The sequence below is a fragment of the Lycorma delicatula genome, chromosome 2 (genome assembly GCF_047948215.1).
Source record: "Lycorma delicatula isolate Av1 chromosome 2, ASM4794821v1, whole genome shotgun sequence".
NCBI classification, from domain to species: Eukaryota; Metazoa; Arthropoda; class Insecta; order Hemiptera; family Fulgoridae; genus Lycorma; species Lycorma delicatula.
The window spans coordinates 8,160,538-8,232,626 of NC_134456.1; the positions used below are offsets into that span (position 1 = coordinate 8,160,538).

The 72,089-nt window shown below is 32.8% G+C and overlaps 1 protein-coding gene across 1 annotated transcript; it reads left to right on the plus strand.

The window, feature by feature from the left end:
• Positions 1–1,675: 1,675 nt before the first annotated feature.
• On the plus strand, positions 1,676–36,485 carry LOC142320108 (juvenile hormone esterase-like). The gene is made up of 10 exons (XM_075357787.1): positions 1,676–1,819; positions 6,638–6,772; positions 9,513–9,672; positions 12,590–12,775; positions 17,663–17,862; positions 21,151–21,310; positions 25,891–26,069; positions 29,694–29,853; positions 32,615–32,750; positions 36,316–36,485. Exons 2-10 carry the CDS (start codon positions 6,719–6,721, stop codon positions 36,482–36,484), a joined length of 1,404 nt encoding a protein of 467 aa, XP_075213902.1. The 5' UTR covers positions 1,676–1,819; positions 6,638–6,718; the 3' UTR covers position 36,485.
• The last annotated feature ends 35,604 nt before the right edge of the window (positions 36,486–72,089 follow it).

Consider the following 72,089-nt stretch of genomic DNA (forward strand, 5'->3'; position numbering starts at 1 on the left):
ACCTAAGTTTGGTATTTAATTGCCTTCTCTTCTCTCTCACGTGATATTTCCATGTTAGGCGGCAGTTCAAATGAAGTCCTAAGTATAGTACATTGTCGAAATGAGGGATGTGATCTCCACATGAACTCGTGGGTAGACTCCCTTCTCATTGTAAATATCACATGACCCTAGTTTACTTGTACCTTCCATTTAGCTAGCTATTTACTGAGAAGGTCCTAACTCTGATTGCAATTTCTTTGATGCTACTGATGGGTCAACATCAACAGCCACAACTGCCGCATCATCAGCAAAAGACGCAAATGTTGTATTTTCCAGGCTAGAAAAATATCCAGTTAAATGAGAATGCACTTTAATTTACTGAGAATCTACTATCTAACCAGAAAATTGAAATATATTATATAGCATATTGTTCTTTCATTACCATGAATTATCCAACAATTTAATATATCTTCTAATAAACATGTTAACAAGAAATTTAAAATTCTCCTTTTTTCAGAAACAACTTTATTTTACTGAAGAGTGCTCAAATGATACTAATTTAAATAAACATGAATTTCCTATATATTTATTTAATGTATTGTTCAAATAAGTACTCAATTTTTTTTTCAAAATTATTAGTTTATTGCAAAATTGTTAACTTACTTTCCAAATTATATGGAAATTGTGTCCTGACAGTAAGAGGGTAAATATATGAAAATATTAAACATAACATGCAAATTTTAGATATTACACAGAAAAGCCAAGATCTCATTGCATTTAGATAATATGAAATTTGTGAGCAAGAAAAAACCAAACTAAGCAAACGCATAGATTAAACATATCATTTGATTTCATTGCATAGGAATTTTCTAACCTTTTTAAGACTGTTGTAATTAACAATAATGTTACCAGTAACTTCAATAAAGATGCTATGATGTTAATTACCTTCAAAAAATTCTTTGGCAGAAGATTTTTTTTTTGTAATTTGCAATAGATTAGTTCATAATTTTTAGATCTTCTAAAGTATTTTTACATTTCATTACTTTTTTGATTGACTACCTTTCATCAGTATCTAATTCTTCATAATCTGACACAGATAATAACTTTTAATCTTTAAAATATGATACTTCATGAATTACTCCTCTATGAACGTGAAAAATGAACAAAAAGAAAAAGAGGAAAAAGGAAAGATTACACAGAGATTTAAAAAAGGGCAAAGAGGAAAAACCTAAATGGATGAAGTAAAAAATGAAGAATTATTAGATGATAAATCAAAATAGTTCAGAATAGAAAAGCCATGAAGCTGTGACATGTGGTGAGAGGAGAAGAATTTTTTTAAATAATACAGAAGGTGAAAAAAAGGGGGAGGCTGGAAAACAGTAAAAATGATAGTTGATCTAAAAATTAGTAACAACTACCAGGATATTAAAAGTTTAGCTAAGAATAGAAGAAAAATATAGTACAAGGGGCCTGCGTCAGGGTAAACAAACATACAGTAATGATGATGATGATGATGACTTGATGAATATCAAAATTCAAGATTTTATTTAACTGTTACCTTCACATTTCAATCACTATTATTTCAAAAATTTGTGGATGTTACATAAGATGTACCATTACTTCACATTTTGGTTTGTGTGTTTTGTATGTATGATTTGATGCTAACATTATTTTATTTATTATTTTTTAGAATAATTGTTGCGATGATGAATGTGTTATTAAAATAAAAACTGGCTATGTTAAAGGAGTGAAGAAAGTGTCAATATTAAATAAATATAATTATTATTCATTCCTTGGTATACCTTATGCAAAACCTCCGGTTGGGGAACTTAGATTTAAAGTAAGTGTTTGTTTAATACTTTTTAATTAATGGATATTTCTATCTATTTATTTTGATAGGTAATAATAACTTTTATCTTTCTTTTCAGTTATAATCAGGTTTTTACATTTACAATAATTTTACTAGTTCAAAACAATAAGGTAAATGCAGATTTAAAAAACAGGAAACCTAATTTGAACTAGTGAGCTCAAACTAATAAGAGTGATTTTCTGTACAATCCGTAGTTAAAAAACAAAGTCTCAATACACTCCCACAGGCAGTTCTCTCCACTGTACTCCAATAAAGAAGTGCCTGTTTCCCTCCGAGAAACTGTTATCAGGTTTACTCTGAAGATATAACCAAGTAAGTGGCTAAGTTAACAGTTTGAAATCATTCTAAATACTGTAGCTGCTGATAACAAATGAATAAAACTTTTCTTACGTGACTGCCCAAAAAGCAGTATAATGTATTTATGGGTTGAAGCACAAACTTTAATGAATTGAATTAATAAACTGTGAGCTGTAAGCCTCTATCACTATGTGAACTGGGTTTGAAATGAATGGTTCGAATCAATAGAAATTACAAAAATAATAGAATTAAATTTACGTTGAATAAAATAAAATATATTTAAAAAAATTCTATTTAATAATAATGGGCTTCCCATGGTGACTACGTGTGAAACTGGAGTGGTGAGGTGATACGAACACCTCATGCGAGGCAAGACCAATCATCACTATCAACTGGTAACGGGGTGCTGCTGGGCGCTGTTTTGGGAGATACAATAGGGTGCTTTTATAATATCTCTGCAAACAACTTTCCAATTTTCAAAATTCAAATGGGGTATTTCTCATTAGGTTGAATGTTAACTTGGAATTTAATTTAATTAATGTGTATATTTTCATTTATGTTAATGGCATTAATAAAACTGCATGTGTTCTTGAATGATTGCATGCATCAGGTACACTATAGATCAACCAAGTCACGGTCAATCAGAAATGTTGTTAAAACTTCGCAATCGATCTTCTGATTTTCATTTATTACCAGGATTTTATGAAAAGTTTTGAACCTAACATAGAAAGACGTATCTTTTATGTCAAATATAGTTTTATTTTTCAATAAAGTCTTCTTTCAAATTGAAGCAGTTTATCCAGATGCTATAATATCTTTAACCCTTCCAAATAGTAGCTGGCGTCTCTATATAGGCGTTTACGTATACGATAACCTCCTCGTCCGATGAAAATTTCTTTCCTCCAAGCGAAACTTTAAGGTTAGGAAACAAGAAAAAGTCGCTTGGAGCCAGATCTGATAAATACGGTGAGTGGCCAACCAATTCAAAATGCAATTCGTAAATTTTAGACATGGCGACCGTCGAAGTGTGAGCAGGCGCATTGTGCTGATGGAAAAGCGCTTTCTTTTTCTTCTTCAAATGTGGTCGTTTTTTCGCAGTTCTGCCTTCAGCTTGCCTAGTAATGATGCGTAATACTGTCCCATTATTTTTTTTAGCTTTTTGAAGATAATCGATAAACAAAATTCCGTTACTATCCCTAAAAAACAGTCGCCATCACCTTCCCGGCCGATGGAACCGTCTTCGCCTTTTTCGGAGTAGGTTCACCCTTTGCAGTCCACTGTTTTGACTGTTGTTTCGTCTCAGGAGTGTAGTGGTGGATCCACGTTTCATCTGCAGTTATGAATCGACTCAAAATATTCTACTCGTTTTGCTTAAACTGTTCCAGCAGTGCCCTGGATATGTTCATTCGAATGCGTTTTTGGTTCAAAGTGGGAGAACGCTGCAGCCAACGCGCGGATAGCTTACGCTTATCCAATTCTTTAGTTAATATATGACAAACACGTTTTTTGATATTCCCATAGCCTCAAATATCTCTAACCTTAATTCTTCGGTCGTCCAGTACTATTTGCTGAACTTTTTCGATGATAACGGTGGTCGTTGCAGTTTTCGGCCATCATTTTCGAACGGTCATCATTTACCAAGCTGGTACGACCATGTTTAAATTCAGCTGCCCACCTTTTCACGGTGGCAAATGATGAGACAGAGTCCCCGCAAACAGCGTCCAACTCGGTTTTAATTTACGTAAGCGTATTGCCTTTTAAATGCAAGTAATTAATTACGGCAAGATATTAGATTTTTCCACTTTCACAAAAACACTCACAATGTCTTACTCAAACGATTATCAAACAACTGACTGAAATTTTAGTGGGTACACTTCAACGCAAGCGGGAATACATTCCCTAACTTTTTTTTGACGAGTGCTACCATATCTTCATGTTGAGGCTCAGAACTTTTCAGATCTGTACGTTTTCATTTATGTTAATGACGGTAATAAAACTGCATGTGTTCTTGAAATATTTTTTTCCTCAAAAAGGAGTGTAATGTATTTAGGGTGTATGTATGTATGTATTTTATGTATTTGTTCCACCATAGCAGCACTTAAATTGTCAGGGTGACAATTTGTATACCAAATTGTCACCCCGACGCTCTTTAATAATCCTATATTAAAGAACAATTTTTGTCAGCAATGTTTTTTTATCAGTCATGTTTTTTTTTAATTTTAAATATTTATCTCTTGTTCATAAATTGTTTTACGTATCATTATGTTCCATTATTTTATGTTTGAATTCAAATTTGTAAATATAAATTAGATTTACTAATGAATAGGAGGCCTGGCTGCAGTCAGGAGATACTTCAACCATCAGTTCAGCTTTTTGTGAAACTTCTAAAAATGAAACTGAGACTGTACACAGTTTCATAGTTCTATACAGAACTGTCCAATGAGCCCTAATAAAGAATTGCTGGATTATGAGCTACAAAAATATATTAATACTGGTATAACCAGGTTAATTAGTGGCTTACCCAATCCCCGTGACACTTATCAAAAGAAGACAACATGAAGGGTAAGGAAAAGAAAGGTAACAATCAAGTGGACTGTCTCTGATTCTGCCCTATTCATTATATTTCACAAGACCCTAGTAAACACATTTCTTTCTATTTTAAAAATGTCTGATCTGGTTAAAATTAATGTTAAAGCAAATAGTAGATTACAAAGATATTTCCTTAATATTATAATGATTACTAAGCTACAGGATGGGCACGTAAAACGGAACTTCTAAAAATTAAATTCAATTATGACATGTAATATTTTACGTATAAAATGAAAAAAATTAAAACATAAAATAAATTTTGTATATGCATTAGCATATTTACCATATTTTTACAGGTGTTTGAAATTAACACCTTTTGTGCAGATAGAGATTCACCTGGCGCAAAATTTTATTTTTGATACCGTCGATTTCTTGTTGAATGTTCTCCCTCATTTCAATAATTACTATAGGTATTTGATTCATAAGCTCTATTCTTCAAACAAGTCTGAAGGAAAACTAGACAAATCTGTAGAATGCAGAGGCCACCGCCTTCTCCGACAATTCGTTCTTTTGTAAAAGCTACATAAAGGCCTGCTACTGAATCGTTTGATGCGTAACATATTGCTCCGTCTTATCGGAAAAAACGTATTCTTTTTCACGATCTGTTAACTGAGAGTAGAATTGTTCGAAATTTTTACGGTTCGCATTACTAATGACAGTCTGGTAAAAAAATAATGGCTCCACTATGTAATTATCAAAAACAGCAGATCATACATCGATTTTCTCATCGTGAAGAGGATCTTTAAACATCTAATGAGGATTTTCAATCATCGGATACCATTCTTTTTCTGTTTAGCCTCCTGAACCACCGTAAGGTATTACGTCAGAGGATATTTGATAATAATGTAAATGAAGTGTAGTCTTGTACAGGCTCAGGTCGACCGTTCCTGAGAACTGTGGTTAATTGAAACCCAATCACCAAAGAACATGTAATCATCAAGTCATCCGATACTTGGGATCGGGTTAATTAATATTCCCAAATAAATGAAATCATGTCTCGTCTGACAAGAAATAAAGCATCCGGTCTACCTGTACATCGACAATTTTTTTAATGAACCAGTCATAATAATTAAAACATTCTGATCTCCTAAGTTGTTGCACATTCGTTACATGATACGGTTTCAAATTTAATTCATGAAGAAAATGACGGATAAATATGTATTTTACCCTAATTTGCCGTGATAACTTACGTATACATTTTTTCGGACAGGGAGAAATTCTTATTTGAATATCGGCTATGGACTTTGGAAATCTAACGGAAGGTTGTCTATTTCGTTTTACGTTTGAAACCGACTCCAATGTACGCCGTTTTTTAACCAAATCGTGTATGCTAATCTTTGTTTGGATGTTGGAATTTTTTGATGTAGAAATATTCTACGAATATTTGATGCGTTTCTTGAAAGGATTTAGAACGCACGTAAGCTTCCACTACAGCAATCCTTTACTTGATCGAATAAGGCATTTTAAAATGCCTTACTGCACCGAAGTATGAATAGTTTACAACTGACAACAATAGACGGGATTAGTAAGAAATACATCTAATAGTGAAGCTAGTAGTAACTGTGAGGTAACAGAGGTAAAGATAACACTAAAATAAATGCGGCTGGAGCCGGCTTGGTCTGGTTTTAAGTTATTCACCCGGTATAGTAATAGGGCTGTATTTATTTACTTTTTGTGTAATGCATCATCAAACTTGCATTTGGAGAAGAGAAAAGAGATTGGCCACTACTCTACAACAGTTGATCTGGTACCAGCTACCGTACCTACATTTTATTTGAGTTTCATACAGTTTTCTGGCAGGTACGGCATATGTAATTATTCTATATAAACAATATACATTAGAATAAAATAATTTACAACCGATCTTTCAATAAAATTCTACATTTATTTTTTATATTTTAGGATCCTGTGCCAGCAGAACCATGGACAGAAATAAAAGATGCAACACAGTTTAAAAGCAAATGTCCACAGACTGGTTTATCAATGAATTACACTGGAAATGAAGATTGTTTATTTATAAATGTTCATACACCTAAGGTAAAATATTTTTGTATAATTTCGCTCTCCCTTCTCGTCTAGTTAGAAGACACAGGCTGGACACCACTGTGTTCATTATCCTTCTGCTTGTGAGAATAATATTGATAAATAACAATTAAAGCATGTTCAATTTATAAAAATACTACCAGAGTATTGCAATTTCTTCACATCAACAGACTGGTCAGCACAGGACTCGAAACGTTGAGTGATCTGAAATATGCGTTTTCAGAATATTAGGCCCCATCTTAAAAACAGTTGTAGCTGGTTACCCTTCGTACAACTGAAAAAATACTTTTCAAGTTTTTAATATTACCTGACAAATATCAAGTACTTGGTTAATCACTTTTTATATTATTTTTATTTTATGTTTTTTAGTCAAGTAACCGGCAGATGCACCCAATCGTGTCGCGCACACAGTAACAGTGGCAATGGCTGTGTTTGTTGAACCGCCGCGCCGTACACTGCCGTTCCTTTAAAGCTATTTTTCTCGATAACCGACAGAGATATCGAAAAAGACAAAAAATCTCTTTTGCAAAAAATTTAATTTTAAATATTGTAATTTGATTTGATTTGAACAACGGTTTGGCTATAGTTGAATGTTTCGATACCATTGTTCCCTACCGATGTAAGGAACATAATCCTGTTCTTATCCCAAGCTGTAAAAACGTCCACCATCTTAAAATTGCGAAACATTTTTTTAACGGCAATATCCTATGTTTTTTACAGGTATAAAAATTATGTTTATAGCAGTGGCGGCTCGTAGCTAAAATTAGTGGGGTTACTAGTCCAGAAAATCTTTTTCTGGACCAGTACCCCCACTATTTTATTTATTCGGTTTAACAGAGTAAATAATAAAATGTCAATAAGATATTTTTTAGTATTATTAGATAATAACTTAATAAAATGTTAGCTTAAAAACACTATTGTCCGATGGTGCTTAATTTAAATTTCTAAGTACACAGAAACAAATACACATTAGTTTTTACGAATTACCTTCTCTTTTGCCCTTCCAGCGTGTTTTTGGGTAGATTTAGTAATCAAAGAGCCCTTGCTTTCCGTCATCTTCTGATCACTACTGAAAAAATAACTAAACTGCTTTCATATTCCTTCCATCGACTAAACTAGGAAAGGGAACAAACAAGGAACGTTCCATACACACGCGAAGTAAAAAAAAACTACCTTCCACCAGCACCCAGGGTCGGTACTGCGGAAGCGGCAGTGCTCTCTCCCCCTTGCAGCCTCGCTTGCAGCTTCCTACGTGTGCCTACACATAACAGCCAAACATCAAACCACTGGAACTATGAAGCGCACAGTTCCATACAAAGGTTTTTGTCTTTTACATAAACTGATATTGAGCTTAAGGATTATAAAATGTCAAATATAAAGAAAGAATTAAAGAGAAAAGGATTCATTATACTAAATGTTATCGGTAATATCAAGTTGAAATAGGGGTGCTGTAGTTCCACAGTGCCTATATGCTAGTGGCTAATACATAATTTGAACTCAGCCGGTTGAGTAGATTTTGCGATAAAGAGTTGCAGACACCACTAAACTTTTATATATGTATCAAATTAGAGATAATTCATTTATCAGTCTGTATAATTATGATCTAACTAATGATTGTAAAATAATTATTAAAATTATATATTTGTAATGAAAATTGTTTTTAAAAATGTTTCCTCATTTGTGTATTTTTTTAAAAATCACTTGCTTTTCTTCTTGGTCTATTTTTACACTATTGTAAGTTTTTCATTCTAAATTAGAAAAGTTAACCCACCAGTTTGGTCTAGTGGTGAAAGCGTCTTCCCAAATCAGCTGATTTCTAAGTCGAGAGTTCCAGCATTCAAGTCCTAGTAAAGGCAGTTACTTTTATACAGATTTCAATACTAGATCGTGGATACTAGTGTTCTTTGGTGGTTGGGTTTCAATTAACCACACATAACAGGAAAGGTCAAACTGAGCCTGTACAAGACTACACTTCATTTACACTCATACATATCCTTATTCCCCTCTGAAGTAATAACTTAACGGTAATTCCCGGAGGCTAAACAGGAAAAAGAAAGAAAGAAGATTAGAAAAGTTGAAAACGAAAAACAAGAACTTTTTGAAGTGAATATGAACTTATTTATTTAAAATTTGGTCTTCATTATAACAAAAATTTTACTTGTGGGTCTTATTTATGAATTTTTCATCAATATAAAAAAAGCTGACAACAAAGTTTTTATAATTTCCTGGCATTGGTTATTTATTCTTATGTAGTAAAGAAGTAATGGTACATGAAAATTTTTTTTAAAAATTCAAAAAACTGCCCCAGCAGTAGAACTATAGCCAGATGAAAATAATATAAAAATATAAATAATATCTTTATCTAGGAACATCTTTATTAGTGATAAAAAATGTGAGACCATTGCTTGTTGAATCTAGCCGATAAAGATATATGAAGTTCTGTAATTTATTTATTGATTTGCATAATTAAAACAGAGCAATTCCCTATAACAGCTGCCAATGAATGATACTGACTGAAAAGTTGCTATATCTGACCGGAACCTGAACCTGATACCTCCAGATTAAAGCAAGAAATTTTACCATTCTTCCACGGAAATTGGTAGCAATATAAAATATTGAATTAGACAAGAAATTTTACCATTCTTCCACGGAAATTGGTAGCAATATAAAATATTGAATTAGACACTGTTATTTAAATTCATAAAGTAATAAATATTTATGTTTATTTTAATAGATGCCCTGTGTAAGAAAAAATAATGTGTTACCAGTAATGGTTTGGATTCATGGTGGAGGATTTACATTTGGTAGCGGGAATGATGATGAATTCGGTCCTGACTACCTTATTGAATATGATGTTATTATTGTGACATTTAACTATAGGCTTGGTGTCCTTGGTAAGTAATTTCAACATTATGATTATCTTAGTTTATCTATTCAATTGCGCATTTCCATCATCATATATTTCTATCTGCCATGAGTCCAGTTCCCTTTACCATGTTCCTCATCATTCTTTTCTTCTTTCAGCTAATTTCTAAACACCTGTTAGCTTCCATTTCTTTTCAGATCGTCTATAATGTTTACTATCTTCCTTTTCTTTGCACCTTCTACTGATCCTTCTTGTATTGTTTTAATCAAATCTCCTCTTCTTCTATTATTGATTGTTCAGGTTAAGTTTTTATTTTCATCCGCATTTATCATTATGAGAATTAATTGAAAAGTTCTCGATCTGACAAAGAAGACACCAGATTTTTCAGAAATTGTTTGTTTCATTGTTCAACTTGCAAAAACCTTGCAATTCAATACATTCAGACCTACATTTATCAATTTTTAAATTCCCTCAATAAAATTTGAATTCTAACTCCACAAGATGTTAGAATTCTTACACTGTAAGAACACAATACATGTAAGAAGCTAAGTCTTCTTAGCTTTAACATCATCATTTGGAGTGAATTTTTTCCAACTAACATTATGTTTAGGTTTGGAAAGAAGAAGTATTTCATGAGAATCAAAATAAATATGGTACATGTTGAAGCATATTGAACCATTGATCATGGAGTTTTGCAGCAACAACACAATTCATGTGCACAGGCGCATTATCATGGTAATAGAGCACTTTATTTTGCTCGGATGTTGATGTTTTGTCTGAATAGCACCCTACAATTAGTCCAGTGTGAAGCTTAATACTCCCCAGTACTACAATCTGGTAATTAGATTTTAATATCATCCCTGTATTAGGATTTGCCTGCCTTTTTCCAATTATTCTATAAGAACCGTAGCACGAAATCCCAACAAACTGAAGCTGTGACCGTTCCTGCAGATAGAGCCGTTTCCACTTTCTTTAGCACACTTTCACCTGCTTCCACCAACTGTTTGAACTGCTATTTGGTCTCTGGTGTGAAATAATGAATCCATATTTCATTTACTGTTATAAAATGTCAAAGAAACTCAGATTTAAATAAGTCTAAACATCCATGATAAGTGTTCAGTTGAATTCCACAAAAATAGCATTTTTGGGGTTAAAATAGTGTTAAAATGTAGTGGGCAAGGTCTATCAAGATATTTGCAATGTCAGCTTGTATACCTTCAGTTAGTGGCGATTCAATATGGCATTGTAGATTTTTGTCACTGTTTTGGCAGTCTTAGCAATATTTGGGTGTCCTGTGCATTCATCATATTGAATGTATGTATGACCATACTAAATTCAATAGTCCATACTTTTAATGTGGAAAACAGGGCAAGAATCTTTTCAAGTGGAATCTAATTTTTTCTGAATGTGAGTCAGAGTTAAACCTTTTAAAATAAAATACTTTATAACATCTTGAACAACTTATTACAACCAACTTCTTTTAGATTATATGATAAATTTTTAATGAGGTGTAAGATTTCTGTTTATGTAAATAAAATTTATAATGGCCAAATGATAAGCTCATTAAAATAAATAATAAAATTATTTAAATGTTTTATAAGAACATTTACTTCATATTACAGAGTGTTCAACTTAAAAGAGGCTCCATTACTTAGTTCTTGGCTGCTCTTGTAAGCTGTACCCTGTCGATTTCCTGGATGGCATTGGTAATGTTTGTCTTTAATTCCTGCTGGGTGTGTGAATTCCAACTATAAGTAATTTCTTTTAAATAATCCCACAGAAAGAAATCTGGACTAGTCAGACCAGGGTATTTTGGTGACCACAATCCTTTAAAAATTCTTTCGCCAAAAATAATCCTGTTGCACCTCCGTAATAGAGTAAGCTGTATGGCAAGTGGTACTACTCTGTTGCAACCAGCAGTCACACTCACCCTCTTCCAGTAAGGCTAAGAACTGTTGGATAATTTCTTGGTAGACAACAGCATCCATTGTTTTTTAAAAAAAACAAGGACCTACTATTCATCACCTTGAAGCACACATTATACGTGAATGAAGGGAGATTCAAAGAAAATATGCAGGTTTTCAGTACCCCAGGTCCTATAATTATGACTGTTAACAAAGCCACCAAGATAAAACCACGCTTCATCTGTAAAAAAACACTTTTAGCATAATCAGCATTAGTCAGCTCATGGAAAACATTTCAGCATTCTTCTCGCTGCAGTATGGGCTGAACCTAGTTAAATGTTCTTTTCCGAGCTTAGTTTCTGCAAAGATCTTATAATTGCTGCTTTAATGTCCTTACGACCTGCATCGTTAAAACTGACCTACATTGGGCACATTTCTGGTCTAACACCAAATCTGCTTAACAAAATCTTTTAACTAACATCTGACTTTTCACTGGTGCTTCCTGTTCAAAGTTTTCCCTGAACTTTCCTCGTCACACAACATGAGAGATTTCATCTCTAAATAAGATTCCATCACAAATACACACTTTTCAACAGTTAGTCGCATTTTAACAACACACAATTACACAATCTTGTTCAGAAAGCAATGCTTGAGACAAACTGGCAATACTCAAATGTGCAGACAATAAACAGTTCTACCCGCTCCAGTTCCAGTTGTACCAACATCTTCTACATTGTGTTACTCACACCAATATATGCATTTTAACATCAAGTGATGAGGCCTCTTCTAATATGAAGACTCTATATAAAAATATTTAGATGGATGGCCTGCATCCATCTATAATCATGCTTCACATCTTAATTTCCAAATAATGGGTGCACCCACAATTTTAAAAATTGATTCCAGGAGTATTAATCTATCCATTATTTACATATAAGTGATAATTTATAAAGCAGTTTATTAGTTTATTTTCTATCGTTTAAAATTTGCAAAAAAAGATAGATTTTTCAAATGACTAATATTTAAATTATATTGTTTTAGGTTTTCTTAGTCTTGGTAATTCAGATGTGCCAGGAAATGCTGCATTAAAAGATCAGAATTTAGCATTAAAATGGGTACATGATAATATCAAAAACTTTGGTGGTAATAAATATCAAATTACAATTTTTGGAGAAAGTGCTGGTTCGGCTTCAGTGCATTATCAAACTTTATCACCACTTTCATTAGGTATACAACTATATTAGATAATATTATGTTTTTTATTATTTTTTTTAGGAATAAGTTATCAATCAACTTTCCCAATTAATTAATATGCTTTACCAAATTTTATATGCTCTTCTCTTCATAATTAGATTTCAAAGTTATAATTATTAGTAATTTCTACTTTAGAACTGTAGAAATTAGTAGCAGAAAAAAAAATATTCTGAAACACAACAGTAATTAATTAAATTTGTTTTACGTTGGAATATCCTTACTTCCTTTTACTTTCCCAGCTATAGCTGCTACTCCAGCTATATAACAGGAAAATACATAGATCAGTCAAAAAAAATTGATAAGACTCTTACAAAATTAATTTTGTTGCTTTTATTGTATGTATCCTCTTTAGTTTTTGATTACTTTTTTTATTCAGTACTACTGTATGAGTAATTAATAATAGTTTATATATATATATATATATATTGAAATATAATTTAATATGTTAAATGACATGACAATCTCAATTATCTTTAAAAGGGTTTATGAAATGATTAAAGAGTTATCTACCTATCACTCTTTTCATGATATCTACAATTATGGTGGCGAGAAGACAAGATATGCTTGTGGCAACACTGCAAATAATTAGCACAAAGTGCTAAGGAAGAATCTAGGAATGGAAACATTTTCAATTCTAATTTTGTTAAGATAGTGGAAAATTACATGTGGGAAAGTTACATATAATATTAGATAGGGGAAAAGGAGATTTACTAACAAGAAACACAGATTCCTTACTAGAAAGCCCAGCAATTCTGGAAAGTTTAAAAAATCCTAAAATTACAAATAAGCCTTGACATGGAATTAGCTTCACCAGTTTAAGATTAAGAAATCTAAACTGAACTGAATCAAACAACTCAGGACTAATCATCCTAGTTTTAACTGTGAATAACATTAGTTATTCTATAAAATATTACACATTATAACAACATTATTAAACATTATAGAAAGTCATAATAAGCTTCTCAAGATGGTAATTTTTCAGAAACATCCATTACAATAAGTAACACAAATTGGATTTAAGATTTTGGAAAAGTCTTACACCAAACTACTAAGAGGAATCAAAGCCTCTTGGAATACTTTCTTGGAACTCTTAAAGTAAATTCCCTAAGTAAAGGTTAGTAAACAAAGAGAATTAACTAAAATTCTGGAACAATTCAAAATAAAATTCTGGCAGTCGAGAAAACCAGTCTTTGATTATAATATATCTGAAATTGGCAATCATAGAATTTTTGAAGGGAAATGGGCAATTAAAATTATGAAACACATCACTATCCTTGAAACCATTTTTTTGTGAACAAAAAAATATTACAAATTCGGTGGCCAAATTTGAATATGTAAACGAAAGATTTTTCCTTTTAACAAAAAAATGTGGGAATAAACTGTATACAATAATTAATTAATGTTCATGCTCATTCACTGGAAATAATAAGAAACCAGATAAAAGAAATAGAGTGTGGATCGTGAGATATTCTTGAAGAAACAATTTCAAAATTTACAAATAAAAATGTGAAAATTCTATAAGAGATTTTTAATACACAATTTGGAAAGAAAAGAAATTAAAGAAGACAACTGGAAAGTGAACAAAACATAATAGAATTAACGAAGATTAGAAAAGATTAATAGAACTTTGCCAAAGATTCGGTGTGATATTAATATATCACATCATATATCAAACTTAACATATTGAGATCACCAAATTCTTATTAAGGTGAATTTCAACATGATAACTTGGCAATAGATTTACAAAAAATTGAGAATGTGAGAGTAAAAAATGTACAAATTTTTGACAAGGATCACTATTTAAGATAAAGTAAAATTCATCTCCAAAAAATAACAACAAACCAAAATACAAAAGATAATTACATATACCACTGAGAAATTAAAATTAAATAAAGAAATCTAAATCAATATCACCAAAATCAAACCTGTGAAAATAGTAATTGGTCTGAAATTAATTAAAAAATCCAGCTTATAAAATAGGGAAAACCAAAGAAAAAGGTGCATATGATGGAATGATGAGTGATAAATCGCTCCAAAAAAAGAGAAGATCTTTGAAAAAATGGCTCTTCAAAAAAAATACACTCAAAACTAAACATTTTTAATAGAAAAGAAAACTAACCAGTAAATTATTAAGACAAACTAACAAAATTATTTAAAAAAATACTAAACCAAACTGAAGAAAATTTTAAGAGAAATAACACCAGAAACTTTTACCAAACTTTTAAATCTAAATTAAAAGTATATCAAGACCCTTGCTTACATTTCAAAAATTAAAAAAGGAAGTTAATGTCAAGTAAAAAAATAAATTAATAGTAAGAAATTATAAAATTTTAGCAAAATTATTTTTAAAAACTGTTAAACTCCAAAAAAAACCAAAGAAAACCTCAAATTTTTGGATTCTGTAACTAAACTAAAAAAATTCAAGTTCCCTGAATAAACAGAAAATAAAGAATATAATCAAATCTTTCAAAAATATTAAAATTCTTCCAGTAACAAAAAATTTTATTAAAAGTTCTACAGAATAGAGTAGAAGAGCACACTAATAAAACAACTTGGAAAATAACAGGATGGTTTTAGAAAGTGAAGATGTAGTGGGAAAAATATTTTATGTAAAACCAAATAATCAGAGATAGAATGGTGAAATATAAAAATTATGTAACTACATTTGTAGATTTTAAAAAGACACATGATTCTGTAGATATAAATTCTTTAATTCAGATTTTCTAAGAAATGGGCATAGATGATAAAAACTTAATTGTTAAACAATTTCCTACACCTTTTGTAAAGTTAAATTTATTGGGAAATTATCAAAACCATTTAAAATCAAAACAGGGGTAAGGCAAGAAGATGGATGTTTTCCGATCCTGTTTAACTGTATTCTAGATAAAGACATAAAGAATGGGGAAAAACAATGAAACTAAATGAAATTGAAACAATAAGATTAGGTTACAAAAAGCATAATGTTTCTTTTTCCCATTTAGCTTTCGGGAATTATCGTTCAGAGGATGATATGTATGAGTGTAAAAGAATTGTTAAGACTACACTTCATTTACACTTTTTCTGTTTAGCCTCCAGAACTACCATAAGGTATTACTTCAGAGGATGTTTGAGAATGATATATATGTATGTAAATGAAGTGTAGTCTTGTACAGTCTCAGTTCGACCATTCCTGAGACGTGTGGTTAATTGAAACCCAACCACCAAAGAACATCGGTATCCACAATTTACTATTCAAATCCATATAAAAGTAATTGCTTTTACTAGGACCTGAATCCTGGAGCTCTGAACTTCCAAATCAGCTGATCTGGGAAGACGCGTTCACCTCTAAACCAACCTGTTGGGTTAAAAAGCATAATCTAGAAATAGACTGTTTTACCTTTGCAGACAATCTAACAACAATTGAAAACGATTTTGAAGTAGCAAAAATTCAAATAGAAACATTAAAAATTGCAGTAAAAAAAGGATTACAATTTCCTATGAAAAAAGAGAATGTACAAGTAGTATAATGAATATTAAAAATAAATGGAAATTTCTAAAAACTAACTTTTAAAAAATTGAAAAAGATCTAAAGAAATTAAATATTAAATTAAAAAAATGTTGGACTGAAATACTTTCAGAAATAAAATAAAAAATTCAAGAGTTTTCACGAAAACAAAGTGGAAAAAGGAAAAGAAAATTTTCCTGAAAGGAGAGAGACAAAGTTTAACAAAAAATGAGAATATGGTAGAAAGGAAACAAAATGAAATGTAAACTGGTTTTTGTAATACCGTCTTAAACAATAACCTAAACAAAAAAATACAGGAAAAACTGGGCTTGTTTCATACATCACACATTTATGTCCCATTCTTATATTCAGACGTTCACAACTATAGTATATCAAGAAGAAATACAGTAATCATGGACATATTAGTGGGTTTTCCTTGTTTGGCCTTGGTAAAATCCTCCATGTAAGAGACTTGATTCGCCTGATTCTCTGACCAACTTGTTTGTTATCCTCTACAGACAAGAGTCAAGTAAGAAGGTTTGTTAACTGAAATAATTAGTAAATAATCAGGATGATGCATTCTGGAATCATTCAAAAACATTTTATTTTTATTTATTATGGCTGCTTATATCATTTACCACATTACCAGCTAGAACCAAGCAGAAAATGCTTGACGGATAGTAATTATATTTATAGTGATTCAACAATTTCACCACTTAAAGGTTGAAGCTGTCCACTCCAGTAAGGTTTATGACTCTGATCATCTTATGGAAAGCTAAAAAGTTTCTTTTAAGAACAACTTTCAGGTTAAGACTGCCCACCCATGTTGACACACTTTTGCTGTTGTCAATTTTCAAATTCTCAGCTCACAGATAAAACATCAACTGTAGAGGTTGATGACAGTCCATCTCATCAACCTGATAACCCTAGTAGCTGAGTTATTAAAGTGCACCTTCACGACCTCCAATATTCAAAATTCTTGTAGTCATCCTCTAGTGATAAATGGATATTGTATACAGATTCTGGCTGTGATAGACAGAAAGATTATGTTAGAATTTTCCACCTACAGAGCAATCATAAATGCTCTGATAATGATAATAATAATGAGCAATGCATAAACCTAATTAGTAGAAATGTTAAACAAGGCCTGTAAGTCCAAAAACTGGAAAAATAGTTGAAGAGCTCTTGGATTCTGGTTGAGGATTCTCCACCTCAAAAACTGTTGTGCAAGTGTGCATGAAAGGGAGGAGGACATTTCTCTTCTAATCAATAAAATGCATTTTTACACATTTTTTATGTTTTTTTTTTTTTTTCATTCTTAAGTCCACCACTTAACATAACGTTGAATAAGAAGTTATCTTTGTTTCTGTTTCAAGGTCTATTTCAAAATGTGATCATGCAAAGTGGATGTTCTATAAGTAACTGGGCCTTTCAAGAAAATCCAATTCAGGCAGCTTTTAATTTAGGAAAAGTATTAGGGTTTATGGATATAAATGTTGGTAATCTTGTTTCATTTTTAAGAGAACAATCATCAGAAATTTTAATCCTGAATCAAAGAAAAAAATTTGATCCTGAAGTTGGTATTTTTTTTTTTTTTAATTTAATATTAAATTACATTGACAAGTTTTATTTACAGGTTTATGGTTACTTTGTAAAATTATATTAATTGTTTATTGATAGTTGCTTCTTTCAAATAATTCTTTACATTATGGTAATGATATATAAATTTATTCTACTAATTTTAATTAATTAATATATTAGATTATTAAAAATTTCTTTCGATCATCTCTTATATATGCTCTTCAAACTGAACACTGGAACTTAAGTATAATTATTTTTGAAAATTAGAAAGGTTATATTTTTTAGACAATCTGGGAAAGTTATATTTAATTTTTATGAAAACTTTAAAGAAATTTACTTGTTATAAGTGTAACAAATTTGTACACAAACGCACTTGTTAAATTAAAACTTTTCTTTTAATTGTAAACATAGTTTAAAACTAAAAATTAGAAGTTGGTAGATTCATTAATGAATAGTTGAAAAATTCAGTTTGAAAATAAATACGAATATAAAAAATGCAATGCACATTGACAGAAAGAAGTAAGTAAATAATGTATTGAATTGAATAATGTGGAATTGAATATCTAAATAATATATACCAATAGTTTCAGAATTTTCTTTTTAATTTAGGTAATAAATTACTAAAAGTGGAAAAAATAATAAAATATCAAAGCAAACTTAGACAAGCTAAAACAGATTTTATATTGAAAGAATCTTTGTCCATAAAGTCAGAATTAATCAGGTAAAGGTGTTCCAAAATGAGCTAACATTTTAATTTTTTAATAAAACACATTTGTTATTTCATAGTTGACAATATTTTTGCTTTATTAGAATGTAGTGACTTGGAAGTTAAGTGTGTTACAACACATCTGACAAATGAGTTCACATCACCTCTCTGAAAGATAACATGACCATTAAACTTTTCTAGCAATAACTGCATGGTTTCATTTGCAGTATGGCATGTTGCACTCTCTTCTTGAAACCAGATGTCTTCCACATCCATATCATTAATTTTTGTCCATAAAATGTTTGAAATCATCTCAAGATATCAAACGTCATTGACAGTAATAACATCTCCATTTACATTTTCAAAGAAGTAAGGTCCAATCACTCCCCCAGCCCAAAATCCTCACCAAACCATGACCCATTCAGGATGCACAGGAAGTTCTTCAATCCTTTTTTGGATTTTCTGATACCCAAATTCAACAATTTTGTTTACTGATAAAGCCAGTAAAAAGAAAATGTGCCTCATTGCTAAAGATGATTTTTTTTTTTAAACTCGTTATATTATTATTTTTCCAATTTCTATGCTTTATTCAAGTGTGCTTTGCAGTAATTAAACTTTAACGTTTACTGATAACAGCATATAAAAATTTCTACTCTGACTTTACAGTGAGAGAAATGATAACAAATTTAAAATATCAGTTCATTTTGGGACACCCTTTAGTATCAAACATAGATGTAGGAAGGAGTAAGAAATAAATTTTTAATAATATTTTAATGGACTTTAGCACTTTATGGTAGTAAAACATGAACAATACAGAATCATAAAAAGGAGACAGTTCAAAAGGAGAATGGTATTTAGGAGAATGGAATTAATAATAATAACGGCTTGATAGAGATTGAAATGAAGGCTTATAAATTGCACTGAAAAGGGTTTAGCAAAATCCTGTACAAAGTACAGATTAGTGAGTCATGAATAAGCCTCCAGGGTTCATAAATTAAGTGTAGAGGTAAATTAGAAGTGTGAGAGAATTAAGTGTAGAGGTAAAAAAAGGAAAAAAGGTAAAGGAAGACTAAGATTGTAATGTGTAGACAAGATAATGAGAATTCAGGGAGTAAGAGGTATGCTGAAGCCGAGATGGCATAGAATAGAATTCAGTTGAACATTTGATGTACAACTGCCCTGTTCTGTTCCAATGATATTAGGAATTTTATCATCCAGAGAATGCAAGATACAAGGTTAGAGGGAAAACTTGTTTATATAGCATGAACTATACTGCTGAACTTGGTGGAAGTTCATTGATGTATTGTTCAATCATCAACATTAATTATTTTAAAAGTAATTTCTCATCATAAAGATAAATCAACCACTATCCACATTTATAATCAATTAAATTCAGAAATTTTAATAATAGTGTGTGTTTAAATATTGTTTTAACCATTGACATTTTTAAAAGATTATCAAAACATTGAAAAAGTATTTCTACCAATTTATTTAAAATACAATTAAATGATTTGTTTTATAGCATATAATAAATATTCTGTCAATGAATTTTTAAGTAATAATAATAATCAAACATTTTTTTTTAAATCCTAGATTATGTATATTCACTAAACATATACATAAATATATGCTAAAATAATTTTCACTGCATCTTTTGAATTGTGAATTATTTTCTACATTAGTACCTCATGAAGATAGAAATGTTTTTTTTTTTGCATGATGAATTAATCCATCACTTAAGATCGAAGCTTGCACATGGGAATATGAAAATGAAAATTCTGTAGCATATGAAAAATACTACAAACCCTGACCTAGATTCAAACACAGACCTTGTGATAAAAGGCCAAGATGTTACTAGTGTACCTTGGAGATCAGAAACATCATTTCATTAACATTATTTTTTTTTTAAATTAATATAAAATTTAACTATTTCTATTTTTTTTAAATTCATTGCCCAAATTTCTGATGATGATTTAATTAAGGTTTTTCAACGGATTCTCTTGATCCATGTAGGAGAATGCTGGACAGTTCCTTCTTTTTAACTATGAAATACAATATCTACACATTTTTAATGTAATCTACACAAAATATTATTATTTACTGATCAGAACCTTTTTACTCAGCAGAGTTGCTGTTCTACTTAGCCACTTTAATCGAAGGACATCTATAGTTAAAGTTTTAGATTATAAATATATTAAACTATTTTATTAATAAATTAATTAATATATTATTAACAGTAGACTATAACTAATTCTGTTTTTTTTTTTTTGTTTTTTTTTTTAATAAAGAAGGGTTTCTCATCATGTAAAAAAGAGTAATTTATTCCTGAAATATTACAATAGAGTTTCATATCTTGTTGAAGTTCTAGGTTTAGTTTATTTTTGTAGTAGTTACATAACTGTTCTATTTATTTTTAGAATTCTATGGAATAAACTTTGGATTATGCCAATAGATGATCCAAAGCAGAGGCAGTGTAGAGATGCTGGTATACGAATAATTCAATATCAGTACTTTATATAAAAATTACATTGAAAAAAAAATGTTTTAATACTTATTGTTTTGTTTAACTGCACATAGATAGGGGAGGAAACTTCATTTCTTCCATGTAAAGAGATTCCTGGGACTGGGAAAAATTTTTTAATAGAAGATCCAGAAACTGTATTAAAATCTCAGCAATTTGCAGATGTTTCTTATATTATTGGTATAACGGACAAGGAAGGAATTTTAATGCTGCCAGGTAAATATTAGAATTATAATACAATACATGGGAACAGTTCTCTTTTGTAAAAGAAATAATAACTACATGCATTTTAAAAAAATTTATTTATGCAAATTTATTGTGAAATTTATCAAATTATTTCGGTACTATTTCACTCTTAACCTTATAACACTTGACTGTACTTATTAAAATCTGTTTTACAAAAAAATGCAGATAACATGATATAAGATTAAGTCAAATGAAAAACTTTAATGCATGCAAATAACTTAAAGCAATGTACTGTTATCCTCTAAGTTGGCAGCAGTGATAATCATGACTTTGAGAACAACTGGAAGATGGCAACATGATCCCAGAACTCAACAAAATCAAACCGAATTGTTTTGCTATGAAGCACCTTAATAAAACTTTAGGCTTGTCATAATTGTTAAATGATAAGTCTAAAGTTATACCTATGTAAATTCTCATCTGATAAATTATCATCTGTATCTCATAGGATACTTCAAACAGTCGTAATAAGTTAACAAGATATAAAGTGGGTTCTCAGCCCATTTTTTTATCATTAAGAAAATTTAAAATGTTAAATTATCCATGTGTTTACACAACAGCCATTCATAAAGTCCTCCGCATGACAAAGAAACAAGATTTTTCAGAACTTTTTTTTTCATTTTTCAATGTAGTTGAAAGCTAAAATCCTTGAAATCCAATACATTTAGACCATTGATTCTCAAACGTTTTTGTCCACCACCCACATTTAGAATCAAACATTTTTTAGCCTCCCAAAATGTTTAAATTATCATCTGTCAAAAATAATAATTGTAATTGCTGTTTTTAAGATGCGCTCTTAAATTAATATGAAGGATGAATCTAATGAACTTTTTTGCCAATTTTCTGTGGGCCTTCTAACCTCCCCTGAAGGCCTCCAGCGCCCACAAGGGGGCATTATCACCCACTTTGAGAATGAATGATTTAGAACAATGACTTTCCAACTTTTGAATACCCTCAGTATAATATGACTTATTCAACAGTGCAAAATATGCGGTTGGCTCAGCTCTGACCTCAGCATTTGGAATAAATCTTCATCCAACGAACCATTTCTTCAGGTATGGAAAGAGGAAGTAATCACTGGAAGTCAAATCAAGCAAATAGGGTGCTTGTTGAAATATTTAGTTGTCAGTTTTGCAGCCACAACTCGAGATATGTGTGTAGGCACATTATAGTGGTAAAAGAGCACTTTCCTTTTGGCCAGATATCAACGTTAAGCCTGAATAGCGCCCTTCAATCTTCAATCCATCCAGTAGTAAAGCATATTACTCCCTGGAGATGTTTCTGTACTTTTTCAGATAGTCTATGAGCACCACACCGCGAGAATCTTAAAATACCATAGCCGTGGCTTTCTTAGGCATACTTTCACCGGCTTCCATTCATTGTCTGGACTGCTATTTAGTCTTTGGAGTATAATGGTAAAACCATGTTTCATTGTTATAAAATGCTGAAGAAGTTCAGCAAAATCAGTATATCACCATTAATATTATTTATGGTAAAATTACTAACATATACCTACATATAAAAAGATAATTCAAACTGTTTCTACCATCCCTGCCTCTTGAAAAAAAATTACCAAAGTGAAATTTCATCATTTTTCATGTTTAATTTTATTGGTAATTTTCTCATAGAAAGAAGAGAGATAGGTAAATAAACCACTGGACCGATCTTTTACCTTTAGAAAATATGATTAAACTGCTTTTTATTTCATCCTTCCAGGATCAATAATATTTTACTTATGACTTTTCCGTAAACCCTTAACAATCACAAAAATAGGTGTGCGCACTGTAACAAAAATGGCCGCCACAGGTAAACTGTTTAAATAAAAAAAAAATTTTTTTTAAATAGTTTTAAAGGTCCTGAGACAAGTAGGAAACAAGTGGGTAAGTTTTGTCTCAGGAAAAAATATGCGATTCTGACAGTATTTTTTCTCCTGAATGCAAATATAATATCGATTTTTCCCCATCATGCAAGGTTTCTGAGAAACAGGCATTTATAATTTCAAAAATTACTTTCTTCATTCTTCATTACACAATATCCAAACATTTGACTCACCTGGAAAGTAAGAAATGACAATTTTCTGCTGTATTTCGCCTGTGGTCAACCCTCTTGATGGTCCAACAATAATCAGCCAGCATATTAGGATTCCATTTGCCTTGATATCTCTTTTCCGTAGCTGAAATCTCCTGATGAAAGTGTTCCCTGTGCTCATCACTCACTGCACCAAGATATTCCAGGAAGAAATCTAGGTGCGAGTGCAGGAAGTATATTTTTAAGGACACATTACAACCCAAATTTTTATAAGATTGACAATAGCATGGTAATTTTCCACCTTTTGATTTCCCAAAAAACTCTTAAATAACATTTTTGAATGCTTGCGAAGCTACTTTCTCCAGTGGATTCAATAGTTCCTCAAACTTTTCATCATGCATTAATGATAGTATCTGTGGACCCACAAATACTCCTTTAATTTTTACATCACTAATTTTAGGAAACTTCTGTACATGAAACCAGGAGTATTGTCTATAGCCTTGACAAAATTCTTCATTAATCCTAGTTTGATATGTAACGGAGATAGATACAGATTTTTGGGATTAGACAATGGGTCATGGTTCACATTTTTCTGTTCAGGAGTAAGTGATTCGTATTTAGGTCATTCTTTTCTAATAAAATGGTTTTTTCTATCCCTACTATCCCATTCACACAAAAAACAACAACAGTACTTTGTATAACCAAGCTGTAGACCAAGAATAAGTGCAATTACCTTCAAATCACCACAAATATTCCATTCATACACTGCATATTGAAGCTTTTCCAATATAAATTTAAAGTTTTTATATATTTCTTTCATACGAGTAGAGTGAGCCACAGGTACTAATAGGAATTTATTGTCATTATGCAGAAGCACAACTTTTACACTAACTTTAGAGGGATCAATGAACAATTGCCATTCTGTTGGGTTATGTTCATTACAAAGTGTCTCCATAAGAGAAGGAATGTCATTACAAAACACTAAATCATTTTCTTCAGAAAATAGTCTTTAAATTCAGAATGTAAGTATCTTAAATAAGTACCTTTCTTTGTATTCTTTTGAAGAAGATTCCATCCTTTTAGCTGGGAAGCAAGCATTGACTGTTTTTTGGATAACTTTAAATCTTACATGAGATTGTAAGATTTTTTTGAATCAGTAAATGAGGCTCAGATGAACTGCTTTGTTGAAAATTTGTATCACCAGAATCTGTTTCTTTTTCTTCCTTACTTCCATCAGACTCTGAGTTCTCTTCATCTAATGTCATATGTTCTGGAGGCTTTGGAATGGGAAATTCTTCACAGTGTGGAATTGGTCTCATTGCAGATTGCAAGTTAGGTTACACCACTGTATGTTTTGATTTTGACATAATCCCTTTAATGTTTGTTAAGCAGAAATAACAGTCAGAAGAGTGATCTTAGGTTTCCTCCAAATCATAGACATAGCAAATGGCATATGGCATTTGCATTTTTCCATACAGTGAGAAGCCTAGAACATGATAAACAACAGATATGTGGGGCCCAGGCCCTTGTTTGGTCCCCAATGTTACACGCAAAATAAAGTTCATAACACTTTTTTACTGATGGAGTAAGGTTTTGCCTTAGGAACTTGAGGGTCACTTCACCATATAACAAAAATTGTTAGGTTGATTTAAACAAACTCTAGGCATTTTGTAACTAACAACTAATTAAACAAAATAAAGTTGTAAGTATGAAATACACAGTAATTCAGACACACAAAGCACTCACAATGTCGTATTTACTGGTTCACTACTATCTCACAACTGGCATTATTTTAAAGAATGTGTGCTACACTAGATCATGTTTGTACATGTCTGAACCAGCACAACAGTAGTAATGCTACCCTTTAAGTTAGCTCATTTTGTTGCATCATATTTACAATGCTCTAGGAACTTTTACTTGACAATTGACAAAAAACATTTAAAAATATTTTAAAAAATTAAAATAACAAAAAAATGTGGATGATGGTTAAATTCCAAATACATATTTGAAAACAGAATAAGAAACTGCGTTAAGTACACCTATTGGTACTCATGAGATAAAAATCATGTTGACCAATGATATTTGCCTATATGAGACTTACTTATTTACAGAAAGATATTTAGTATTTTTTTTTACCCATGTATTTAAAACGTTTATTGTGATTACTGTAAATTACAAATTATACTTCCAATGTAAAATAAATTCCATTATTTAATAAAATTCAAATAACTTATGCTGAAAATTTTGGATGTTATAGAAAACATGATCAATTTAACAACTAAGTATACATGTAATGTATCTGGGAGGTTAACAGTTAACCCCAAACAACATGTTTCTATCAGTTATTTTTCTCAGCATAAATTAATTTTATTTTATAGAGGTGTTAAGTAAGTTTGGCCAATGACTGTTTACTAAACAACAGAAATTCACAATGATGAAAAATTTAATGCATGCATTTTTAATTTTGGTAAATCTTATTATTAGAAAAATATCTTTCTATATTATTTTATTATGATCTATTTCAGAAATTGTAGGAGAACCTGAAAAATTAATAAAAGTAACTGGTGATGAGAATTTGAAGAAAAATATTCCTCGCAGTCTGTGTAATGGATGTGATAAAATGGATAGTATTGTAGCTGATGTGAAAAAATTTTATTTCAATGACAGCAAGATTACTTGGGAAAATATTTCTTTATATGTGGATGTATGTTTTATTTTCAGTAATCACAAATTTTAAGTGTCTTAACAAATTTGTTAGTGATTTTGGTGCAGTATCAAAAGTACAGCAAGTCCACAAAATAATGGAGAGGTTCCAAACATCCATTATTTTGAAATAAAGCATAACAAATATATGAAGTTTACGTGAAAATGAACAGACACTCTCCAGTAAAATTATATGTTTTATCTTGTCCAATTGTTAATTACATATTAACTTTAAGGTTGTCACATTTATGTTATAAGACATGGGGAAGGTTCAGCACCTCCACATTTGAGTGTTTTGCCGCTGTACTTATCCTTTAACATGAAATCTAACTTCAGTGAAAATAAACTCATTTAAAAACTTCTCATCATAATCTAACCTATTTAGAATGTCCGTATGAATTAAACCGTTTAATTTTGTCCCGCAGATAAACTTTATGAAATACTTGAATTTTGTAATTGGTAAAAATGTAATAACTTTTTTAAAACATTGTGAACATTTGTTTTTGAATACTAACACTTTGTTTGAGTTATGACAAATTACTTGTCATAACAAGTCTCATCACCCTCATCAGACCCTTGGTGTCACCAATTCAGCAAGCTTCTTGATTCTCTGAATTATTTGCGAATGTTACTTTTGTGTGGTGGTCTTCATTGAACACATAATGGTATTTGTACCTAACAAGTGTAACTCACTCAAACTTAGCAAACCACAAAAACCTCCTTCCTCTATATTGTAATTGTGGTAAGTTTTATGCAGCTGCAGAACAATTGGTCAGCCACTGTAACACAGCACATATGTGCTAGTATCAGAACTGGTTTACATACTGAAACTTGGACAGTTTCTTTTTTTTATGTATACTTTTTTCTGTCATACTTTGTTCCAAATCTATGATTATTTGAAACTCCATCATTATTTTACAGACACATTGTATGTTTAGAATAATGATATGGTAAGATAATTACAAATGATAAAAAACATATTATATACAACAATGATTTATTTTGCTAACATATTTTTTGATCACATCTATGCTTTCATGTGATACATTGTGTTTTTAAAGTCTACTTTTCAATTGTTTCATAAAAGTGCAACTTGGAGACAAATTCACAACAAAACTGAGCACCAACTTAATCTCTTGGCTGTTATAATTATATATATTGAACCAGATTTTTGTATATATTGAAAAATTAAGGTCTAAAGTACCAAAAATTACATTGCAATTAACAATTGTGCCTTACAAAAAAAATTGAATTAATAAAGTGAAGATTGAATTGAAATAAATTACTGTTGATTCCATTGCTGAACGTGAGTGTTGAAAAGGAAGTGCGCTGCCATGTCCTAGTTTTCTTTTTTTCTTTTAAATAAGGTACCCAAGGAGAAAATAAAAAATGATTATATCAAAAACAAGCATAAGCTTAAGTTTTTAACACTATACTGAGAAAGGCACAATGTTGTATAATAGTAATAGAACAGTCTCAGGAAAAACATTCAGCTTAAAAATTGGAGTACAGAATATAATATCCTTCATATAGCCAATCTTGTTTCTAAATTTCTTAACTTTTTATGCCCCTTTTGTGAGTGTTTCACCAATAAAAGTTTTTAATTGTTGAACTGACTTTCTTTAACAAAAATCATTAGGTAATTATGTCATTAGGTGTCTAATAAAAATGTACACACACATACACACACACACACACACACATGTATATATATATATACATACATATATATAATTTACTTATTTATTGTCTAATTAAATTGAAAGTTTGTGCTTCAGAGTGATAAGCTAAAATTATTATAATCAAGATATTTTTTAACAGATAATATTTTAGTAAAAAATAATAAAATTAATAACAATTAGATATAAGCATACATCAGTAAGTAAATCTAACTTTTTATACTCCAATTCATTTGTAAATTTTTGTTAATAAAATATGTATTATCACAATTTATAAATATATATATATATATATATATATATATATATATATATATATATATATATATAGAAAAATAAAATAATATATATAAAAATATATATATATATATATATATAAATATGTATAAAAAAATAAACCTCTATATATAGAGGTTTATTTTTTTTTCAAGGTCCGATCGGTCACGAAATTAAAACCACAGTGAAAATAAAAATTTTTTTTATTTGTAACAAGTACTTACATAGTTACGCTATCTCTCGACATAGTAGCCACTCCGATTTAGACATTTGTCGTAGCGTGGTACCAACTTTCCAATACCCTCGTCATAGAACGAAGCCGCCTGTGTTTTCAGCCATGTTTCTACACTGGTCTGCAGCTCGATGTCTATGCCAAAATGTTGTCCTCCTAGCCAGCGTTTCATGTGAGCAAAGAGGTGAAAATCGGATGGAGCCAAGTCCGGACTGTATGGTGGGTGATCAAACACTTCCCAACGAAAACGCTGCAGGAGCTTCTTTGTTACAGCTGCAGTGTGTGTCCAAGCATTGTCATGGAGAAAGACAATGCCTGATGACAACATTCCTCTCCACTTATTCTGAATTGCCCTTCGTAGACGCTGAAGAGTCACGCAGTATGAGGCTGCAGTGATGGTCGTGCCACGTTCCATGAATTCCACCAAGAGAACTCCATTCTGGTCCCAGAACACAGTAGCCATACACTTTCTGTTCGAGAAGGTTCGCTTGAACTTCTTTGGTTTACTGGGAGAATGAGAATGCATCCACTGTTTGGATTGTTCTTTTGTTTCTTCAGTTTCGAAATGGACTCATGTCTTGTTCTCTGTGACAATTTTGTTCAAAAAATCTTCTCCTTCATTGTGGTAGCGTTGGAGAAACGTTAGGGAAGCGTCCATTCTCATTGTTTTGCGATGGTCGGACAGCATCTTGGGAACCCATCTCGCACACAGTTTGCGGTACTGAAATCTCTCACTCACAATGGTGTAGAAAGCTGACCTTGAAATTTCAGAAAACAAATCACTCAATACAGAAATTGTGAACCGACGATTTTCTCGAATTGCCTCATCTACTCGCTCAACGAGATCATCGGTTGACACTCGCTTCCTTCCCTGACCGCTTGCATCATGAACATCTGCACGTCCCGCTTTAAAGTGCCTGCACCATTGTCGCACTTTGCTGTCACTCATTGAAGTTTCACCGTACACATTACTTATTCGTCGATGAATTTCAGCTGCATTTATACCCCTCAGCCTGAAGAAATCGAATTACCGCAGGCACTTCACACTTGGTGGGAGATGCTATTGTTGTAGACATGTTTACGTGTTCAGAACTAAACGAAGTGACGCGGCATGATTGAAGGCCATACTAGAGACGCTGTACAACACATATGCGCAAAGGTTCATCTGATTTTTGCGCGGGTTTTTATTTTGTGACCGATCGGACCTTGAAAAAAAATAACCCTCGTATATCGATTTACAAAAGGAAAATGTTTAAGTTTGAGGTCCAACTCTTGACGTTTGATGTTTTATTTATGTGTTTTTAGTTCTGAAATCTCAACTTTCATGCTGAGATATATTAATTTATATATTGATAAAGTACCAATCTATTATACATATATATTTTATACATTTCTAAAAATAAAAATATAACTTACTTACTAAGTACGTTTTTTACAGTTAGCCACTGACGTCTTATTTACAGCTGGAGTTAAGAGAACTATTGATTACCTTTCAGTAAAAACTAGTGTCTCTGTGTATGTTTATTTATTTACATTTGAAGGTAAACTCGGAGATACTAAAAGCCATATCAGTAAATTAATAGACAACTTACCCAAAGGTAAGGCATGTTAATATGACTTAAATATAGAATTGTAAGGTAAAAAATTATTTACACTACTCTGGTAAGATTATTAGTATGTAAGCTCACTAAAGAATATTTTCACAAGTTAAAATGTGCTGTAATATCACTTCAATATTCAACATTTACATACTATAGATTAGTAAAAAGAAAGGGCTCAAAAACCAGTTATAAAAAAATAAAAATATGAAACTAAATGCATGTTTTCACAACAAAACAATCATTAACAGATATAAGGGAATTACCAAAAGTGCTTTACCTTTGTGATGAGTTGACACAGCTTCAAAGCTGTTCTTCACAACCCAACCACCAAATTCTTCTATACACATCATTCTCCTTACGTAAACCTCTTATGTTCATCAAAATTCTCAAAATCATCTCTCCAGATAAATCTAGGATGTACTCTTGCTCTAAATTTTGAAGGAACCCAGATCTATACCAAAACACCTCATGTTTGGTTACTAAAAGATAACATTTATCAAAAAAATTAATAAAATCTGATAAAACTTAAACAAATTATAATAATTTATAAATAAGTAACTAATATTCTTGAACTATAAAAGTGAATATCTTTATTTTTCTTGTTTAGCCTCCGGTAATTACCTTTCAGATAATACTTCAGAGGATGAGTGAGGATGGTATGAGTGTAAATGACGTGTAGTCTTGCACAGTCTCAGTTCAACCATTCCTGAGATGTGTGGTTAATTGAAACCCAACAACTAAAGAACACCGGTATCCACAATCTAGTATTCAAATCCATGTAAAAATAACTGACTTTACTAGGACTTGAACGCTGGTACTCTCGACTTCCAAATCAGCTAAGAGAGAATATCTACTTGCATTTAAAATATATTTTTTTGGCTTAGGTAATTCTATTGTTATACTAACGAGTGTTTCAAATCAAAATACATGTTTAGTTTTAGATTTCTGTTTATTTGAGTTTTAATATGTTTTCCATTTATAAATTGATTTCATATATGTTCAGCATACCTGTTTTCTTTTTATATATTTACTTCCAATTTAAACATTTTGATTTTGTATTCTTCTTTCACTAATTTAGTTGGTTTAAATAAATATAAATGAATAATTTATAATATTTTGTTAAATATCAAATATAATGTATGTTATTTAATTTTTGCAAGAATAATGTTCAAAAATATAATTAATGAACATTTTAAGAAATTATCGTTTTGCTTTAGTGTAGAATGTGGTAATCTGTATGACTAACAGAGCTGCATTGAGTTAGTAGAAAGAGCTTCAAATACACATTTAATAGAATAAAATTACATGGTCAATTTTTTCAACTGGAGGTTTTATAGTTAAATTTATTTAAATATTTATAATTAAATATTTTTCATGAGTAATCTGAATATATAATATATACCAAAAAAATCAATCATGTCATACTATCATATCACCATTACCTAAAGTTTTATCCAAACAGCAAGCAGAAATCCTAGGTTTGCACTTGAAGGAATGGAATTTATTAGACGAGCATACCAAAATTTCATTGAGCAAACCAAAATTTATTGAAATACTTTACTATGAATGGTTTACATAAACCTTTATTCTGACTGAAACATAATAATACATTGTGTAGAATATGTTGATATAAAATAAATTACAAATATAAAAACAAATTGTAAGATAAAAATAGACATTTTTAAAGTCCACATAAATTATTTAAATGCAAATACTTAAAATAATTTTAAGATAAATAAGTATAAAAAATGACTACTAAATAATTCACAATTCAGAAACCTATACTGAAAACTATTTTGAGCACATATTTATATACAGCTTTGAACAGCATGAGATAAATTGTGAATGATAATTTGTTAATGATAATTGTGAGATAATTTGTTTTTTTAATTAGTCCTATTTAAAAATTCAGCAACTGAATAATATTGTTTTCATCAAAGAAATTTTTAATTGTATTTTAAATAAACTGGTGAGAACATTTTTCAAATTCTTCAGCAATTTATTAAAACTGCCAACAGAAGCATAAGACCATAATAAGGCAAAGTATTGTTGGTTGATTTATACAAAAACATTTCTTTCTACTTCGGTAAAGGTGGATATTGTTAATTTTAAGAATAGTGAACATTTTTTTTTAGCAAAGGTTGCATATTCATAAATATAAACACAAGGACATTTAACTTTCTAAATACAGGTCTTCTCAATTCTTAGTTATACACACTAAATAACGATGTGACAGCCAGTTTTTGAATCATAAAAATTTGCTTTGACTTTCTGAGGCAGACCCATGAGATGACGTTATGCTTTATGCAAGAATATAATTCTCCAGTAGATATAAATATTTAATCACGATGACAAACTTTTAGCGTTTTAAGGTGCTTCAGAGCAAAACAGTACAGTTTGATTTGTTATAAATGTTTAATAATCCCACAAGAACTTGTCATTTAATAAAACTGCCAGACATTTTGCTTTGTAGTCAACAGAAAATTCCCATCGTTAATGGGAATTCTGTCCATGTTATCAGCAATGTTACATCTACCTGAGAGGCACAATGGTTTTAAGCATATTTAAAATTTGTTCTTTCTATGATGTTAATCAACTAATGTTTTGTTTGGCCTGGATAATTATATATACTATTGATGATTGGCATTTGTTTATAGACAAAGAATGCTTAAAGAAGATATTGTTGCATAATTCAAATAAGCTTTTTTTTATTAATTTTTTCAACTGGATTTCAACCATTGATTTAATTATTTTACAGGTGCAGCTCATGCAGATGATCTTGGATATTTATTCCACAGAATTATTATTGATGATTTAACTATTAGTAAAAAGAGTCATGAAGTTAAAACTATAAAAAGAATATGCACACTTTGGACTAATTTTGCTAAACTGAGGTAAAATTAATTTTTTTATTAAGCATTATTAATCATTAAATAAAATTATTTTATATTTGAATTAATGAGCTAAGTTACTTATAATTCCTCTGTGTATTATGTTTTTTTTTAATATATTAACAGGTGGAAAATCCTAGTCAATTTCCTAATATATATATATATATATATATATATATATATATATATAATAATGTATATATATATATATATATACATTATTAATCATTAAATAAAATTATTTTATATTTTAATTAATGAGCTAAGTTACTTATAATTCCTCTGTGTATTATGTTTTTTTTAAATATATTAACAGGTGGAAAATCCTAGTCAATTTCCTATATATATATATATATTAGAAGTTCCTTTTCATTTAATGCCTGGTTAAATATGCCACACTTTAGACTTTTCTGTTTTTAATAAACTTGGAAATCCTTACATTTATATTTAGTTTCTGTGGACTTAATTTGTACATTGAGTATCAGAATCAAATTCTTTTCAAGTTTTGTTTAACAATTTTACCCATTTGGGTGTTTATTACCCATTTAAGAAAGTTATTTTACACACATAAAATATATTAATTACATCATAAAATAGTGTGTGTTTTTTTACCCCAGATCTTTGGAAAACTACTAAAAGTACAGTTATGAGACCTATTTATTTATTTATTTTTTCAGGCATATTTCATATAAAACTACTAAATAAATACACCCCTTAATTTGGGTCCCAAGAATTACAGTCTTTGGACCGCAATTCTTGGGCTTTATTGAAGGCAGAAGTAAAAGTGAAATCTTTCACCGGCCACCAATCACTAACAAAGCATTTTTGAATCTATGCTTATTTTGAACTTTCTTCTTTATTTTTACCTTACAACATGTCATGAAAGTTAATTACATTCTTCATGAATCACTCTGTATAATATACATTTTATGTAAATGTGTGCCTGCAAATGTCTTCCTTACAATTTATTGATTAATTGGATATTTTTACATAATCCATTATTCCAAGGATGAACAAAGGTCTTTTTAAGAAAGTCTGTACCTATTCATGGATGGCTTTTTTTTCTGAAAAAAAAACAATTAGCAGCATATATGAATACTTCATCTGGTCAGTGCAAAAACATCGATGAATAATATATTACTTCTACCCAGGATAAGGATATCTTCATTTCTGAAGAAAAAGTGGGTGGGATTAGCATCCACTAATAGTAGAGGTTTTGGAAACTTGCTTTGGGATGCTACAATTATTTGCTGGATTTCATGCTTATTCTGAAGAGAAATTGACCGTTTCTCATTATCTATTCCTCTTCATTACACCTCATCCATTTTTCAATGATATGCTACATAGGTTTTTGACTATCTACAGTATGGATTAATGCTAGGATATCAGAATCTCTGAGTTACTATGTTCCTGGTGTTTATGTAGTTTGGTGGGGGATGGCCTATCTATAGGCCATCCCAGTCATTATTTAAAGTTTTTTTGAGCAAGATAGAACTGGTATCATGCATCTTTGTTGCAAGATAGATGAAGGCTTAATTCATTCACAATTCATGCTTAGGAAAACCTAAAATAGAAAAATTTCATACCTAGGGTGGCTATTTTTTATACAAATATGGCTGCAGCAAGAACAGTAATTCAAAGGTGGGTCTATAATGAGCACATAGTAATCTGTGTAAATAAGCAGTAAATAAGTACATGGTATTTAGGTACTTAAGTATCGTGTGTACAGATAATTGCAAAACTAAAATGAAATAAAACACAAGTAGCTAATAGAAAGAATAAGTAGGAATAATTGAAATTTCTTGTGAAAATGTTATGTTTGGACTGTACTTCTGGATGTAAAATGAGGGCACTGATTTTCAGGTTTATTTTCCACTGAAGGTCTTACAAAATTTTGAACCATTTCCTGACATCATTCTTCATAGATCATTAGAGTATTACCATTGCCAGTTTCAAAAGTAACAGTCCTTTGAATCCCTGCCATGCTAGTCCACACCAAACTGTGCATTTGAGTGTGCAATTCATGCTGCTGAAGAGCTTGGATTTTTGGTACTCAAAATTCTACTTTTGCCTATTTACAAAACCACTGAAGTGGAAGTGAGCCTGATCTACATAATCAGATGGGGTGAATAAACCCGTTTTCTTAGAATAAGTAGGAATAATTGAAATTTCTTGTGAAAATGTTATGTTTGGACTGTACTTCTGGATGTAAAATGAGGGCACTGATTTTCAGGTTTATTTTCCACTGAAGGTCTTACAAAATTTTGAACCATTTCCTGACATCATTCTTCATAGATCATTAGAGTATTACCATTGCCAGTTTCAAAAGTAACAGTCCTTTGAATCCCTGCCATGCTAGTCCACACCAAACTGTGCATTTGAGTGTGCAATTCATGCTGCTGAAGAGCTTGGATTTTTGGTACTCAAAATTCTACTTTTGCCTATTTACAAAACCACTGAAGTGGAAGTGAGCCTGATCTACATAATCAGATGGGGTGAATAAACCCGTTTTCTTCCCTTAACAATTTTTGAAATCAGACTGCGTAATTCTGCAATTGCAGATAATTTGCAGGTTTTATTTCCTGTACCAGTAGAAATTTGTATGGAAAAAGGTTTAAACCATGTAAAATACACTGCAGCAACATATGAGGTGCAAAGTTGAGTAGCCCACCTCAGGGTTGACATCTCTACTTCTTTTTCAACACTTTCTTACCCACGTTCCATATTCCCCTCTGTCCTAGCTGACCACGATTTTCCAATACATGGAAGGTCAGTTACTGAACTCTGTTCCTGGAAATGATTCATTAAGCAAGGAATCATTAATTCCAAGGGTGCAGCTCTAATGTTAAAATATTGACAATATGTTAGCTGCGTTCTAACAATTGAACTTTGTTTTCAAATTAAAGCTGATCATAATAATTTTGTTACAACGTAACAAAATTATGTTTCACAGGATTGTGAATTTTTCCATGGTAATTTTCAAATTACTAACCACAACTACTAAAACAAAAAAAAAATTATTAATTAAAAAATGATTATTGGTCCAAATCCATAAAGGCTCGCCCATAACTGAGACAACCCATACACACTTACAGGCAGTCCTTTTTTACCCATAGATAGGGCAATTGAGTAAAATTTATTTGCTGAGGAAAAAGAATATGCTTATTCATGATACCAAAATTCATGTGATTTTTTTTTTTAAATCAGAATTAATCAGTCAATTTTTAACAGCAGATCATTTTTCAGTTCCTATACAACATAAGGAAGCAAAAGGAAATGAGAATTTCATCTCAATCTCTCTAGTAAATCTGGCATGCAATGCTTGTTATTTTTAAACAGTTTGGACAAATTTTTAACTTACCAGAGAACCCACCATCTAAAAATTACATCTTAAAATAAAAATATAATTAAAAAAAAATCACCACCTTAAATTATTACTTATTGCAGTTAACATTTATACTATATAAATATATTAAACAATCTTAAATTTTATTGCAATTGTTAAGGCTAGATTATGACATGAGATTTTGAATTTCAATTTGAAAGTTTATGATTTTTTTTTTGTTAGTGATCCAAATGAAGAAAATTTTGGTGTGATATGGAAAAAATATAATTCAAAAAGTCCTCAATACTTAGATATTGGTTATACTTTAAAAACTGTTGACTCAGATTTGTTGCCGAATCGAACAGAATTCTGGAATAATGCTTACAGTTTATACGTGAAATCTAATGAATGACATATCCCTTCACGTCCATCATTACTTGTTTTTATTAATGATTTGTGATTTATTTTATTACTTTTTATTAGAAGAAAAATTGTATTAGATAAGTTGTGTTTTATGTTGACATTTTTAGTGAAATGTATCTCTAACTACTGTAGTAGATATGTGGTCTCAATGTGAACTTTGTTAGTTGTTATAAAGGTAATAATAAATTTATAATAACTTTTGGTGTTTAACTTTTTTTTCCAATTCCCATCCTATTTGTAAAGAGAAAATTTGTTTACACACCCTCTTCTAATTAAAATTATTCTAAATTTTCATTTCAAAATCTAGTCATTTTAAATTTTATGGTTTTCTTAATTTAAATAGGTATGAGTATTATTAATTTTACAACAATAATCAGTTAAAAATTACCAACATACATTTTATAGAAAGAAAGATATTAATATTGTAACAAGTCCGGTTTAGCGGGCCTGGGTAACAGATTCTACCAATTATTATTAAAGTAATAATTAATATAATAATTGTATGAATCCAGAAAGGGATAAAAAGGAGAACCCTTTTTGTAAAGAATAGGTCCATTTTACAATCGCCTTTTGTTATACTGCCCGCTAACGCAAAGTTTTTTTAGTGCGCCTTTTAACAAAAGCGAACTTAATTTTTTTTTTAATTGTATTTGAGAATAATATTTGAGATTTATTATAAACTAATTGTGAAAATATTAAATGACCACAATTTTCATAGGGTTGTCGCAGCCCGAAATGTTTTACCCCAAGATTCTTTTTTTAGAGCATCCGTGTATGATAATCTAATACCGAAATATAAATCGTTTTGAGTTTGGAACGTTTGCAAAATTTTATTTTATACATTTATTTTTTGGTGTTTGATTTTTTAAAAGCTATGTAACAGGTACTGCAGATCATTTCTGTAATAAAATCTAAAAAACATTAAATGGCAATTTTAATTAGAGTTGACGTAGCCTGATGGTTTTACATTAACATTTCTGTTTTTCAATGCCCTTTAAAACTATGTTCTTTCTATTTAAAGTTTTGAGTAGTTTTCCCAAAGCCAGCAGTCCTCTGCTGACTTAAGGTCAGCAGAGGACTCCCCTCTGTGGCTCATAACCAAAAAAATAGATCATTTTATTATACTAGAATTTGCTAAATTTAACTTTTCTATGTTTAACTGTTGACGAGTACTTTTTTTAATAATTTTAAATAATAATAGTAGCTTTATAAACATACTAATAATGTTATTTACTAGTTTTCTATCGTTCATCTTTCTATCTAATCTTTTTTTCAAAATTTCTATAACTTTTAATAAATGGAAACCTGAATACAAGTTCTATCTATTCTTTTTTTCAAAATTTCTATAACTTTTAATAAATGGAGACCTGAATACAACATAACTTTCAGAATAGATCACAGTTTATAGAAGATTCTATCAAATACAATGTCCCAAGAGTTTATAAGTATTACTTTGAAAAATTCTATATTGAACAAACAGGATGTAATTTCAGACAAAGATAAAAATGAGAAGATATAACTGTTTCTTCATCGTAAATAAAAACAAATCACTCATTAATCTATATGTACTTTTTCGAAAGCTTATAGAGATTATATACTTTAATATATCATAATTAGTATTTAAAGATTTAAATCATTTAAGAGATAGAAACGCGCAACAATTACACCACATTACATTATTTATGCTCTAAGCTATTATATTTTTCATTTATATCTCAAGAGATTTAAATCGTGATAAAAGAATTATATTTTCTTTTAATTAACTAATTAAATTATTACATAATTAATTTTAATGAAATATAACTTAATATTTATGTTTTGTTTCTTTCAACTCTATATTTCTGGAAATGTGGAAACAGAAGCTTTATTGCATTCTGCCACAATATGTAAATTCTCATAAACTAACCTCATGATTTTTTTCCATTTTTAATGTCTTTATTCTTTATTCCTATCATTCTTAAAAATTATTTTGTCAAACAAATCGATTGTAGAAATATATTGACTGACATTTGTTTTATGTCTGATTTTCTCTTATTATAAATTCTACTGGAAAATAAAAAAATTAATTAGATTATATTTAATAAATAATAAAAGATAAAATCTGTATAAAAGAGAATTCATGGTAAAATTTAACATTTCAGTAAACTCTCCCTTGTTTCTTTTTCGTTTGGACCATTTATATATCGCATTAAAAAACATTTACTCTGAATTTTCTTTCCTTTTCAGCCATTATTTTTTCATTCTTTGACTATCTCTTTCTTTGTGGAAAAGTTTTCTTCCTCGTTTTCTCTTTGTTTTTCCTGAAAATTATTTAAATTTTTTTTTTATTTCTAACAGTATATCGGTATAAAATTTTTCTTCTTTGATATTTAATTCTTTTAGATCTTTCTCATTTTCTTGAAACCAGCTATTTTTAATTTTAGAAATTTAATTAAAAATTTTTTTTTTAATCTGTTGTCCTCCATTATGTTTTTTTAAGTTTCCATAAAAGCCCTGAACTTCTTCATATGGTCTTAAGATATTTTGATTATTTTTATATGATTATATTTAGATCCTGAAATTTTTCTTAAATTTTCCTTTCTTTTTTCCAGGATCAGATTCTTTGATCGTTTCATCATTTCTGCAGGTTATAAACATATATCCTGTTTATTCAGAATTTTTCATTTTTCCCCAGCAACACAAATTTCCAGACATCTTTTCACGAATGACCATCCCATGTCCTTGAGAATGGTGAAATAATTTTTCAACTGTCATGTATATGCACGATTTAATTTTTTATTTGCCCTTAGTAAAATTTTAAATAATCATTTTTATACATTCATATTTTACATTTATGGTAATTATTTCATGGCCAAATATAACAGCTCCTTTTATTTTCACAATATTTTAGATTTCTAATTTCAAATATTTCTCTAGACAAATATCTTATGCACCCTTTCTATAGAATAATTTTTTTTTAATTTTCTAATTTATTAATATTTTTATAGTCTTCATATTTATTCTTTGAATAATTATGGTTTACCACGTCATTGTCAGTTTAATATTCACCAATGACAGGCATATATATAATAATAATTATCTCAACCTTCCAATCAGATTAAAGTTTTAATATCTTTGAAGAAAGTTGTAAACATATATTTTCAATATGTTAATGCTTAAAACTGTTTTTTTTTTTTTTTTTTTTTTTTCTGAAATATTAACATTAATATGTACATAAAAAATGTAGTATTGCTAACAATTAATGTACTAATTACTAACTATTAACTTTAACACTAATGATAATTATGTGTTTATAATCGGTTTTATGTATTTATAATGGTAATGGGTTTGTCTACTAACTTATATTCTTCTTATATAATACTTTATATTTTTTATACTCTTACTATGTATTGCTTATTCTTATTATATATTACTAAATACTCTTATTTTGTATTCTTCTTATATTATATTTTAACTTATATTAACTTTAACACTAATTATAACAATATATGTGTTTATAATGGAGAATGGGTTTTTTATGTAGATTATTCATGTTGTTATTAAATATTTAAGCATAGATCAAGTTTTATTATAACCACTAATGAATTTATTTGATAACTACAACGTATTCAAAGAGTTGATCTGATTGTTTGAGGTTATGATAATATAATAATTAATTATATTATAAGAAACTTCTTTAGAAGTTTACTGTTTTTATTAATTTTTTTATCTTTGAATTAATGTTTTATAAAATATTTATAATAGAATATTTTAATAAAGTCAGTATTTTAAAATAAGAAAACAAATATTTTCTGGTTCTTTTAGTTTCATTTATCACAGTTCAAAATTTCATAATATGAATTTCTTAAATTATTATTGTTATTTTTTTCACTTTTAATGATTTGTTTTGAAATTTTTACTATATTCTATTTTCTGATTCTCTTTTATTTGTTAGTACTGCTTTGGAACAGAGCAATAACAAATTAAAAATCAATGCATTTCATCTATTAGTTTCTAGGTTCAAATCCCAATCATTTTTCTTTATCAACAGAATTCATTTGTTCAAGTACGGGCTTAAGCCAGTTAATGGTTTGAGAAAAAATAAAAAGTTAAAATAAATTTAATATAGAATAAATATATACAATATATAAAAATAATTTTATCCTGCCAATCCCATTAGTGTAGATGTTAAAATATATTGGTCAAAAGTTATTTTAAATATGTTGCTGGGGTAGATGTATAATTTATTTGTGAATTTAGAGATTTGTTTTAATTTTATTGTCCAGTGTTGGTAAACATTCACTTATGTATAAATCAAATAAATTAATATTATTGTTATTATATGGCTCATCCACTTTATTTATAAATAGATTTATTATTCTGTTTTATCGCTTCCTTTATATATTCAATTATATTTTATTTCTATCCGGGTGTTTTTTACCATGAATTTGATAGAAAAACTTTTTCTTTTTTGTTATATCATTTAACCTACTTTGCCTCGAGTTAGCTGAGCAAAAACTGTAGAAACAAAATACCTTTCTAAAAACATTTAACATTTATTCAGATAAAAAGATTGTGTAGTTATTTTGAGATAGAACTCGTTTGTTTTATAATTTATTTGTTTCATCATTTTATTTCTTAAAATTCTAATAAAAGTTTTCCATTAACCCCTAATAATGAATATTACATTATCATTTGAGAACAAGGTTAAAAAAAGAGGGCAATGCATGAAGCTGTACGTGGAAACTTCTAGAATGACCGAGATGAAAGATAAAAACACAAATTTATTTTTGATTAAGATCTTGCAAAGTGGATATCTTATTTTTATTTGTACCGTACTTGTCTAATCACAAAAACTCAAACGATTCGTAAAGTTAAATTTACCAGAAAGTTCAAAAAAGCTAAATCCATCTGTTTTATAGCAGCAGTTTTTTACTGGCAAGCTGTTGCAAACTCAAGTTTGAGTTTGCAACAGCTTGCCAGTAAAATTTCCATAGATTTCTCCTATTTATAACTTGTTCTACCTCTAATTTCATTCTCATCACTCTGTCATATTCATTGCAATCTTCCATTTTTATGGGAATCGATTAAACTGCTGTTTCTTATAATTAATTATTATTCGCTAAATACGACTATGATTTCAAACTTTGGCTTTTTCACATAACAACAATTAATGGCTATTTGTATTCAGGTTTTGATTTCTTCATTTGCAAATCGTCAAATAAATAACTTTACATGACAATGTCAGTACATCGGTTACGTAGTTTAATTTTTTCTCTATTAGTGCATTGAACATCTGCATAATACAATAAGCCTCCATGATTGTGTTATGGATTCATATGTAATATAATTGTGTATTAAATTTAATTGGCTTTATTAAAATTATTTTCTATAGTTTTTTATATAAAGGCATTCATATCTGCCAAAATTGGTATAAATATTTTACCGGTTGTATGCTGTAGTTTGAATGAATAAGGTTACAATTCGATATTAAATTAAACCAGTAACCATTATAGAGCTGTGTATTGTACATCACAGTATCAGCATCATCATTCTCTGTTCTGCAGTCACATCTCTGCCATGCAGGGATTGATATATTATCATCTGCAACAGAAGATGTGCTTTGCTTTGCAGGGTACATATTTTCTACCTTGAACGAAATTATACAATATCAGCCATAAAAAAGATCCACTCTGTACTGCAGGGTCACCGGTTTTGAAATATAATACTGGAAAACAAATCTGTAGACAAAACAGATCTCTGTCTTGCAGAAAATATTGACTATCAGCTATCAGAGTTGTGTTCTGCTCGGCAGGATACATGGTGAAATCAAAATATTCTCTTGCTTAGCGAAGAATATTAAATTTATTTATAAGCTCCGCTTATAGAGTTTAATTGGTAGTTTACTGGCTGGCTGATATGTTAAAATATGTAGTGTTCTAAAAATGGCTTTAGGATCTTGTTTGTGTATAAAAATTAAACTGTGAAATATTTTGGGTTCTTTATTTAAAACTGAAGTACTATTGGCTTGATTGCCTTGGATCGATGATTCTTCCAGATTTTAAAACTTACAAAACTGAACATTTTTGCACATAAGGTTATCCTTATCACCTTCATTCTAAGATTTTCTTCCCCATAAAATATGATAGAAACATCAGATGCGTCATTGAATGCATCAGATGCGTTTAATGAGAAACGAACATCATCGCTAAAGATTATTTTATGCTAAAAGTGTGATCCGTTGCTTATTTTTTAATTATCCGAGAAACAAAATTTCTGTGTTGCTGATCGTCCACCACTATTAACTCTTGTGTCAGCTGAATTTTGTATGCGTGTAAATGCTAATCCTTGAGTAAGATTCTCATAAATTGATCTGAGGAATGCAAAATTCTTTATAGCCCTTAAATTGATGTTTATGCTCATTTGCGATACGTTCTCGAACAAAATCAATGCTTTCAGCAGAATGTGCAGTTTTTGGCCTCCCTGAGCGTAGTTGAGAACAGACCCAGCGTTTTCAAATTTTTTCACAAAATCTCCAATCGCTTGTTCTGTAGGACGATCAAAAGCTCCGAAAAATTATGATTTTACGATATGTTTCTTTCATGAACTGACCATTTTCAAAATAAATTTGTATAATTTCTACACGCTGTTCTTGCTAAATCGCGGCCGTGGTTAATTTTTTGAAGAACACAACTTTGTATATATAAAAGTTTGCCTGAAGCAAAAATCTCTTTGTAGTTTTAGTTAATGTCATTTAAAAACCTGAAGCCGTTTTTGGAACACCCATTATATTAAGCATTAGTGTAATAAGCATAAATATGTTGTTAATTCAATAAGTGAGTGCGCGACGCGTACGTGTGAACGCGATCACCCGTGTCGGTCACCGGCCGTCCTTCGATACGGTGTTACCCATAATTCGTTAATGTGAATTACGCGAATGGTATAAGATGGGTGTTACTAACGTTAACACCCATATGTATTTTTATGTTGTGTCTTTTCAGGTGTAATTCCAGCTTCTGCAGCAGCAGTCCTTCCAATTGCCCACCCGATGGGGGAGAAATATACCCATTTTTCAAAATTATTTTTGTTATTTAAAAATAAGTTTTCTTTGTATTAAAACATTAATAAAAATTATTATTTTTATTTTAGTTTAAGAAATCTATAAAAAATTAAACGTATAGATTACTTAACATGTTTTTTATTTCTTTAAGGGTTGTATTTTTATAAGGGTTGTGTGATTTCTTTAAGGGTTGTAATTCTGTATTTCTTTAAGTGCTATATTAATTCGTTTAATTAAGGAAGTAATTTACAAATTTTTAATTAATGGGGGACAATCCACCTTGGCCCTTGTCCTTATCCAGCGAATTACAGTCAACTTTCATCAGCGTTCTTCAGTTCTTCAACTTCGGCAGCAGTCCTCCTTAATACCCACCCAAAATGAAAAATATTACCTAATTTTTCAAAATTATAATTTTTTGATTTATTTTACTATTATTATTTTTTTTTTTTTTTGTTAGAATTTAATCTATATTATCATATTTTTTGTACAGTTTAATTACTAAATGGAAATTTAATTTTGTTACAGAATTAAGTTAATGATAAATTTAGTTGAAGTTTTAAGAAATATTTAAGTTAATTTTGATTTTTTTTTTCATTTAAAAATAGTTTATATATTTTTAAATTGTGAATTTTAAATTTTTTTATCAACTACAGCAGCTTTTTTCATTTTATTTTACTTTTTTTTTATCATAAAAAAATAATTTTTTTTATAAGGGATATAAAAGTTTCTTAATATTATTAAATTATAAAATATATTAAGTGTAAAATATATACTTTATCATTAAGGGGGGGAATGTCCACCCTGTCCCTTTTACCCAATCAGCAGTGAGCAGTAATGTGCAGTCATCATCTTCAGCTTCAGAAATATTGTTTTTTTTTGTGTGTGTTTTAGTTCGAATCAGGATAAGCTCATATCGGTTGAATGAATTTGATAAAAAAAATTAACAAAAAATTTTAATTAAAGATATTTAATAAAAATTTAAAATAGTTTTTGTTTATTATTTTAAATGAAACAGTTGTATGTGTAAATGAATCAAAATTTAGCGGATGCAAAATGAAATCGTGACGTTATTGAAAACTGTAATTATTTCCATGGTTATTCATGGAAATAAAAAATAAGAGCAAACCCTGATTTGAAATTTCAGTTTTAAGAAATAGCGCTCCAGTTGGTTCTGCGTTACAGCGGTCTTATTTTGCAGTTCTTCAGCATCTGTATCTACCGACGCAAGTCTATGCCGGTGGATACCGCTGATGTTCTGGCAGATGATGAAACAGTTTGTTGTTCGTTTACTGGTAGACTTTGATTATAAAAATGAAAAAAGAAGACGAATCGATCTGGTTGTTATTAGCAGGGCTGCAACTATAAGACCGCAAAAGCAAGAGGGCTAAAAAATTAAGGTAATTTTTACTCTATCATTAATGTAAAATATGGTATTATTCAGATCACGTGGTAGTAAAAGCATTCAGTGAAGCGATGGCTAGAAAATTCTGATGCTTCTTCAAATTTCCCATGTAATCTTTGTATTGTTTTATATTTATAATTTTTATTCGTACTTCCATTATTGAATGTAAAAGAGTATACATTAGACATGACTATTAAAATTGATGTTATTTCATCTATAGTTTTTTTTTAATTGATAAATTAGGTCCTGTTATCCAAATCAGCCTTTTAAAAACTTTTTTTCACAAAAGTTAATTATAAACAAAGTTTATTAAAAACAAGAATATTCTTTCTGTCTTCATTATTTAATACTTCCTAATTATATACATTTGACATTTTATAATCGACTTAATAATCTGGTTCCACATTCCATTTCAGCAAATGTGGAAATGCAGAACCAGGTGAAGAAAAAAAGATGTCAGAATTACAATTTATTTAAAATGAATATTGCCTTTCCAAAACAACCTGAAATGATGAAAACAAGAATACAACTATATTTACAGTGATTTTCTCTGAAACGTAACAAAACACCAAAGAACTATCAATTTATATAATATTAATAATGAACTTTCTAACTGTAACAGAAACTGTATTTTTAATGACTAATCATAAAACGTTTGGTGAATACGATATTCATAGTTGTATTAGTATTGAATAGACTCCCCATCCTGACAACAATGGCAATAATGCTTTATCTCCATTGTTAACTATTGTCATGTTATGTGAATATGTGGATAATGAGAAAGTGATAATCTACCCGTTGATGAATAATGATGAAATAAGACGAATAAACCTACCCATACTACCTATTTAGGTAGTAGACACCGACCTTATTTGCAATTTTTTGAAAGATCAGATTATTTTTACCCTGAATAAGAATTTTTTTTTATCTTCAGTCATTTGACTGGTTTGATGCAGCTCTCCAAGATTCCCTATCTCGTGCTAGTCGTTTCATTTTGGTATACCCCCTACATTCTACATCCTTAACAATTTGTTTTACATATTCCAAACGTTGCCTGCCTACACAATTTTTTCCTTCTACCTGTCCCTCCAATATTAAAGCGACTATTCCAGGATGCCTTAATATGTGGCCTATAAGTCTGTCTCTTCTTTTTTCCAAATGCTTCTTTCTTCATCTATTTGCCACAACACCTCTTCATTTGTCACTTTATCCAACCATCTGATTTTTAACATTCTCCTATAGCACCGCATTTCAAAAGCTTCTAAGCTTTTCTTCTCAGGTACTCTGATCGTCCAAGTTTCACATCCATTTAAAGTTACGCTCCAAACATATACTTTCAAAAATCTTTTCCTGACGTTTAAATTAATTTTTGATGTAAACAAATTATATTTCTGACTGAAGGCTCATTTCACCTGTGCTATTCAGCATTTTATATCGCTCCTGCTTCGTCCATCTTTAGTAATTCTACTTCCCAAATAATAAAATTCTTCTACCTCCATAATCTTTTCTTCTCCTATTTTCACGTTCAGTGGTCCATCTTTGTTATTTCTGCTACATTTCATTACTTTGGTTTTGTTTTTGTTCTTGTTTATTTTCATGCGATAGTTCTTGCATAGGACTTCATCCATGCCATTCATTGTTTCTTATAAATCCTTTTTATTCTCAGCTAGAATTACCATATCATCAGCAAATCGTAGCATCTTTAACTTTTCACCTTGTACTGTTACTCCGAATCTAAATTGTTCTTTAACACCATGTAAAGATTAAAAAGTAACGGGGATAGGGAACATCCTTGTCATACTCTCTTTCTTATTACGGATTCTTTCTTATGTTCTTCAATTATTACTGTTGCTGTTTCGTTGCTGTAAATGTTAGCAATCGTTCTTCTATCTTTATTTGAACCCTAATTTTTTTAAAATGCTGAACATTTTATTCCAGTCTGCGTTATCGAATGCCTTTTCTAGGTCTATAAACGCCAACTATGCTGGTTTGTTTTTCTTTAATCTTCCTTTTACTATTAGTCTGAGGCCTAAGATTGCTTCCCTTGTCCCTATACTTTTCCTGAAACCAAATTGATCTTCTCCTAACACTTCTTCCACTCTCCTCTCAATTCTTCTGTATAGAATTCTAGTTGAATTCTGTATAGAATTCTAGTTGAATTCTGTATAGAATTCTAGTATGAATAAGAATAGAAAATTAATAATTGATAACTTTGTTTTGACCGGCTCAAAGATAAGCTGTATAAAAAATTTGTTTTCCTGAAGGTATAAAAGAACAGACTTAAACACAAGCTGAAGCTTATACTTATAAAATATTAACTTATTGAAACAGAAGACATCATCAGAAATGGCATAATCCAGTTGCGACTAGTATTCCAGTGTCAGTCATATTAGGGAAGGAGCAAATCTGTTTCACTTGTCATTTTCATCGGAAAAAAAAACAATTGTATATCAGTGTCATCATATATCATTATCATCATATCATTTGTCATTATAGATCATTGTCATTATCAGTGAAATGAGACAATGGAAATGCTTTTTTTATTTTTCTCTGTTATGTGCTTCTTTTCTCTTCTTATTCTTGTAATCTTGTTTACCCTTCATTCAATTTACATCCAATTTCTTCTTCATCAACTTCTTTGTCCAGCCAGCTTTTTTTTGTTTCTGAGCTTTTTTGCCCTACCACCAATTATCTTTTCTTTTCCTAACAGACTTTATTGTATTTCTTTTTTCCTTGATTTTTGTAAATACATCTATATTGATCTTTCTTTCACACCTAAATCTCAAAGCTTTCAAAATAAGTCACTCAATTTTTTCTTTTATCGTAGTATTAGCAGTCTGATCACATAACAATTACTAATCTTTCTTAACTCCATGTAGATATTTTTCTTTCTTATCAGAGTGCTTAATTTCCAACATGTCAGTTTTCCTTACTCTAACCTGGTTTTTACTTTCTCTGTGTGATCTTGCATGTAATAATAACTTAAAACTCTTAACAACTTATTACAACTTGTTTCAGTTGTTTTCCCTTTGATTGTTAACTGTTTTCAGTTTTAAAAATTTCTGTTTTTCAGCATTTATTCTCATTTTAAGTAACACACATTCTCATTCACTCTCTCTCTCTCTATATATATATATATATTATATCTGTACTTTACTTTTTGCAATTATTACCTGATCATCTGCGTATATTATCTCTTCTTCTTCCATGTTGAACAGAAACAAAAGAAAATATTCTACTGTTAGAATATCTATTCAGATATTGAAAATTAGGCGATAAAATATTAGAAATGAGGTCTTAAGACAAAGTAAGGTGTATGATCTGTAGTAAGTCTTATAAAGAGATGAATTAGGTTATGTTATATAGTAAGACAAATAGGATAAAGAAAAACTTTAAAGGAACATAAAAATTGGAATCTTTGAAACTATTTAAGTTGTAGGGTGAAGTTATTATTATGTTAAAGTTAAAAAATTTGCACAGAATACAAATAAATGGAGAATAGCATCAAGCCAGTAAAAAAAAAAAAAAAGGTAGTATTTATACTGCCATAAGTCACTCATTTTATCAGTAAATGAATGCAAGATCTCAGATAGTTTATTTTTAGGTAAAATCTGCATCCTTACATTTGGTACAACACAATGTAATTGTTGCTTATAATTTTAGTAGTTAAGGAAAATTTATTTAGGAGAAATTGTAATTTTCTTTTTATTTGATTAATAAATAAATTTGTGTATTTTTACCCATAATTATTATTTGTAGTAATTTATTATACTACTACATTGAGACTCGTTGTGCAGATCTGTTCTTTTCATTAAACTATTAATAAAAAATGTTCAAAAGTATTACAAAAAAATATATTTTAACACCATTCGTTTTTTCTTTTGTTACAGGTACGACACCGGTCATTTACTACATAGGTTAAAAAGTGTGGATCACTTGAACAGTGTTAACGTGAATTAAGTAATTACTACTCTGGTAATGTAATGATTGGAAGGAAATTTACTTACTTTGTAACTCCTTTTTTCAGTATATGTAATTTTTTTACAGGTACATCAGCAGTTTCATTTATTTATTTTTGTTAATATGTGCATGTTAGATATATGTATGTTAGTTTTAAGAAAAATACCGCGTTCCTCCCAGTAGGCCCCTTTGTAGGTTTTGTTTATGTATAGTTGTGTATATGTGTATTTTTTCAGCTTTTACATGTATTTTATTTATTAGGTTAAGTGTTAGTTTTAAGTCACGATCGTGTTCACCCTCTTCACCTGTAGGATGCAAACATGATGTGTGATTTTTTTTTCTGGTTTGGGTACAAAATTTTGTTTACTAGAATTAATTTAGTTTGCGTCTAGAATGAATTTAAGTTGCGTTAACCTGTGGGGAAATTTATTGGGTATTTTTTTGTATGTATTTATATTTCAGGTTTAGTTTATTTCATATTAATTATGTTATACTAATTTTGCTTCAGAATATTTTAAGTTTGTTTTATATATGGACAACTGTGATATTTTAAACAACTGTCATGAGACGATTAAAAAAAGTATAGATAATAAATTAATAAATAAAATAATAGAGAAAAATGGAAAACTGGTTTCAAATGGAACAAAATTATAAAAATATTACCTACAAAACAAGAAGTGTTGAAGAAAACTTAATGATTTCAAGTAAGTATATGATTTAATTGTAACTTAAGATTGATTATACTGACATACCTCTTTGACAAAAGTGTTAATTTTTTATTTCTTATTATTGAGAAGTTTTAACCCAATAGTTTTGATTTGTAAAGTATTTTAGAAAATTAGTTATATTACTACCAAAATATCTATGCAACAGTATGTTTTTATTTTAAATTTAATTTACACTTAATTTACTAGCATTTACGTGCTGAGCTTTAGATTCATTCAAGGTATATGAAAAGGAATGTTATAAGAGACTATGTTTGTCTTTATACCTGCAGTTTATTTTTTTCAAATACTGTTAAAGAGGTGTTTTACCAAACTTGCAACATATGTTAGTGACTGACCAAATATACCCTCTTTTTGTTGGCTTCACGACAACTTTAGTCCTCTTAAGAGTAAAATAAATAACAATGTGTTTCATGTATTAATGTGTTAATGAGTAAATAAATAATGTGTTTCATGAATAAAATCATGGAAAAGGAATGTTTTGGAGTAAATAAATTTCGAACGGTCAATGAACTTGTCCCTATAGATCATCCAGGTTAAAAATGTTGGATGCAATTCCCTTTATGCAATGTCCATAATAGCAAATGACATGATTTATAAATTGCACTACTTTAGTCATAATTCTTTTTATATACTTAATTATTTTGTTCCACAGTCATTTGACAGGTAATATGTGGGTATACCGTTGTACCTTTTGTAAGTCTTCTGAACTCTATCAAATTGCTAAGGAAAGTGACCGAGAACTTCTCCTTTTTTTATTTTATTACTTTTTTAAAATTTATTATCAAAAGAAAAAATGTATAAATAATTAACATAAAATTTCTCTTAGCAAATTTAATGTCGTTGTATATATCATAAATATTTTCTTATACGTAACTTGTGACTTTATACATAAACTGTGTTATCTTCTAAACTGTGAAATTGTCAGTGAAATCGGTGAAGTAATTTTTGAGTTATTAGAGCACACATAAAACAAAGATTGTATTTTATTTATATAGAAGCAGTATTATTTTCCTTTTTGTTTTGTCTCTCTTCCATCATCTGCCACTCTTTTCTCTTTTTTATCTGTTTCTCAAACTGACAGTTTACAATTAAACTCTAATATCTTCATTTTCTAGTATTTTTATACCCCACTGGAAGTTTGTTAAATTTTTCTCTTTTGTATGATTTTTAGTGTTTTTTACAACACTCACCTATCTTTTCACATAACACAACAAATACTTCAGTTTGCAAAAATGTGATTATACTTTTATTAAGAAAAACAAATACAAAGCGATTAAGAAATTACACTTCCAATCGTGTTTTTAATTAATTATTAAACCATTTAAAATATCTCCCCCAGTAACATATTTAAAAGTGATATTATTGTCGATAAATTTTTAAATTACACTTATTAAAGAATTTGAAAAAACCTGAATTTTCTTTATTCAACTTTGTAAATAAATATGTACTCAAATAATTTTTCATTAATGTCTTTGAATTGTCATTTATTTTGTATTCATTTTTATATTTAGTATCTTCATTATGTTACCAGATGATCCATCCAGGTAAATGTTGGGAGAGTACTTTTATTCACCCATGAAGTAAAACATCTCCAACCTTTTCTGATGTGATCTATATCATATATTATGCATCTATCAGAATGAAAAATTTATTTATTTACTTAATCTATGTACTGGCCACAGTTGACCCGATTTCAGCAATCATTCTGCACACATATAGATTTTTATTATAAAATTTTGAAATCTTAGTTGTTTTTTCACAGTTTTACTTGTGACTAATAATCAACATGACGAGTTACAAACATGGTCTCTTGTATATGTTACTGTTTCTTTAAGCGTAATTGTGTTATGCTTAAAGACACAATTCACCTGTTCAAAAAAAAGTTTGAAATTATTGTTTGTTTATTATTTTTTTTACAGAATCTTATTAATAATTTATCTCTCAATTAATGATAATCACAGGATCATAATTTACTGGATGTGTGATACTGACCTACTACAAAGAAGAGCTAACAGCACAGAAATAATTAAGAATAAAAGTAAGTTAAGAAACAAAGGATTAAGAATTTCCAATTCTTAATATTATAATAATTTATAATATCATGTCTCAGTTCATAATATTACATAAGAAATTATAAGAGTTGTTAATAATGGGGTAGTCTACTCTGAGAGAGGATAAATCCAATTAATTAAACAACTAATAAAATAATTTTGTTAAAGTTTGGTTTCTCTTTGGATGAACCTCATGTGTGGTGAAGACCAGAAGAGTAATTGCAACCGATATTTGTGTGATTTGAAGGAAAGGCTTTGCCCATTAATCCTATCCAGGGACTTTATTTTACTGTTGCAAAATAAATTAATCAAGGTATTCTTTGATTAAATAAAGAGCTCTACCAGGTACTGAAGAGCTCATCCAAATAAAGCCATGTTTCCGATTCCTTCAGTACATACACTCCAAAGAATACTGAGCTTATATCACAACTAAAAATAAATGAATATGGATGTAACTAACTGTTGAACTTAACTGAATTACATTACACTCTATGCATATTGAAAGCTTTCACATTATCATTCTCCATCTCTAGGAAAACTGGTATTAATAGAAACTGGAGTTTACTAATTTAGAATGATTTGTAGTTAAGAAAGGGAGGTTACTTAACATAACCTCTTCTTATGTTAAATAACCTCTTTCAATAACCAAACTTTAGCTTATTTTTAAGTAAAAATATGACAATATTCATTTGTTTAGTCGGTTAAGTGGTTAATACCATTTATTTAAATACCTAAAGTAACTTTTAAAATGTTAACTATAGAAAATTAACTATTTATTATATTTTTTTTTTGGCATGAGACTAATACTTGGTGCACTAACCATTTCTGAAACTAGTTGAAAAAAAAATTAAATAGCTCCGATTTGGTAAGGGTTGTCATAAAATGAAGTTTTATTTGTGTAAAAATTGTTATGATGTTTCAACCCTACTGCATGTTTAAAGTTTTTGAGTTACCCCTTATTTTGCTTGAGAGGTGTTAGTCGTTCTGAAAAAATTGGCTATTTGAGAAAGGGATTTTCTATTTTTTTGTCTCGCTATTGGGCAGTTATTTAACAGGTACTGTAGATCAATTTTGAAACTACATGTGAAAAAAATTAAATTTATAACATCTTTGTTACAGGTGTTGAACACAATTTTTTTTTTTTACATAAAAAGAATGTTATTTCAGTGCTCTTTAAAATGATTATAACAATGTTACTCATTCTATTTAAAATTTTTGCAGGAGCACAGCCAGAAAATATGAAATAATATTTGGAGAACCGTTATATTATAAAAAGGAGTAGTTATAAGAAAGCAAAACCTATGGAAATATCAAGAATTTACATTTTTCATCAACATGACTCTCTATCTAGCAGTGGTTGTGAAAGGACATATTTTCTAGTGCTCTATGTTGTGTGTGTTTGTGTACCTGACAACCAGTTCCAGTGTCGTCACCAAATTCCGTCAGGACGCCCAGTCCACCCAGCAACAATGTTGTATCTTTTATTTGACCTTCCAGTTAAACCAGATAAGTTTTAGCATAGTTTACAGTTATTCTATTTTAAAGAAGTTATTACTAGTGTTATAAACTTTTATTAAAAAAGTATTCTTTAATATTCAAATAAGTATAACTAGGGTTATAAATTTTTATCTAAATACTACTTTAATTACCTAAATTTATTTTAAATACGGTTCTCTTTTTACCAGTGTTTAACAATTAATTAAGAATGTAAATTTTATTTTTAGTCTTACGACAAAGAAATATTATTTTAGAACTATTTTATAGATTAAGTATTGATTATTGGTTTGCTTGGCATTTATCCCGCCACCACCCCATTCGGTCGCCCTAAACCATAAGACCGAATGTCTGTGCCATAAATGGCTACTGAGCTTCGAAACAGTTTAGCGACCAGTGTCCTAACTAGCTCCTAGAGCTAACCAAAAAACGTGAGCGAAATAAGGGTGATAAAATATAACTGTGGAGGAGGCTGTAAAGCCTCCTCCACAGGCGGGAGGTGGGCAAGTATTTGAAATTTAGAACCGGTGCATTGAGATTAATTTGAGATCACTGGCCCGGCTCGAAACCGCATCCCAAATACCATGGTCTCCCTGCATCTAGGCAATTTCCAAATGGCCGCCTGAACTTTCACCACTAAATCGATTGGAAGAGCCTTTCCCAATGCAGTGGTAGCCTCGTAGGAGGTCTACCACTCCAATGGAGGTCTGCACCAGTGCTACAATTAAGGCTCTGCGCTGGGTTCTCCTTAAATTTTGAATAAGTGCTCGATTTCTTTCCAACTTATGCGCCCAAACAAACGCCGCGTAAGAGGTCATAGGTTCGAAGACACCTCGATACACCATTTACAAATGACGGCCCAACAACTGTAATCCTTTCTAGTAACCCTCCGCAACTTGTGCTTTACACAGACGGCATCCACCGCTACTTTACTAATTTGGTTGCTAAACAGCAATTCTCATCAAACAAAACACGTAGGTATTTATGAACTTGAACTCGGCTGATTGTACAGCCTTTATACTTAATACGGTAGTTACGACTGCATGATAATTTGTCTGCATCCTTGAGAATCATAAACTTCGTGTTGGACACAGAAATCTTTAAATTTTTAAATATCCATCCAGCCCTCTGCGGTTGACAAAGCCGCTTAAGCTCAGTCTTCTAGCTGCGGTCGTGTGTTACCACGAACTAACAGGAGGCAATCATCGGCGAAAGCTTGAAACGTGACCTTTCTGCGAATGTCAGTCCCAAAAATCTGTCGAATACCAGGTTCCACAGCAAAGAGCCAAGAACGGAGCCGTGTGTGCTTCCCCTGGTGACGAATTTTTTCACAACTAGTTGCGCATCCTTAAACAGAGCCGTGCGATCAGACAAGCAGTCACGTAACACAGCCTTCAGGGCTGCGGGAACATTGCAGCGTTCCATTTCATAGAGGACAGAACTCCAACATTTTTACAGACGGCGCTTTCCACCTCGGCAAGAGCATTCAAGATGCAATCCTCGTTGCCAACCCCTTTCAAAAACCCATACTGTCCTCGATTTAGAAGTGGGTTCATATCGATGTTTTCCCAGAGCCATTCTACAACCAGCCTTTCTAACAACTTGTCGATTACCGGCAAGAGACTGATGGGTCAATAACTGCTGACATCTCTCGAATCCTTTCCTCATTTTAAGAGCACCCTCTCCAAAGCCACCTTCCAACAAGTCGGAAAGCAACCTCAGCTTAGGCACTCGAGAACAGGCTGCTCTCTTGCGACACGCAGCAGGTGATAGAAAATATCTGGGCCAACTTGGTCAATCCCTGGTGTCCCCCGGTGTTGAATGTATTGTAAAAATGCTAATCATTAGCATTGTTTCTGAATTGAATAACGAATTCATGAGATACTATTTTATTAGATTATTTTTTATTTGTTAAATAGCAGGTAATAGTTTATTAGTGATGTTAAGTTGATTTGGATTGTTAGCCTTAGCCAAAACACTGTAAATAAATAAAATATCTTTCTTATTTAAAAGTTTATGAATGTGTTGATGATGTAACGAACGGAACGCAAGGATAGCGGAAGTTGTTTTCTCCTACCAATTGCAGAACTTGGACTAATGTCTCTTGCTGCTATATCTTTCTGTTTTGTCTGGCGGGTTATTATTTGCTTAGTGGCCGTTATGGATTTTATTTATAGACGGATTTGGTATTTGCGTTCCGGTCCTTTAAACCAATGAGAAATAATTGACTGAGGCTGATACGGGTAGACTAAGCGTATATTTGCTTTGTATCCTAGCAATATTCCCCTTCAGTCCGTCTTTTGAAGTCCTTTGCTAGAGTCTTTCGGTCTAACAGGAATTTGCCTTCCGTGGGATCCTTAGTGTTTGGAGGAAGCTTCCAGACACAAAGGCCCGGGAATGGTGTCCTGGGCCTTAAATTATGTGTCCGGGAATGGTATGGGAGGACGTGTGACCACAGTTATTGAGCTGGTTCACCTGAAATAGATATAAAAAGAAGGTATATTCTATATTACAAGAAATATATAACAGATCTCATTAAGGTCAATTAGACAAACCTGTTATGTTTCACCAGTGTTTAACAATTAGTTAAGCATGTAAATTTAATTTTTAGGCTTACGGCAAAGTAATTCTATTACTTTAGAACTATTTAATAGTTTAAGTAGTGATTAGTATTAATTAAATAATTTTTACTTAAATTTTATTTAGTCATTCACTGATAGACTTTTCCAGGTTTAACCACCGCCTTCTATTAGCAATTTACACTAATGTAAGCCGTCTTCCACTTAATCTTTTTATTATTATTAAGTTAATTTATTTCTTTTGTGAATCTAAACTTAAGCTAGTGTTAAAATGTAGACTTAATTTTTTTTTAATTTAGGCTAATAGCGACTAATTGCCCACGCCCACTACCTCCTCTTTCACACTTCCGGAAATTTCCGGTGGAGGAGAGTTTCTAATCTTGTGAGCCCAGAAAAGTGCCAAGCGCGAGGCGTTGGTAGTCATGGACATTGAGTCCATGGAGCCAACCACAACGGAGGGCGGCTGCTTCATAACTTCCGGTCGAAAAGCGGGAGAAAATCCCGCCCGTAATGTTGGACTGCCCTAGGGAGTGGTCCACTTTGGCGAGAGTTATATCCGCCTTAGTCCGCGAGCCCCTGGTCACAAAGAGCACTTGACTCTCAGCAAGGCTGCAATTAGTCAGCGAAGACGATTTCTGGCAAGTTCAGAACGTTCTGCACTTGAAGGGTGTCGTCTTCCACACCTACCAGCTCCCTAAAAAGTGGGACCTTAAATCCTTGTGGCACTTAAAAGAACGCCAGCCACTAGGGGTATCTATAACCTGGATCACAAGTTTACTGTCGCAAAGAGCACTTGACTCTCAGAAAGGCTGCAATTAGACAGCGAAGACGATTTCTGGCAAGTTCAGAACGTTCTGCACTTGAAGGTTGTCGTCTTCCACACTTACCAGCTCCCTAAAAAGTGGGACCTTAAATCCTTGTGACACTTAAAAGAACGCCAACCACCAGGGATATCTATAACCTGGACCACAAGTTTACTGTAAAATAAGTGGCTTTTAGTTGTTGTAAAATAGTGTAAGTTACTATAAAATACTGTAAGGACATCCTGCCCGAAATTTTGGCTGTATTTTCCCGGCTGTTACTGGCGAAATCTATTAGGGACCTAATCAAGTCCTTGATTGAATGCGTCATGACCTTACTCACCCGATATGGCTACGCAGACTTTGCGACTGCTGCAGTGGAACGCACCTTCTGTAGCAGGCAAGACGGCAGAGTCATGTCGTCTGGCCGATGACCTTCTGATGTGATACTGTTAGCAGAATGCCATAAGTGGGATGTGTAATGCCATGAGTGTAACGACTGCGGTGTAAGCCATAATTCGAAACAAGGCAGCAGCGGAGAGGGGCAGGCAGGCTTAGGTCAACTGCAGTTGACCTGAGGCGTAGCGACCGACGCCGAAAGGCTGTCAGCGGCCAGCCTTAGAGGGCGGCGAGGGCTCCTCGGAGTAGTCGTTCGTCGTTGATCCCCTGCGGACGTCGCTCTGGTTATTCTAATTCGGTGACAAGAGCGCCCGGGTGATTGTGCAGGAGCTGTGTACATACCCTGTGGATTAGGTCTGTCCCCCTGCGTGGCTAGAGGGGGAGGTATTTTAGTGGGTGAGAGCCCCACACTTGCCGTCAGAATGGCGGCATGGCTGGTAGAGCTTTTTCCTCCCCCTACGGAAAAAACTTTCTTCGATAAAGTTTGGTATGACGGCCTACTACGTAAACTTGCTCATACGACGGTTCCTGGCCATCATGTCAAGCTAATCAGTTCTTACCTACTGGGAACACAGTTTGCAGTACGCGTTAAGGCATCCTTATCAACTACCAGGGTGATAACCGCTGGGGTACCCCAGGGGGCAGTCCTTTAGCCGATTGTGTACACTGCATATACAAACGATATGCCGTTGTCGGAAGGCGTCAACACCGCTTTATACGCCAATGATACGACATACTACTACACATCCCGAAATATGGATTACGCGGCCGAGGGACTCCAACGGCAACTGGATTTCGTGGAGCCGTGGCTTGATATGTGGAGAATCAGGGTCAACGGGGAAAGGTCCGTGGCTGTGCTATTCACACGGTCGGGCCAGACAGCTGGAAATCTCAGGGGAAAAATAACCTTTGAGTCAAAGGTTTAAGTTCTGGGAGTGGTCCTGGATAAACGGCTGACATTAGGGGAACATGTAAAATATGTGGCTCAGAGAACAAAGGCCGCCAGTGCATCCATAAACCCAGTGCTTATTCGAGCCAGCGTCATTCCGTTGGCGACTAATATACTCTTATACCGACTCTACGACTTGCCAATTCTGACATACACCTACCCGGTATGGGGGGCTTTGTTGTGCTCCACATTCCAGATAAAACTGGAGGCCGTCCAAAACGTGGCGCTGTGGACGATATTGAATTTGATGAAATTGTGTGGCGTTTCTGACGTTTCTCAGAAACGGCTTTTTGGTTTTGTTGTATTATGCTCCGCAGGTATCCTCAACAGGAAGTAAATAAGACGCTACATGGCCGGACCCTTTTCATTGTCTCCGGTCAAGTTAGTGGAAGTCTTTAGTTAAATAAAAAAAAAATCTTTTAAAGCTTTTATTCAAAATCCATTGACCTTGTGTATGTTGATCCCATCCTTATTTATTATTCATTATTACTAACGGAAATATATCTTACCTGACCAGTGTTAACTAGTAGTAGAAACTTAATTATTCAAAATGTTAAATTAAATAAATTGTTGGTAACTTTCAACTTTTCTTGAAAACATTTGAATCTAAGCCCATACCATTCTATATATTTTTTTCAACATTATAAGATTTTGTTTTTTGTTTGGTTTTTTTTTGCGCGCGTGTGCGCGAACGGAATGGTTAAGAGCGATTTTGCCGCGCTTCATAAAAATTAAATGTGTAGGTCGGTAGAAACATGATAGGTTTGTTATATTCTTCTTAACGAGATCTGTTATATATTTCTTGCAATATAGAACATGCCTTCCTTTTTAGATCTGTTGGTGAACCAGTACAATCCCTCCATACCATTCGCGATCCCTCCATACCATACCCGGACACACGTGTGTCTGGAAGCTTCCTCCTTACACTAGGGCCCCCTTGAAAGGCAAATTCCTGGTAGACTGAAAGACTCTAGCAAAGGACTTCAGCGGACGGACTGAAGGGGAATATTGCCAGGATACAAAGCAAATACACGCTTAGTCTACCCGTATCAGCCTCAGTCAATTATTTCTCATTGGTTTAAAGGACCGGAACGCAAATACCAAATCCGTCTATAAATAAAATCCATAACGGCCACTAAGCAAATAATAACCCGCCAGACAAACAGAAAGATATAGCAGCAAGAGACATTAGTCCAAGTTCTGCAATTGGTAGGGAGAAAACAAGTTCCGCTATCCTTGCGTTCCGTTCGTTCCATCATCAACACATTCATAAACTTTTAAATAAGAAAGAAATTTTATTTATTTACAGTGTTATGGCCAAGGCTAACAATCCAACTCAACTTAACATCACTAATAAACTATTACCTGCTGTTTAACAAATAAAAAATAATCTAATAAAATAGTATCTCATGAATTCGTTATTCAATTCAGAAACAATGTTAATGATTAGCATTTTTACAATACATTCAACACCGGGGGACACCAGGGATTGACCAACTTGACCCGGATATTTTCTATCACCTGCTGCCTGTCGCAAGAGAGCAGCCTGTTCTCGAGTGCCTAAGCTGAGGTTGCTTTCCGACTTGTTGGAAGGTGGCTTTGGAGAGGGTGCTCTTAAAATGAGGAAAGGATTCGAGTGATGTCAGCAGTTATTGACCCTTCAGTCTCTTGCCGGTAATCTGCAAGTTGTTAGAAAGGCTGGTTGTAGAATGGCTCTGGGAAAACATCGATATGAACCTACTTCTAAATCGAGGACAGTATGGGTTTTTGAAAGAGGTTGGCAACGAGGATTGCATCTTGAATGCTCTTGCCGAGGTGGAAAGCGCCGTCTGTAAAAATGTTGGAGTTCTGTCCTCTATGAAATGGAACGCTGCAATGTTCCCGCAGACCTGAAGGCTGTGGTACGTGACTGCTTGTCTGATCGCACGGCTCTGTTTAAGGATGCGCAACTAGTTGTTGAAAAATCCGTCACCAGGGGAAACCCACAGGGCTCCGTTCTTGGCCCCTTTATTCTGGAACCTGGTATTCGACAGATTTTTGGGACTGACATTCGCAGAAAGGTCACGTTCCAGGCTTTCGCCGATGATTGCCTCCTGTTAGTTCGTGGTAACACACGACCTCAGCTAGAAGACCGAGCGCAAGCGGCATTTTCAACCGCAGAGGGCTGGATGGATATTTAAAATTTAAAGATTTCTGTGTTCAACACGAAGTTTATGATTCTCAAGGGTGCCGACAAATTATCATGCAGTCGGAACCACCGTATTAAGTATAAAGGATGTGTGATCTCATCCCAACTTCGTAGGCGGAAGACGACCACCTTGTGATGTTACTGGTCGTCACACCACCCCCTCCGTTCCAAATCCTGAGGGGCTTTACGGGAAGTCGTCTTTAGATCCTCTAACTGATCCGACCGAGCCAGGCCTCAGTCGGGATTCCACCGATGTAAATGCTTCGGCAGACATTTCCATCAGTAAAATACATATCAAATTTCGTCTTCACGTAGGCTTCAATCGGACATCTTCACATCCAACATAACTTGATTCCCCTCAAACTAACTGACCGACACCGCTGAAGCGCAAACCCTTCGCCTAGTCCAGATTTGATAACACTTTCGTGATTGTGAATGCCTCAGAAAACGAACGAGTTTAAAGTGAAATCAGTGCTACCCTCATACCAATCAAAATTATATCTTACGCCACATAGAAATTCAGATCTACACCCAAATAAATCGACCAATTTAGGTCACCTAACAAGGGGAACGCAACCTCATTCCGGCCCGTGCAGGAGTCGAGGACAAACCCTGCACCGCCACCCGGTCCCAGCATGGTGTTTCGTGTGGTATTACCAAGTCACGATCAGGACCGCCACCGGCGGACGGAAGCCACACTCGAATCATAAACAATACCAATATAACCGTGGCAAGATGCCAATGCGCCTACTTTCAACCAATCCAATACCTAAGCCGGAACACTAGCCTCCCGGGCTCCTACCACGATCGAGTACCTCTATTAGACTCGCTCTTCAGACCTATATACCGCAAGGGCACGAAGAAAACCAGCCACTATAGACCACTCCTCGCGGATCATCCAGTTAATATGGAGATCCAGAAAGGAATGTATTCTCTCAAGTTCCGAAAAACAGCTCGTGAACGTTCGACCTCGTATTGAAGACAGACGTAGAGGACGTGGTCCACTGTATCATCAGTCCCGCAATCCGGGCATTGACTTGAATCCACCAAATGAAACGTAGCCAACCTCGACCGAAAGGCACCATGCCCGGAGAGAAACTATGAGATATAACGATTGGGGGAGACCCATCCAATCGCACTTAAATCAGACATTATAGGAAATACACCATGCGCACAGCGATCTGTGGGGGCAGGTCCCACTTGACCTATCACGCAATGCTCCGGTCTTCAATCTTCTGCTTTCGTTCTGACGCCAGTAGGTTATTTACGTTGGAAATGTAGCGTTCCTTAAGCTCATTAGCCAAGATATCGGTTGGTTTGACTCCGGCTATAACCCAGACTGCCTCCCGCGAGACTGTTCTATAACTGCTTATAACAGCCAGCAAGAGGAGTCGCTGGTCCCACAGCAAAATGTCCGCGCAATACCTAAAAGTCATGCGGTGAGCCCAGACAGGCGCGGCATACAGCATAATAGCTTCGCTGACACCTTTGCGAATTATAAGCATGGTACGATAATTCAACCCCCAATCGGGTTGAATGACTCTACGGATTCCATAAAAGGCATCATTGACCTTTTCTGCTACATACTGTAGATGTTCCTTGAACCAAAAATTCTCATCAAGGATAACACCCAGGTATTTTTGGGTCGTAATGTACCGAATGGGGAGACCAGCCATCCGAACCCGGATTCGTCGGAAAGCAGCCAATCGGCTCTTAAAAAACATCATTGTGGTTTTCTTTGGGCTGAAAATCATCTTACGTTGGAGACTCCACAGTTTGAGAGTTTCACAAGCACGAGCAAGCCGGAACTTTACCTCGTTACTCGAATCCCCTTCAATCAGTAACAGCGCGGCATCAGCATAAGCGACCGCACGACAACCACATAGCAACCTTAAACGAACATCGAATCAAATTCTATGATCCAAAGATAGGGACTCAGAACACTGCCCTGAGGGCATCCTTTAGTTAAGGTCTTAGAAACCTCTGAGCCGCATTCCCGCAGGGAGACGGTCCGATGTCTGAAATAACTTGAGAGCACTTCTAGTTCATTCTGTGTACACTTACGCTTCTGCATCTGAAACAGGGCAGAGGGCCACCATAAGTTGTTAAATGCCCCGGATATGTCCAGAAAAATCCCTAATACATTTTTACATGGACTAGAGGAAGCTATATTCATCACCTTCAGTATGGCATTCTCAGCGCTCTTGCCCGGTCGGAAACCATATTAGTTGTCCATTAGCAAATGATCAGTGGCCAATCTAACATTAATATGCAAATATAAGACCTTCTCAAAACTCACATTCTGCGAGTCAACGTGGCGAGAGCCGCATTGTCGAACCGTGTGAGAGTACTTTGATGCGGTTGCTTTGTTCAACCGACATCAGTAGTTTTCTTAAGAGAAAAGACTCCTACCGTGCTACTGTAGGAAGCTAACAGAGAGACATGGCTGGCTACCGGCCAGATTAAGCCTCCAAGCGTTTTAATGGTGGACAGGTAGTTGCTGGCATTCAGCGGCCTAGGCGTGGCAGCAAATTGCTGCCATTACAAGATAAATTTAATTATTGATAGTCATATATGTTTTAGTAGTTGACGGGGTGCGCCTACCCATTTTTGTGATATATGACAATTGGGCGGTGAGTTACACGAGTGTTGTATGCTACCACGCTTTTAGGTTAGCTCTAGGAGCTAGTTAGGATAAATGCTAAACTTTTTCAAGGGTCAATAAATGTTTGTGGCACAGACATTCGGTCTTATGCTTTAGGGCGACCAAATGGGGCGGTGGTGGTACTAATGCTAAGCAAACCAAATATATTAAACAAGTTGCGTAATAGTAATAATAGTAATGGTAGTCATAATAAAGGTAAGAAAACAAGAAAAAAAAGAAAATTGCTCAGTCTAGTTTCAACAACCTAAATGCATTATCATGTATAACATTGTTCTTAAACTCAAAGTGTGAATATCTGAAATCTATATAATTATGTTATCTGTGTAATTTTAAATGATAAATCTATTGTTTAAAGTTCAATGCATCAAGTAATCTGTGTAAAGTCTTGATTTCAATGTATGTAGTAAAGTTCAGTATATCACATAAAAAAAAATCATGTTTAATGTTACAGGAAAAATGAAACTGCTTCTTTTTCTTGTTATAAGATTATTATCATTAAATAAACATTAAAATATAAACATAAGAATAGGATAAAAATGTAGAAAGAATATATATATTACCACAAGCAAAAGAATTATAAACATCAGTATAGATTTAAAGCTCAAGCCTACAACATTTGTGTGAAATTTACATACAGACCTCTTCAACAGAAGATGAAAATATTCATTAAAAAATAAAGGATTAAAAAAATTATATATAACATGTATAAAATTAAACAACAAGGGTCTGGAAATTGTAGCAGTAAAAGAAGAAAAAGGGAAAATAATTAGAGAATAAAACTCAAAAATTAAAAAGAGCTAGGTAACAAAATTTTATGCAACAATAAACTAGCAACACCCAAAAATCCTTATTTAAAGATCATAAAAGAAGATGATATAGATGGGCGAGTCAGAAAATACATAAAAACATCCACTGGTCTATGTAAGGGGCCGTCAACTGTAAGGGGCCACATCCGGCCAATTACAGGGGCTGCCCCTATTATAAGGAGCAGACAAACAAAGTCAAGGGACTTAAAAAGCCCGCGACTTTGGACGGCCGCAGCTGGGCCCGTGTTGCCGGTGGGGGAAAAACAGTCCCCAAACCGGAGGTGCCGGCACCCGTGGCAAAAGCGGTCGTGAAAAAAGGGGAGGTAACCTCCCCAACACCCGCCAAGCCAAAACCGGCGGCAACCACCAAGAAGGTGGTAAAACAAAAGGCGGCGACAAAGCCGGCCCCGGCGAAGAAGGCCAAGCCTTCCTCGACGGGAAAGGCAAAGCCGGCCCCGGCGAAGAAGGCCAAGCCTTCCTCGACGGGAAAGGCAAAGCCTGCTCCGGCTGGGAAGGCCAAGCAGGCTGTTAAAAACACCGCGGCCCCTGTGGCCCCGCGCCCCACCAAAAGGGCGGCCGCGCCAAAAGGCACCCCCAGCGGCAATCCGAAACCGGCTACCCCGTTGGAGACCACTGGCATGGACTTCCTGTCGCAGATGACAGTGAAGGATATCCTGCCAGATATCATGATGGTTTTGCCACGCCTGCTCCAGGCAAAATCTCTCAAGGACTGTATTCAGTCCTTAATAGAGTGCCTCATGGCTGTACTGTCAAGGTATGGTTAGGCCCACCCTCAGACTCTTGCAGTGGAACGCCAACTCAGTAGTAGGCCGGACGGAGGAACTATGCCGTCTGGCCGAGGATCTACTGATAGACGTGATACTGTTGTCTGAGACGTGCTTGAACCCAAACAAGCAACTGACCCTTCGGAACTATTTTACATATAGGACGGATAGGCCAGTTCGACCCGGATCTCGCACCTCTGGTGGAACTGCGGTTTTAGTCCACAGACGCCACATGCATACGCGCGTTGTTCTTCATACAAACGTGATGGAGCAAACGTGTGTGCATGTGGAGCATCTGGGCACGGTGTATCGGCTGGTTTCGGCTTATAGCAAGCCGAACGACGCGGTAACCGGCGCAGATCTGGATGCCGTGCTGGAAAATTGGGATGGGCCCGTGATACTCATGGGCGACCTCAATGCCAAACACGTGTCATGGAACAGCATTCTGACAAATCCGAATGGCAGATTGCTGTACGAAAGGGCGAGAGCCCGCCGCTTGGTCGTCGTAGGCCCTGAGGTGCCCACGTTCGTGCATCGCTCAGGCAGATCTAGGCCTGACGTGCTGGATATCGCAGTCATGAAGGGGGGTACCCTCCCATTCATGATTGAAACGATAGAAGACCTCAGCTCGGACCATTCCCCTGTCCTGTTGGAACTAGGTCAGGCAGGGGGTGGCCGAGATCCCCCGCCTATACCCCGAAGGTCAGTCAACTGGAAAAGGTTCTACGAGACCCTCCAGTGGGAGTACAGGCCGGTAAATCCTGAGCTCCTGAACACCCCGGAGGAAATCGACGACACTGTCGGGCGCGTCACGTCGTCAATGACCGAGGCCCTGGCAGGCAGCTCATCGGCCAAAACTCGAGCAGTTGTTCGAAACGACCTCCCTCCTCATATCTCCGAAGCCATAACGGAGAAACGACGACTGAGGAGGAGATATCGAATCACCCTGTCCCCCGCTGATAAGCGGGCCTTTTATAATCAAACGGACAGGGTAAAACAACTGCTGACAAGCCATCGAGAGGATTCGTGGAACGAATACCTCGCCTCGGTCTCTGACGACATCTCCTCGGTGTTCAGGTTGAACAGGAGACTGCGAGAAGGGAAGAAGCCTCGCCATCCGGTTGTGGGGCAGCGAGGTTTTCTTGCATACTCGGAGGCGGAGAGGGCCGAGGTATTCGCCGATACCTTGGAGGAGCAGTTCACTCCAAACCCCCCTCCCTCCCCGAACGACGAGCACACAACCGAGGTGGAATCCTTTCTTGTAGATTATTTCTCACAGGTGGAGGACGCCCCTCTAGAGATTGACCAAGTCACTGAAGCGGAAGTTTCCGCAGCCATTAAGGCCACAAGCCCCGACAAGGCCCCGGGTGTCGACGGGATCAGCGCCCGTGCATTCCGGAACATACCGGCCTCCGTGATTACAGCAATTTCGGTGATATTCACGTCCATTTTGTACGTTGGATATTTCCCGAATTGTTGGAAAACGGCCAAAGTCGTATGTTTAAAACCGTATGTTTCCAAACCGGGGAAAAGTTTACTTTTCCCACGGAATTATAGGCCAATCTCCCTGTTACCGGTATTGTCTAAGTTGTTCGAGAGGATTTTTCTCGAAAAACTGAGGCGATACATGGAGGGAGAAGTGCGGCCCGAGCAATTTGGGTTCAGGGAGGGTCACTCAACCACCCTCCAACTGGTAAAAATAATAGACGACCTTGTCGGAGGCCTGAACAGGAAACGGGTGACTGCAGCCGTTTTTCTGGATGTGGCCAAGGCCTTTGACAAAGTTTGGCATAGCGGGCTGCTTTATAAGCTAGCGCGATCGGCGATCCCGTACCGCTATGTCAGACTGATGCGGTCATATCTGCTAGACCGACATTTTGTCGTGCGCGTAGGGGAAACGATTTCCTCTACCAGAGAAATAGCCGCTGGGGTTCCCCAAGGAGCAGTACTTTCCCCGTTCTTGTACACTTTGTACGTGAACGATATGCCGCTGTCGGAAGGGGTCAAAACGGCCCTTTACGCAGACGACACGGCATATTTCTACGAATCCGCAAATGTGGATTACGCGGTCCGGAGGCTCCAAAGGCAGCTGGACTTAGTGGAACCGTGGCTCGACATGTGGAGAATCAGGGTCAACGGTGAAAAATCGGTGGCCGTGATGTTCACATGCAAGACACGTAAACCGACCAGAGAGCTGGAAATCTCAGGGGAGAAAATCCCTTTTGAGAAAACAGTTAAGTACCTGGGGGTGGTGTTGGACAGGCGGCTTACCTTCGGCGAACATGTAAATTATGCGACCCGGAGGGCTAAGGCCGCCAGAGCCTCGCTATACCCAGTGCTGAACAGTGCCAGCCCGTACCCACTGGCAACTAAGCTCCTCATTTTTCGGCTGTACGTACTGCCGATTCTAACATATGCTTACCCGGCATGGGGGGCAGTGTTGAGCTCCTCGCTTCAAAAGAAGATCGAGGCCGTCCAAAACATCGCGTTGCGGACGATCTTTGGAGCTCCGTGGTTCGTCAGGAACGCCACTCTCCGATCTGATGCGAGATTTCAATCCGTGTCCGAGGTGGGGGTGGCGCAGGCGCGCAGACTGTTCGGGAGAGCGGCTGTGTCCGAACACAGTCATCTTCGGGACATCTGCCGAGAGGACCCAACTCCGACAGTTGTAAGGAAGCGGCCTCACGCCGTACTGGACGAACCACCGTGATGGTGCGGTGCGGTAGCCGAAAATCGACAAACCAGGCTTAGGGGCCTCCATATCGCATGAGCCATAAACGGAATAGTGCGTCAGACGCGTTTCCGGGGTCGCGAGTGAAAAGTTTTCGCGAGTTATATAGTTTGAAGACGTCAAACACGGTAAGTCGCGCATAAAACAAAAACGCGGTCTAAATTTAAAAAAAAAATACTTACAGTAAGACAAAATATCCCAGCAATTGCGACTCCTCCGGAAAAGGGGACGCATTGCTCGCTCCTTATAGCTAGTGCCCCGTTGTGGCGTATTCCTGCTAGCCTATTAAAGAGTTAGCACCGAAAGGACTTCAGTGGACGGTCTGAAAGGGAATTACGTCGGGAGGACAGGCTTTATAAGCCTAGCCTTCCGCGGTCGGCCCATGAAATGGGTTCGATAACGCTGGTTTAACAACGGATTGGAATGCAATTAAATCCGTCTTAAATTCACTAAAATAATAATAGACAAAACTTGAAAAATTAGATCCGAGATTAAAAAATAACCCTTTTAAAAACAAGCCCGATTAGAATGATCCAGCAGCAAGGGACTCTGTCCAGGTTCTGCGATAAAGTAGGGAGTAATAGACTCCTGCCAACTTTGCATTCCGTCTATGTAATGCTTAGACAGAAATTTCAAGATCAAATTAGATTGTAAAATCTTATCTAGTGCACATTTATTCTGATACAGTTTTTATTTGTTATTTAAGAGCAGGCATTAACAGCTGTGGTCATTAGCTCATTGGAAATTGGTAGCGTATGAAAAGATGCCATGCCTGACTGGAATTTGAACCCAGGACCTCAACATGAAATGCCAAAATGCTATCTACTTGGCCACAGAGGTCGGCCTGATAACAAACGGTTCAAAGGGCTATGAAATACAGTCATATTAAAAGAGAATTATACGAACTAAAAACATTTTAACAAAATTTACATTCAGAAAGTTTTCAAACTGTGCAATAATAAGCAAGATATTATGTTAAATAAGAAAAGAATTTAGGGGAAATGAAGCAAGCCATAATATAATAATATCAGAGGTAGTGATGAAGGAATGATGTTTGGGAAGAATAAAAAAAAAGAAGAAAAAGAGAATTAACTGGTGACCGATTGAGTAGAAGAACAATAATATTCGACAAAATGCTGAAGGAGGATAAAAAAATTAATGATGACTTCGGAGAAGATTCAATGAATTTCAGAGATGAGTCAGAGAATCCAATTTAAATTCAACAAATGCTTAAACAAAAGTAAATCGGTAAGAATTAATGATTTACCACCTGAAATATTGTGTGCCTGGTAGAAGTAGAACTGAATAAGTTGTACACATTATTATGCAATATTTATTAGCCTGACTTGCTCAATAAAAACATTATTTAAACATAAATAATCTTCCAAATAAGCTTCCAAATTGCTGGAATAGTTTATAGAAGAGTAGAACAAGAGGTTTGAAGCTGTAAATTAGGTGAAGTCAAATTTGTTTGAAAAGAACTACACGAATACAAGAAACAATTTTATCACTTGGATTAATTTTACAAGGCAGGCTTAGAAAAACTAGACTATTCAGATATCTTGAAGAAGTGTTTCATAATTTTTAATTCAAAATGCTTTTAATGATAAAAAAAGAAGATTAAAAAATAGAAAAAGAAAAAATATTTTTGATTTTTATGAAAATCCAGTAGTTGTAATAAAGTAAAGAAAATGAAGAAGCCGTTAAAAATAACCTAAAGAAAAATTGAGGGCATAAAAACAATAAAATATTTAAGATACACAGATGACATTATTTTAGCTAAAACTGGGAATCAGAAGAAATGATGAATTATGGACAGATTATAGGACAGCAATTCAATTTTGAAATTAAACAGAATAAGAATGGTAACAAAATAGAGGATTACACAATGAGGCAAGGGAACATAGCATAGTAGTAATATGAAATGGAAAGGTTTTGAGAAAAATTGTCGAAGCGAGAAGTTTACGGAAGAATTTTGTAAAAAGTACTAGACTGGTGGGGCACATATTAGGATATTCACAATCAGATAAATAGAAGCAAGGATTTTTAATTTATGAAAAACATAATGTCATGTTTTAGGAAACAGAAAAAGAAGTGTTTGGACTAATAGATAGACACATAACAGAAACTAATAGAGAACTGTAGTAAACCGATCAAAGGACTAGGAAAATTCACTTATCTGCAACATTTTTTATGGAATATGTTAGATAATATGACGTCATTAATACTACTCATATGTGGATGTAATAGAAGATGAAGAAAGGTGAGCTCTAATTCAGATAAAAGTCTACTTTGTTCTCTATTACATTTTTACTTCTACATAAAACTGCCATAAGAACTGATAAAAAAATTTTAAAATACATTGAAGGAGAAAGAATAAATAAGTTAAGCGTCATTGGTAATATTGTTCTTTTGTCAAAGACCAAAAGGGATTCAAAAGAAGTACTGAAAGGGATGGAATGGATTAACAGCTTGGATGAAAATTCATTTTGAAAGTAAAAAGAAAAAACAGAGATTTAAATATCCACAAGTGGAACACAACATACCGCAAATTTGTATTGTTTAAGTCATAAATTTACAATGGATAGACAAAATAAGGTAGTAGATGACTGTACAAATAGGAGAGTTTTCATGCAGAAAAAGAAATCGTGTTATATCAACTGTGGATCTAATAATTTTTGAAACTATTTATGTTGATAGTAAGGATTAATGACAGCAAGACAATAATAATAAAAAAAAGCACAAAAAAGAATAAAGGCTTTAGAAACATGGTACTACAGAGAAATAGATGCTGGAAATTTGTGTCGGCCTCTTTTAGAAAAACTAACTAGGTTGGTGGGTCATACGGTAAGACAACTGGTTTTAATCAATTTGATGATGGAGAGAAGTGTATAAAGTAAAAACTGCAGATGAAGGTAAAGAATTATATAAAACAGAAATCTGAGAATGTAGGATATAGTAAATAAATCAAGATTAAAAGATTCGCACAGAACAGAAAGGAATTGAGAATTGCATTAAACCAGCCAAGGAATGGGCAAATACTCATATTTACATCATACTGCAATAATACTTTATGTAAGTATAGACATTCATACAGAATTATAAGTATTTATTCTTAAAATAACAAAATACATTTAACTTGTAAAAGTATGTAATTAAGGTCAATGATTAACTATGTGTTTCCATGAGAGAGGTTATTAGATTGATGTCTTGCTGAAATAGTTGCGTTTTAATATTGTTCATTCTCAGCCTTCTCTTAATTATTATTTGATGTAGATTTCTATATCATCATGATAAATCCAGGTAATAACACAGCTTCCTTCACTCAGGTGTGGGAGAATGAATTATTGTCATTGCCTCAAAGATTTGCCACTTCTGCTTACTTTGCTAACCATCTATTTTTTTACCTATTGCAATGTTTTTGTCAGTTGTTTATATTTCCATGTGAAAGTGACATACTTATTGTATTTACTGAATATCAAGGTACAGTCATTGTTTTACATAATTTCAGTAAAATCTTGTCAAAGTTTGTTCCAAGACATTACATTTATCATCCTATAGATTACTTAAAATTTTCCAATTTCTTTTTCATATCAAAAACATCCCTCTGGATAGATGGCATTGCAAGTAATGAAGTGACTTGCCTGTTACAACACAAATTGATTTGCTATTTTTTCTTATCTTAACTGAATATTTTTTACCTTAAAAGCCATCCGTGTTTTATTCTAATTTGCAGACCAGTTCAGATTGAAAACATTATTCTTTTCTTTTTTAGTGTGAAAACAATTCATAAATTATTTTCATTCTTCTGAAGTGTAACGTAGATGATTTCATCAAAATTCTTATTATCGCTCAATCTAGTAATTAAACCTCAGTATTCTTTTGACCTTCAGAAAACACCATTCAATGGCTAGCCAACATAAAAGCTTTCACAGCAGCTTATTGAAAAAAAAATTTTCATTAAGATGTCAGTCATTCTTATAGTTTGAGAATTGAAATTTATATATTAGACATATCAACTGTTATTGTTTGTATTTGTGATAAGGTGTTCCTTTTATCTCATATGTCAGGTTTTTATAGACTTCAGTCTAACATGTTAATAAGGGCAAACATTGTTTTTCAATTTTTAGTCGTGAATAAGATGGAAAACCACCAAATAAAACCTGGTGGTCAAACAACGTTTAAAATGTCTTGGAGAATACCAACCTGGAAATTGAAGGGTTTGAAGTAAGGCAAAATTTAAATACCATTAGCCGTATAAAATAAACTGGTTCCAATAGTTCATCAAAGTTAACATTTATTTTTAAAAAAATCATCTAATCTGTTTAATACAATGATTTTAAAATATTACAGAACTATTAAATTGAATTTTTAAGTAGTATGAAATTGTATCATAGTTATTTGAATTGGACAAAAAATGTGTAAAATCTACTTCTGTAAAGCAACACAGTAATGATTTTCACATTTCACTCTGATGGGAGAAACTGATAATTTTTTGGGGGAGAAACCAATAATTTTTTTTTATTGGGAAAAGGAAAAAACTATTTGAATCATTAAAAGCGATTTTCTTCTGATATTTTTGGGCTAGTATGTCCAGTATGGGTTTATTTTAAGGCTGATGAAATACTTTTCATATGACATGCATTTTACTTTTTTCAATATTTACCATAATAATTTCCAATGATTGGTTTTTACAGTATCCAAATCTTCAATCTGTATTAAATTCTATATTTATTACATTAAAACACATAATTTTAATAATTTGAAAGGTCATAACTACAAATCTGAGGTGATGAGAAAAACTGATTTCATTTTTTAAGATTCAAAAAATACATTCTAATTGATACCTACTTTTTTGTTCTGTCATGTTAAATGATTTATAAATTATTCTGTAATTCTGTTTTATTTTGAAAAACTGATAAATGGTCATTTTATTATGATAAGGGGGAAATATGAAAAAATTCATTTGTTTTGTCTAAAGAGTAAAGAAACTTATTCAAAACTTCTTAAACATCAGA

Bases quoted from the DNA above. Each gene is read 5' to 3' on its own strand.
- LOC142320108 (XM_075357787.1), top strand. From the start codon at position 6,719: ATGAATTACACTGGAAATGAAGATTGTTTATTTATAAATGTTCATACA. The intron at 12,776-17,662 runs GTATACAACTAT...TTCTGTTTCAAG, and splicing joins TTTATCACCACTTTCATTAG to GTCTATTTCAAAATGTGATC. The intron at 26,070-29,693 runs GTATGTTTTATT...CGTTTTTTACAG, and splicing joins ATATTTCTTTATATGTGGAT to TTAGCCACTGACGTCTTATT.